Below are 60,948 nucleotides of genomic sequence, written 5' to 3'. Positions count from 1 at the left end.
CCTGCGATGAAGAATCGTGAGGAAACTGGCAAGTCTTCTGTCAGGAAACTTAAAACGACGAACAAAAACGAAACGAAATTTATAAGACATCGATGTCTGGTGTTCATCACCTACTCGTCTATAAAATCAAAATTATCAAAGAAGAATTGACGTCACTAGATTATTATTATTTTACGTATAAAAACTCCTAACATTTTCAAACTCGCAGACCAAACGTAAAGCCTTCTAATAAAAGCTGTCTCTTGCATTAGAATGTTTGAAATACTCAGTCCAGGCATTACATCATTGTTACTGTAGTGCTTAACAATACCGATATCAAAATACAACTGTTGATATCGACAATTGCAAAAGCATTCCACAAATCTCTCGAATGTTTTGTTTAATTAAGCAAACATCTGCGGATTCTTCCACTCATGCTTCAGGCGCATCAAGCCGCATGCGTGAAGTACTTAGCCGTATCAGAGCTTTCAGTTGCGAGGAAGATTCTGAGCGGAAAGCACGTTTTGCTCTCCCCAAAAATCACGCGATCGCGGAACTGCCGGTGATTATGAAAACTGTAGAGGCGTTGCGGTGATGCCATAAAGTGCGCGAGTGAACTTTTCGCACGTGATTAATGACGTTTTAAATTAAAGTGTCTTAAATTAGAATTTTGTCACATTTGATAATGTAAGGTTGGTAGGATTTAAATATGGAACTTTAGTTTTATGCCCAAGTGGTAAGGAGTGAATGACTCGACGTATATGAACTGAGAATTGATAATAGTTTAGTTTAGTTCATTACTGAATTTTGTGAGTTGCTGTTAGCTTAGAAATGTAAATTGGAATCGGATAAATTTTTAAGTACTAAGCAGTTGTACAGATAACATATATCTATTGTAAATTAACCAATAAACCGGCATAGGTATTACTAGCTAAACCAGTTACCAGCGGTTATAAACTTGATATATTAACTTGCCATTGTTGACATTACATTAATTTATTTTTTGTCATCGTTCATAGAAGAAAGTTTGACCTCTGCCATTCAATGACATAGTGCACTGGATTTGACCGAGATAAGCGCAGCCTTAAATCTGCCGAATGCTAATACAGCCTCCGTAACTCAATTGTTCTGTCGTAATAATTTCTTGTAATGGTTCTGAATTTTGAATTTCGAAGACACAGATGAAGTATTATACTTTAAAAATAATTATTAATTACAGTAAAATGTTGCTCTATTGAAATTAAAAGCATCATATAATATTTAAAACAATGCGATAGTCGTGCTTTATAATCTGCATAATCACGAAAATATGGAATTAATTCGTAACGTGTGATTACGTATTAAACGCCGGTGCAGTTCATGCATAATTTACTAAAGTGTAATGATATAAATAAAGTAAAACAAATACCGAAAAGTTTACGATTTTTTTTTATTTTTTTTTACAAAATTCACAAATTGTCCATATGTTCGTCTCTGAGCATATCAGTGTAATCATCTAAGTATTACTCTATACAAAAATTTAACAAGGCGAAATATTTTCCTTCTACTTTCTATTGCCTAGAATGCACTAGTAACTACATTGTGTTAAGAGTTTTGAGATTCAACTATGAGGTTTAATTTATCATTTAAATTTTCATATTTTCCTTAAACGTATTGATGCGCAATAAAGGACAAGTATTGAACGGTGGATTGAAAGACGCGACCCCAGCTACTAGACCTATAAATCTATGTGATTTATAAATACAATTTTATTATATGTATCACTCGTCATGTTAATCCATTCTGAATTATTTGCATATTCTTTCAAGTTTCAACGCACTTGAAGTAGAATGCCATAAAAAAGGGATTACATTAAAACAAGATTTATGTACATTATTTGGCACGTTGCTCAGCCAAAATGTGGTTTAATGTAAAACGAGTTGGTAGATTAAGCCTTATTTGTTTACTTATTCTATGGATTGAGTATTGATCCCTTAAAATTCAAAAAATGAGTTAACACTTTAAGGCATCTTTTGGTTAAGTAGGTGTCGGACAATTAATACAAAAAAATTAACATAAGCCAAATGTAAGGTACATGAAAAACGTATATTGTCAATCTATGGAGTAAATTCCTTGTTTGCAACATTTATATTATGACAAATTATCAAAGTGAATTTAGCTAAAGAACTTTCTATCTCGAAGGATGTAAAGAAATTGGAACAATTCATTAATTTCCATTAATCTTTGCTTCTAATCGTTTATTTAAAGTGTTATGGTTCATTAATAACTTCTCTGGATTGACAATAAGCGCACCTGCACCCTTTAACATTTGAAAGAAAAACCACATACATAAGAAATAGAAATACAAAGACAATTACTGCAATCGAAAATGTGCCCAACTCAGCTTTAATTGTAATGACAGCTTAGTATAGCTGTAATTACAATTATAGTAAGCTATATAAAATTATTAACAATGGAAATATTACCAAAAAAAATAAAAAAAATCTTATTACAAAACACTAACAAAGATTTGTTGAGAAATGGATTCCCCATCTTTAATTCAAGCAAGAGTTGACCACCAAACAGCTAAGCTTTCCTAAAAGCTGTATTTTCTTATCTATGCCAATTCTATTCAAGCTGTCTCACCGTAATATTGCTCATCATTTATCACGTAAATGGGTACTTCTTATAATAGACCTTAACAAAATACCTCAATATGTCAGGTAAAACATTCTCATTTTGTTAAATTCAGTAAAGTGCTTGCTTATGACAACAGGCAAGATTATCTAGACTGCACACTTAAATGGCTCGAAGCGGCCTTGGGCTGTTTTCATCCAAGAGTCCTAAGTTTTTAATATAAATCTCATATATTAAAGCGCAACTTTCTTGTGATTAATACGCCTTTAGTTTGGTTATATGTATATACTATATAGCTACCACTATTATTTGTCCTTTTCGTGCTTTGTTACCAGCTGACGCGTCTTATTTCGTAATACCGCTTGTATATTTTTGACCCCGGTTATTGTAAGCAATTCTACTAACACAGTATTGTTATTCCAGGATTTCTTTTGTGGATATTCAGTAAGAAGATTTATCTTGCACTTGTATATCTATATTAGAAAATTATACATATTTTTACGTCATTCATTTTGAAACAGCATTAACTCAATATAGTAAACATTTTGTTCTAAATAACGATACTACTAATTTTTTTAATGTTTATATTTTTATATACAGTTTAAAATTAGATTAATTTAATAAAGGAATATATAGAACTAACAGGTAAATAGAAAAGTTCGTAATCAATCTTCCTTCCAAGTTGAAAAGCTCATACGTCATTCAATCCTTGTCACATCGACAAAGGTTAACAATTTTTCTCCATCAAAAAGGTATTTAGAAAAAAAACTTCGATGTTACCTACTAAGGTTTTAAATTTAAAAACCATCATACATATATTTTTTTAAACTTCCACTACTTGATATAATTTTAGATAGAAGGCTTTTGCACATTTAAACTAAATCCATCATGAAATTATATTAAGGTGTTTTGTTTATTCTTGTAAGCTTCTTTATAATAATAAAAGTATTTAATTATATGCACTAAACGTAACTACGTAAAAATATTAAACCATAATTTAGTTTTAAAATAAGCTCAATTACAAATTTACTAACATAACATTAGCAAAGCCATGTGAACCCAAAAAGTTGTGCGCCTCCCAGTGGAGAGATTTCAGCGTATTCCAGTCATAATGTTGATCACGCGTGTGCTACTCGCGTTCAAGGCAACGCACTCTTTATTCCGTAGAATTAAACACAAAGAGACTTCACGACCAAAGACGTAAATCTCCTAATCCTAAATGTAAGAATAAAATTAAATTCGTAACATCTGAAAAACTCTTTTTACATTCATAGCGGCAATTTTTCAAAGATAAAAGTGAAAATAAATTGCCATTTAAATTATGCACTGCGAGCGAATTATAAGACCCTTTTTATCTTAATTCTCGCAGCGCTATCTCGAAAAATATAAATACGATTGAAAATGTGGTTCATAATATCGGATACTTTCTTATAATTCGTTATCGGGTTTTGGTGATTTGTAACAAATTTTTCATGAGTCCTTCAGCGTAAGAAGTACCATTTATATCGGGTCTGCAATTTATGGCGTCCATTCATCATTTTATCGAGTCGCCCCTGTCACACGTTACGTCGACTACTTAAGTCTAATAAGTTATAATTCCCAACAGAGCTGGGCAGTACAGTTCGAAGGTCAAGAAGGTTCCATTATTCATGTTGTGCTAACATTTTGCCCTAATGTGTATTATGTCTGGCAGGATAATTTTTGCCGTCGTTTGTGTATGTCAGTGGCTATGACAGTCATAAAACCTAATTAGGTTCCATTAGTCTATGTCTTACTTAGGCCTAAGGGCCTGCTTTGAACTTTGTTGCTCCTCGCCAAGTTTCGGACAAGTCAAGACAAAGAAACTCATGTGGGGGCACAAGACAGTGACGTTTTCAGTTATAGGGTTACTTCAAAACATCCTGTTTAATACGAGTTATAGATATTACAAAAAAATATTACCTTAATTTCCCAAAATGTCGGGATGACTTGCTAAGCACACTCAAAATTGCTTGGCTATTGGGTTTCACATCTCGCTGATTAAAATTAACATTAAGCACATTATACGTATTATAAACTGGGACATTTTCTGGTAGCATTTTCATATCTCTACAACAGCGGTCATTTCTCAAGTAAACTGTGTCATTTTTCCTGTTTTTCCTCGCTTTTCACTCATTCTTTAGATGCTTCAGAAAGTTTCTATTGTTAGTACTAATGTTTCGGCATTCACTGTTTCCGCACTTCGTAATTAGATGTGAAAAGAAATTGAAGATAAAACAAGATAAAATAATTGCTTGTATTTTGAAGAAATTTTTTAAACTTATCTTAACTTGACTTCGGAGCAGTGTTGGCCCAGACTCTAGTGCGATTCTCAATTCTAAGCGCATTTAAACCTTGGCGGTGCACTAATAGATTTTGTTTCTAATAACGCAATTAATACTTGCTCGTACTATGAAGAGATACTTCGTGAGGAATTGACATGACTTAAACCAAAACTTTCACTTGCCTTTAAAGATAAATGAAGTTTTCAATGACGTAACTATGTCGTTACACATAGATTTAGTGTGGGCTGCAAACCTATCTAATATATAAAATTCTCGTGTCACAGTTTTCGTTGCCATACTCCTCCGAAACGGCTTGACCGATTTTTATGAAATTTTTTGTGCTTATCCGGTATCTATGAGAATCGGCCAACATCTATTTTTCATCCCCCTAAATGTTAAGGGTAGTCCACCCTTAAATTTTTTTTTTAATTATATAGATAAATTATTTATTTTTTATTTTTTTATGATACAGCATTGAAAAATACATACAAACCCCTAATTTTCACCCCTCTACGATCAACCCCTATTTTTTATTATAAATGATAAAAATGGCAAAACGACGTTTGCCGGATCAGCTAGTATACTATCAAATCCATTAGGTCTTGTATAATATCTATGTGTGCTTTTAAATTGTATGCTGTTTTGCGGCGAAAGGGCTAGACGTTTCTTCTTTCTCTTCACCATTTAGGATAAAAAATTGTTGGTATCTTACAATTTGAAGTTGAAGTAACAGTGGCACAAATATTTTAAAGTAATATTTTGGGGAATGTCTAAAGTCTAGATACAGTACGCTTTTGGTTCCCGCTCTTAATATCGGTAATGGAGCTCCATAAGATGCTGGCTGGGTTAAGTCTTGCATATCTAGGTAGTCGGCGCCTCCAACATCGTTTAAAGTGTAGATACTCGTACATGTATATAGGAGTCATTATCAGTGTGCTAGAAGATGTCACTTTAAAAGATATATAATAGCTTGATTTTACTCTAAATTTTTTACAAAGTTAATCTAACCCCTTATTAAACTTGTCACCATATTTTAGAACCTAAAGTTATATAGCCTTGTGAGTATGCTACTTCTATCAATCAAAGTATCCTACAATTCAACTAACTCTCTTTTGCTGCCAGATGATGTGCGAAAGAAGAAATATTTGGATAGTAAAGAAATTCAAAATTTAGGTCAAAACTATTTAGTACCTAAAATAAGTAGTTCCCAAAAACAAAACTATGGGACACTAGACTAGACTCTAATCATAGACCCCCGTAATATCCGAAAGGCACTATTTTCCAGCGTCTCTACATGAAAAACATCATCCAATTGTGAACAATCAAACTGTTAATTATAAAACCACAATTTATATTCACCAATTATTTTAAGTAACTATATTTTAAAATAATATTAAAATTCAACTTAATTAATTGATCTGATTTATAGAAACTTGTCTTCACGTGTAAAGCGGAAATAGCTTTATAAATAAGAAAGTTATACAAGTGGCCCTGTGGCCCTGTGGCTAGCAACATCGCGGGAAATGTTAAACGCAATCGTATTGGCTTACAACAAAAGTGTTATTTATATTTTAATTATAAACGTAATTACATCGGTGTAGACTGTAATTTTAAATAGTAATTATGGTGTTCAAAATACTTAATATCTTCTATATAACGATTAACTGTGATAACGGAATTATCACAGTTAATCGTTATATGTATTATATATATTGTATCCACGGAAATAACGTCTCATTGTATTAATACGATAGGAATACATTCGAATATTAAATTTTGAATATACTAACCTAACCTTTACATGATAATGAGGGATTTCTTTCAGTTCCAAATTTAAATATTTTCAAGTGCGTTCGAATTATGAAACTTCGTAAAATGAATAGTCTAACTAAAGTGAAGTGAGCTAGTGATGGTGAGTGACACAGCATGACCACATGGATGGCGCTGTTCGGGCTTGTGTGGCTTCTGCGTGTGCGCGGCTCCCTTTGCGGATGTTCCGCGTGCAAACGGGCCAGGCTCGATCTACCGGAAGAAAGCCCACGCGCCAGCCCTGAAGACCGTGCGCCTTTTGACGTCATCGCCCTACAACACTACACTCGTGACGTCACAGTTCAAACGGATTTTGAGGATGACGAAGTCGAGGACCTCGATAAGATCGAGTTACAAATTACTGAAGAATGTGAGTAAAATCTATTCTCTATGATATATTATAAAGTTTGAAGAGTATGTTTGTTTGGTTGAGGGTGCTCATCTCAGGAACTACTGGTTCGAATAAAAAAACTTGTTTGGACTAGATAGTCCAGTAAACCACGGAGCATAGAGATTCTGTAGTATGCTAAAAGAAAATATTTATAAGCGAGAATATTAGCTAGAATTTAAATATTTTTCGTTATCCAAACCTCATTTCAGATTAGCTCGGATGAATACAAAATTTTACAGAAAAACAGAAATATATTCACTAGCTTATAATTTATATTAGGATATTACAAGCTGGTTTAGAATTCAGATATTTCAACGTAATTACACGCAAACATTCAGCAAACGTAATATTTCTACGAAAAAATACGAGCTTCAAATACAATATTTTACGAAAGGAAAAGGGTTTGTTAAAGATAAATGTTCAGTCGCCGTAAGCGATTTTAGAAAGGTTGCGTGAGAAATATTATATAGGATAAATACTATAAACTATCTTATAACCAGAATTATCCTTTAATTAGTTATTATTTCGAAACTTTATTAAGTGACATTTATGCAGGAGCAAAATTATAATTAATTCTCGACGACTCATTGGTCTAGTGGTTAGTACCCCTGACCGCGTATCCATGGGTCTCGGGTTCAATCCCCGGCTGAGACGAACATCGATGTGATGAGCATTTGGTGTTGTGCTTAGGTCTTGGTTGTTCAAATATGTATTTATATGTCAAGCTATCTATAATATGTATGTATTTCCGTTGCCTAGTACACATAACACAAGCTTCACCAGCTTAGCATGGGACTAGGTCAATTGGTGTGAATTGTCTTTAAAAAAAAAAATCTGCGAGTGGGTGTGGCTTAGCCTTAAGGAGTGACTCTCATCCTGACTCTCAACTGAGGTTGTAGGTTCGATCCCCGGCTGTGCTCCGATGTGAGCTTTTGACACTCGCTCGCTCACTATGGCAAAGTAAAACATCGTGAGGAAACCGGCGTGCCTTAAATCACAAAAAGGCGACGGCGAGTGACAGAAACAGGAAGAGACATTGATCGATTACCTTGCCTATTAAGAGATCACTGAAACAGACATTTGAGGGTAATGGTTTTTCTTATTACATAAATCACCTTACTGTTGTAAAGTGAGTAAGTGTTTTTCACATAATTATTTAAAAATTATTTAATTTAAATTCTGCTTCTGATGTACTTTTCTTATTATTTAGCACTTATTTCGTTTGAAAGCGTAATTTTTTTAAGCAGAAATTTATGTACCCCATACCCGATGGCAGTAAAGGGAATCATAATTACGATAATAGATAATAATGAAACGCCTGTAAAAACACAAATCTTTGAATGTCTACAACTTTTATAAAGGAAATAATAAAACTTACGGAAGTAATAATTTGAAGGTTTCAAATAAAGAACAGTACATGTGTTCTGACATATGTTCTAAAGCGTATTAATCATTGTGTGTTACTTCCGCTCAACCTAGAAATGTCACAGTTCATGTGTGACTTTAAGAATGTGATTTAATGTAGTGAAATGATCATACTTCCCACATTTTTGCATTTAAGTCACGCGCAGTATTTATATAGTGCTGTTTATTATTTTTTATTGCACTCTTACATATGGTTAATATATCGCCTATCCCAGTTATCATAAAAGCTGAATCTGTTAAAAAAAGATAGCTTTATTATTATTGGAACGAAGTTCCTTATCGCGCGTTGTGAAAGGGGGCTATACGGAAAAAATTCTTACGAAAAGTTGTCACGACACTTTTTTGCTATTTGCTATTCTAATACACCGGTTCTCGTCCGATCACCGAAGTTAAGCAACGTCGGGCGAGGTCAGTACTTGGATGGGTGACCGCCTGGGAACACCTCGTGATGTTGCCTTTTTTTTTTCGTCGTAAGATTGGTGTCGAGAAAATCTATCATACTGTTATGATACCAATTAACATATAGATTAATCGAAAGGAATTTCGTTCCATCCGGGTGTCCCTTGACACCACTGAAGTTTTTTTTTTTTTTTTAAGAAAATTCACACCAATTGACCTAGTCCCATGCTAAGCTGGTGAAGCTTGTGTTATGGGTACTAGGCAACGTATATACATACATATTATAGATAGATAGACATATAAATGCATATTTAAACACCCAAGACCTAAGCACAACGCCAAATGCTCATCGCATCGATATTCGTCTTAGCCGGGCATCGAACCCGGGACCCATCGATTCGCAGTCAGGGGTACTAACCACTAGACCAATGAGTCGTATACACAAAAAAAAAGATATTAAGGTAATAAGAAAGTGCACCAGCCCCCACACTAGGATTCCCTGTTTTGGGGGCAGCCAGTCTCTTCCTTTTCACATGTTTACGGTACTTGACAATAATTTCTACATAACACGTACACGTAATTAAACTATTTTTGTACAATCAGAATAATTTCTACTTCAGCCTTGCGATTCTGTAACTCACTTTTCGAACTCACACAGCGATTTTCACGATTTGGCATTCTGATAAGGTTGTGTAGTTTATTGTTTATCAGAATGCCAAATCGTAAAATGACTGCTTCACGACTGATTTGAGCGCGACCGCCGCGCTGTGAGAGTTCGAAAAGTGAGTTACAGAATCGCAAGGCAGCAAGGGACAGATTGGGAACGAGTTGTTTAAGGTTTTTAGTGAATATATAAAATTTTGAATCGTTAGTGAAAATAAATCGTATTATATTTTTTTCACACAAGTTTACATTTGTCTCTTTCCGTAAAATTTTCAAGCTGATAAAAAACAGATAAGATTTCATTATACATAACAAAACTTTTGATCACTCTACAAAGTAATCTTGGAAGAGGATATACTCAAAGATGAGTTTATCAAAGTACTAAACCATAAGCGTGGTGTTCCTTTCAATTTCCTTGTAAACCAAAAACATTGCGATACAAAAGAGTGGCAGCTCTTTGCTTATCTCATCTTGTCCTTTTATTCCCCGACCGTCTATTTTTTATATTGTAAAAAAGGAAGATATGCTAGGAATTTAACGAATTTAATTGTCATTAAAAAATTAAGTGTCGAAAATTAATACAAATAATATTATTACATTATTATATTAATATATTACATTATTAACATTACATTTTTTAAATTTATTTCCTAGAAGATACTAATATTCCTTAATTTCTCTTTATGGTAGGGGAGCCCAAGAGGGGATTTCGGGATTTACTAAAGCGCGGCAGATTAATATATAGGGGGATACCTTGTACCCGGTTAAGTACCTCCACAAAATATGAGGCCCATATATAAGGCCGCACGTGAAGGAGACAGGATCAGTTTAGTAAAAAAAAATTGACCATCAGAAATTCCCGAGCGCGTCAGATTAAGGTAGGGTGAGTTAATTACATCCTAAAAAGTGTATATTCCACTAATCTGACAATTTGAGAGTGACGGAAAAAAAGGGGAGGGCAACAAAGTTGTAAAAAAAAAACGTCATCTCGACATTCTCGAGCGTAGCTAATTTTTTTTTTATTTTGAAGGAAATAATTCAAGAATAATGAAAAATATATAATCTGACGATTTCCGCAAGCCGAAACAACAAAAATTCGTCGATAAAGTTAAATGCGTGCAGCTGCGTGATGCCTACATTTCCTTAAACCGATCGGAATCTACTAAACGGCGTTCTAAATATTTCCCTCAAAATTACATTTCCTGTGAATTTGAACCGATTCGGACCGATAGATTTTGAGAAATTTTGAAAAATCTTAAAAAAATAAGAAATATTTTTTTTAAAGTGGTTTCTTTATCGATCAACTTCAAAAACTAATCCGCCTTTGAGCTTGAAAAACCACGTCGATCGCCACCAAGCTGGTCAAAAGCGGTTGATTCGTTCGAGAGATATCGTACACGAAAGAAACCCGAAAAAGTGTTTTTTCGGGATTACTCCGAAATTTGTGGTTCGATCAATTAAAATTGCAAAATGACTTATGAGGATGATAAAACTGCGTCGAATGCCGCCAACCGCGTGAAAATTGCTTGATCTATTCAAAAGTTATTGCGGTTTGAAAATTCCAAAAATAGTGTTCTATGAAACTTCTATCAGACTTTCGAGCTTGGAGAGCTCAAATGCATAGAAATGTTATTTCTTTGAACTCAGCGAGCTCAAAATATCAATTTTAAGCGCCCAGGAATGGAATTAGCGGGAAGTTGCAGGGATGGCCCTTTAGGTGAACCGTTTTTCTATTTTTTTTTTGTCAGATCAGGCGAATCCCTCTAGATAATCGTCAGATTATGAGACAGTACGTTTAGAACATAAAGATGAACCACATATATCTTAATCTGACGCGCTTGAGTATTTCAAAATTGCGATTTTTTTTTGCAAATTAAGAAAATGGCTGTGGGTTTGCGTCCCATCGAAATCGTCAGATTAGTGAATGAGAGCTTTTTTTTTGGTGCACTTAACACTCCCTTAGAAAATCTGACGCGCTCGATAAAAAATTTTTTTTTTTAATTTTCAACCCTTAAATACAACCACCCGCATCATGCAAACGATCAGATTAATATACGTACATTATTAAAAATACGTAGGGCATAGATGCTATCAATATCTGACGCGCTCGAGGATGTCCATGCAACAGTTTTTTTTACATATTTAACTATCTATAGCCGCTTCCCCCACCGATGAAAAGGAATTTATCATATAACATTTTTTTCTTCTTTTTATCTAAGCTTTGCATCCCAATAGGTCTCTACGACGCTCGAGTAAATCCCCATTTAGCATCGTGGGCTCCCCTACCATTACGAAATTATAATTTTAAAAATAGAATTTCTAAAAGGTTTCTCAATCGCTGTCTCCCTTTTCTTCGACAAAAACGCTGCACAACTTCGTAACGTTTTTTAAAAAAAATTACCCTCGTGCCTAAAGAAGCTTCACTTCAATAACTCCCTCGAAATATACAATCATGTAGCATTTTAATAAAACTATACATCTTACATAGTACTGGTACAGTGTAACAGTTATAAAACCACTGGGTATACACAGAATTTCCCATTACAAACATATGTTTTCCCTAAGGCAGTGTTCATAATGTTTTCGGGAGCCCCATAAACCAGGGTTAGCTGGTTCTATTATATAATGAAAGAGGTTTTATATTCTGCATACAAGAGTTCATAGGAAGAAATATTCGAGATATCAGAAACCTGGTTAATAATTATCCAGATTTGTGAAGGTTTAATTTCTTCTGAAAAATCTAGGAAATAAATTTTCCTGTGACTGATGATGGATGTGGACTGTGGAGTCTCATTAAATATTTGTAAATTATTAAAATAACTATAAGCTAACATCATATTATGGCTGCCTACGCACTGGCGACCATGGTCGCCGCGACCTGGCCGCGGCGGCCAGTGAATTCTGGACTTTATATGGCCATCGCTATAGCCCCTACGCACTTAGCGGCCAGCGACCAGCGGCCACCGTTGGCCGCGGCGTCTAATTTGATGCGACGCGATTTTTACATTTGATGTCCGCATGTCGCGCTTGCCTACGCACCAGCGACCATGGTCGCGGCGGCCTGGCCGCGTCTATGGTCGCCAGTGCGTAGGCTGCCTATGTTTCATTAATTTTAACTACCAACTATTGTTTAGATAAAACAAAACATTGGCAGAATTCTCTCGGTTAATTGGGATCAAAGTTTGTTCATAGTTCCCAGTTCTCTACAAAGTATTCTCATAGCATTGTTTGTATGGACCTCAGAGTAAAAGCTAGTCTCATTTTGCCCGTAGGAAGCCACTGGTATGTCTAGTTATGAGTTTATTCATAACATCGAATTCTACAAATGTTTATTGATATACAAAGTTTGGATACGTATTAGTTATACTATAAAATATTAGTTTAATTTTATTGACGCTATTGGGTATTCTACACGTGGAGTCGTGTCAAGGGGATATTATTCCGAGGTCCTGAGTTCTGATAAAGAAAAAAATCAATACAAGAGAAGGAGGAAGTTCGCCTTATTGGAGGATTGTGTCAAATCCCATAACCCCTTAATGTGGCATGGACCAAATTCTGCATATTTCACAACAATGTTTTGGTTCAGAGCGTGTGGGTAACAAGACTTCAGGTACCTATACGGTAGGTAAAAAAACATTGAAGGCTCACGTTCCATTTTAAAACTCCGTTGAAACAACACCCTGAACTGAACATCCTAAATAAATCCTACGATTAACGAGCAACGTAGTTGGTTAACAAAAATAGAGGGACAAAAATTCGTTTGCTTTCTCCCGAATGCTTTAAAACTATTTACACGGATTTAAAGGAAAGTGCGATAAAAGACTTTATGTTACATACAAAAGCTGAATCCGTACAGTTAGTTCAAATGTCCCTCTTAGTTTTATGCTTCAGAAAACATGGACAGAGTATTATTTGTATCCCTTATGTTTTGATCTCTTTGTGAAACTTTAATAATTTTAAACCTAAATGAAGCATGATCGATTTAACGATGCATTTAATAAAAAAGCCATATTCATTAGAAAATTAGAATGTCTATAAAATGATGAGGAATTAATGATTATAAATGATAAGTATAAACGCATCATTTTATTGGTTTAAGGGTACTTACGTATTAACGCTACCGCGGAAAAAAACCTAGGTATTATTATGTATGGTGTGGTTAGGTTAGTATATTAATATTATATTAAAATAACTGTTTCCGGCGTGTGAAAGTGTTTAGGTTGGGTTAGGTTAATAATAGGTTTTCCAAAAAACCATTAATTTTTTGCCGCGGTGGAATTAATACGTAACTACTGGTTTAAGTATTAACTTGGCACGAGTGAATCTGCAATCAGTACTAGAAGTAGTTTTTAATAAAGAGTTGATGTATTTTGAAGAGTTTCATAGGCACGTCATGTAAAGTCTATTGTATTGAAAAACGGTAACTATTCTCTTAGAAAATGCTTGCTATCTAATATAGAATATATGAAAATCAGAACTCATAATATACACTTTAGCGTTGTTCTATTCTCAAAATATGTAAAAAAACAATCCTGTATACAAAAGACTCATATCATTGTTGCTGCAATTATTACAGCAAAGAAACTATTGAATAAAATATTACAAAGTAGTTAGCGGGGAAATGAGAAATAATTAAAACTTAGAAGAAGGCTATAAAAAGTTCGACAATGCGCAAAACAGGGTAAAAAATTCAAACAAAGTTTCACTTCCTTTATTTTCAGTACGTGAACTGTAAAGTTAATCCCTTTTTTAAAGTTTTCTTCAAGAGAAAAGTCCCATCTTCGCTTTTCTCATTTTTGCCCCTGTGATGTTTCGATTTAGGTTAATGGATTAGGGCCTGAAGACGTTAAACCATGCCTAGGATCATTTTTTTCGTACTATTTTGACTCAAATTTTCACATATGTCCTATAATTTTTTCATTATAGGCAAGTAGATGATTAGTACGATATTCTCTACTATTATCTTTGAATTACGCGAGTAATCAACTACTTTACTTTACTATTATATTATTCGTATAAGGCGAACCTGTCCAGACAACTAAACGATTAAGAACAGTCAAGGCTTGAATACACTTTCTTAGTGTATACTTAATAATGATATTAATAAAAAAACTGATTTTTAAATCTGTTTTGTGATCTTTCTAGCAGGCTAGTAGGTGATCAGTCTTTTGTGCCTAACACTTTCGAATTTTTGGCTCTAAAACAGACGATCAGGGCCATACGAATGAGTGTTAAATTGCGCACATAGAATGTCCATAAATGTACAGCCGGGGCTCGCTTTAATCTCAGGGATGAGAGTCAATCGCTGAAGCCACAAGGCAAACTCTGCTCTAGTAGCTCCTGTATGCTACTTAATAAATAAATCTTATGGTAAATTGTAAAATATAATGCATAACGGTTCTATAAATAGAGGAAAATACTGATAGAAGCGGAAAAACTAAACAGGTAAATGTGAAATTGCTATGTAATAACATACTATAATTTAGGTTAGATTAATAGTATGTTAATCGTGTCTGGAAATAACGTGGTTTTAAAGATTACCTGTGTAATTTCAACAACATACACACATACATATCAACTACCAGATTGAAGTTAGTGTTAAAGGCCGGCAACGCACTTGGGAGCCTCCTGGCAATGTGACACGCGGTCGAATTTTGAGTCTAATTTAATTTAAGGAATGCCGGTTCACCAGCGACTGTTAAGTTGAAAGAAAAATCCGTAAAGGCCTGTATTCACTTTGATTAGTGCGAGTGCAAGTGATTAGTAATTGAGGATGATTAGTGCAGGTCTGTAATGCAAGTAGTGTTCAATTATTGTTTAGTGGCTCTGTTAAGTAAATTCAGTTGTCAATAGTTTGGCTGGCACGCTGCGAGTGAGGGGGAAGGGAGGGCGCACGCGACGTCACTACTCGCAGTTCACTCGCAAAAAAAACACGCTTCTAATCACTTTCCTACGCAGCCAACTAATCACCTGCACTAATCAGTCGCTGTCCACAATTGTTTTCTCCTAATCACTTATCACCTGCACTAATCACTAATCAAAGTGAATACAGGCCTTAAGTGATTCAAACTCATGAGGTCGGGTCGTGGGCCTACCGGGTTAACACTTCTCTCAATGGCATAGATTAATAAGATGAGACAGGCTATATGTAAAATTTCTTACTAGAGCCAATACTGGTATCATTCACTCATTCCGCTGTCTCTGCGACCCAAAATGTGTCCGGGCTACTAAAACCAGTAATTATTTTTTTTTTTTTATAGAACAGGGGGCAAACGGGCAGGAGGCTCACCTGATGTTAAGCGATACCGCCGCCCATGGACACTCTCAATGCCAGAGGGCTCGCGAGTGCGTTGCCGGGCTTTCAGGAATTTGTACGCTCTTTTCTTGAAGGACCCTAAGTCGAATTGGTTCGGAAATACTTCATTGGGCAGCTGGTTCCACAAAGTGGTGGTTTAATCACGTTACGGTGAAATATGATTCTATTTTATTCTTCGGCCATTGCCAATGACATTCACTACTTACTTTAGCTACCTTATCATTAATTACTTTAGCTACAATCGTAAAAGGTTGCATTACAGGCCATTAATTTCCTTTTAGTAAAAGTGCATTCAGATTAATGAGAAACTAGGACGCAGCGAGCCATATACAATTATTTGTTATAAAAAATCTATCGTGCTCCATTTTGGTGATGATATACTATACGTATGTGTGGAAAGGTTAATATCATAAATATATTATAAAATATATATTCGTTAATAATATCATACATGAAACATTTACTATACCTTAGCTGTTAGAGATTACCAAACCACACATTACTAAAATTGCAACATCAGCACAATGGATGTTCATAGCTCCATGGAGAGTACGTCATATGATGATTTTGTATAAAGGTCGGCCACGCCCTAGCTAGTCTTCTAGCAGTGTCTGTCTATAGGCAACAGTTAATATAAGTCCGTCATCGTATGTACAGTATATTTTCCATTCAACAACATTTATTATTTATTTTAAATATTTATTTTTATGTAGGATTGAAAGCTTAAGTCTACGATGTTTGCTAAGCTATGCGCTTCGGGAAATCGATACGCTATTGCTATGTAATAATTTCAATTCTGTTCCTTATTTGAAATCTTACAGAGACAATAGGAAGTTAAAATAAAATAATTTTTGAAATTATTTATTTGTACCTATAATAAAACAATCTACGCAACAGATGAAGAGGTTCTGATTTAAAGTATAGATACAATACAAAATACAGGTATTCATTGCATTTTATCGAGCCAAAATCGTGTAAGTATTAGGCGATGGCTGGCACCTGGAATAAAATTAATTGTTGTTAAAAATCAAACTGTCAAACATAAAACAAACCTCTTACCTACCAACCCTACAGATATCGAAGATTATAAAACCCCAGTTCTATGTAATAATTGAGGTCTTGATTCAACTATTAATGCTTTATCAATGTGTAGCACTGAATACTATTGCCATTCTCATTTAAAATATTAAAAACAATGCAGCACGACATCAAAACAATTTTCAATACTACGTTTATTTCAATAATGAATACAGAAAATACATTCTACTTATTATTTTCAGCGAATGCGAGCAACTTTGAGGGCGGTCGTGAACAAACGCAGAGCCCAGAAGGCGGACACCACGTCACAGGAAACAGTCAGGTTCGATAAATTACCTACGAACAATATCTGTGTTATTTTAACATTATTTTGTGGCTCCTTTGTGCTATCAATACCACATACAAACACCGAGTTGCTTTGTTTATTTATAGCAAAATCGTATGCCTCAATGTGTAGTTTGAAGAGCATTATTAAGTCTTGTCAAGTATACGCTTTTCAATTCTTCAATGTACATATTTGCGCAAGTGATAATTGCCACAATCCATCCAGGGCCAGCAAAATTAAATGTAATACCATACAAAAATTAAAAAATACTCGCAGACAAATGAATGCCCCCGGTTTTAAACCAAACATGTTCTATTTATTGGTAGAATTGTGTTGGGAAATCAGAGTGTGATGTATACGCGTAACAAACCTAGGTATTGCTAGCTTTGCCTATCGCTTGCCCTTTACTAAACATGTAGTTAAAAAGAACAGTACTTTTGAGTTGAATTCTGTATGTTCTCCTATTCACTTGTGTTTAATAGTTAGTAAGTACAATAAGGGATGTCTGCACCATGAGGCTGAAGGTTACAAACGCTTTTCTTTATTTAAAAGTTTCAGGAAGCTCGTAGTTTTGTAACGCTCATGACGAAAATTAAATGTCAAGCACTTAGTTTTCGCCACTTTAAGAGGTAACGACATAGTGAATGATTTTCCTAATTGAATTTTCAATATATTAAAAAAAACTACCTATGTATTACGAGGATATTAAAATTAATTTCAGATAATTAAAAACCTTTTAATGTAATACAAATATGTCATATCGCAGTAATCATATTGTAAAAAAATTACAATACTATCGAGTTATATTCTAGGACTTCATAGTTTTATTGTTAGGTTTATCGCACTAGTTTGAATCAAGAATTATTTTTGTTACCTTTATTAAGAAAGGTAGGAAAGGTATATGACGTTACTTCCGACTTAATGATAATTTTATGTGAAAACACCAAGCATATTTAATCCTAACTGGGTCATAAATTATTCCGCTTTAATCCCAGTTCTATCTTTTATTATTTTTAGACTGAATTTTCTAGATGCAAGTTTCCTTTGTCTAGACAGCGGGAAAAAAATCTGTTAAACAAACCCATGGGAATTGAAAATATAAACGTTTATTTACTTTATTATTATTACATATCGATTTCAAAAATTAACTATTACAATATCAAATAAAAAAAAATCAAAAATACATGAGTTGAGACACCCCCCGTAAGTAGTCAGAGACACGTGAGGTTGACTCGCTGCTTCCCTTATTTATACAATATTGAGACAGTTGTTAGTAAAGAATACAAAACAAAACCCAGCTAAGAAGCAAAGCCGGTAAAAAATAAAATAAAATGTAATTCTCATTTCATCTCTCTGAAAATTCTATGGATGCGTGTATGTGTGTGTATATGCGCATGTGTGTGAGTGCTGTTTGTGTGCTGTGTGTTTGTGATATAATATTGAATCATTCAATAGGCTCTAAGTAAATATGTAAATACACAATTATATTAAAATCATACTTAGCTCGATAACACACTGGTTTAGAAAGATATATTACTATCATCATTGAAACTTTAAATGTAGGCTTAGTGATTAGGCGTATGTGTAGTCGCGCGTTCAAAACCGGGGATTGAATCAATTGATTTGTTTTTTTCTAAATCTCTCTCATATGTTGAAGGGGAACATATGGTGATTAAAATCAACAATATACGACCAAACTGTCCTAACCATAGTGTTAATTTAATCAAAATAAATATATACTTTGTTCATTATAATAATATATACAAGTGATTTATAGATTAAAAAATAATATAAAAAACAATCTCTCGCATGGGAGCATATATATAAAAAGGCATTACCACGAATGAGAAATTGCTCCATATTAAATTCAATTCATCAGATACAGTGATTATTCAACAATTAAAATTAGAATCGACTAATGATCATTATTTACGAAACATGCCTGTAAAATGCCAGTGTAATCTGTTGCTTTACACAGAGGCGGTCATTTAATTACAGCTTTGTTGAAAATCTAGTAATCATTTATCCGCTATTCCCTTTAGACATCCTACGGCCGTAAAAGCTTGTTTCAAAATTAGTGGAAACTATCATGGTATAACAAATCTCGGATGTTGATGAGATAGTAGCGTAATTATTTTTTAAAAAACGTGACTTCATTAAAAAAACATTTAATCACTTTGACTTGAATTTGACTTTCGATTCGATATTGCCTATATAATAAATACCTCACGAAATAATACAGCTTTTAACGTGAAAACCGTGATTTCTTAGTATTCTGAAATTTTAATCTGGAAAATGATTTTTCACATAATTTAATTTGAATAGGTACTAATAATAATCCGAAGATTGCATCCGGTGCTTTTATAATTGTTTTGTCTTAGATTTTCGGGTTATGTTTGTATGCCGCATGCCGCGGTTTCCGCTCTATGTTTGCCTCACCGTAGAAGCTAATTGTGAAAATAGTAAGAAATCCATTGGTACACAGCCGTGAATCGAACGCACGACCTTAGGGTTGAAAGAAACCAAAATTATGACGATTAAACGACTATAAGTTTAAAGCGCCTGTATCTAAATTTAAAAAAATCAAACACTCCACTACACGCAATACTCGTCGAGCGAGTTTGCTTATCTTGCCGCGTACAAATTATTTGAAGAAGTCAATTAAGTATGAGGGTGTGCAATTACTTAATCAATTACCGTCTAGCGCGTTTAACCAATTCAAAAGGGCATTAAAGATACATATCAGAATGAGCCTAGTAGACTGAAATGAGAACGGCTGTCTGATAGTGACGTGTATCTCGTTCGTATATATTAAGTTTCTCATGTAAAAAAAATACATTTTGTGTAATGAGAAATAAAGTTCTTTAAACATAAAGTTGCCCATTGAAGCCAACACCGCTTTAACTTGAATATTTACAATTGTGGAATTAAAATTAACTCTTCGGATTCCGTATCAGGGTCGTACGTTATATTTTACTTTAAGGACATTTATGTAATTAAACCAGACACAAATATTCCATGTTACATGGTTTTTAAAGCCATAATAGTGAGTGGCTCTGAGTACAATTTTAACTTGTACCAATGCGTCTTTTGATACTGCTACATATGGGGCTACATATTTCAATTTCCTTTCAGTTTTCACAAGACTCTGACGATATTTGGGAGACCAATGAGGTGACATTAGAGCGTGGGGTGTCAGGACTAGGTCTTAGTATAGCAAGTGGTGAGAGCGAGGGCGACGTTAGCATAACACGGATCGCACCCGTGGGCGCTGCAAAGAATGATGGACGTTTGCAAATTGGAGACATCTTATTGCAGGTAAATATTCTTTGAAAGTTTTTAAACCTAATTGATTTATACCTAGATGTAACCTTATATAAATAACTCGTAGATGGGGCAGGTGGCGTCCACAGTATGTCTCCATCGCGTTCGGTCTTTTTTTGAATCTTTGTATGACGCCAGTTCGCGAAAGCATTTAGAAGACTAATCATAATATTAAATAGTTATCTATCAAACGATTGATCTTTCGCTGATCAAGCCTGATGTAAAGCAGTACGTAAAGTTTATATACCTCAAAGAAGTTAAAACAAAAGCTTAATTATTAGTATTCCGTAAGCCACGGTGCCACATTCAACCATATAAAATTTAACCATAACCATAGGAAAGTCTAAAGAATATTGTGTTTTGTGTTCTGATTTCTTTCATTTATTACAAGAAAGAAATGTTTATTAGATATAATATTAAATTGTCCTCCACCTTAAGTTAACTCGATTATTATTCTGAGGAAATAAGAAACTTGTGAAATAATAAAAATAAACGATTCCTTAATTTTGAGAAATGTATTTCACATAAACTTTAGCTGCCATAAAATTTGAATATAATCGTGATATAAAACTGTATAATAAAACAAAAATATTATCAAGTGAAGATAAAGTTTCGCTAAAGCGTGAGATTCATTTTATCAAAATTTTATAGGCAAAGTCGTAAAAAGTACGTGACTAGAGAAAATAACTCGACATATTTGATTTTATATGTTTTCGAATGTACTAAGTTAAGAAATTGTATTAGATTCACAAACATTTGTTTCGAAATTAAAAACTGACCTTTTGTCACAACCCTATAATTTTCATTAATCATAATATTATTATAATCAGACGAGTAGGCATTCTAAGTCAAGCCGAAATAAGGAAAGGATTCGGAGTGACATGTACAAAAACGTCTTTATATAAGATAACTAGCTGATCCGGCAAACGTCGTTTTGTCATGTTTATCATCAAAAATAGGGGTTGATCGTAGAGGGGTTAAAATTAGGGGTTGTATGTACTTTTTAATGTTGTATCATAGAAAAATTAATATCTAATAATAAAAAAAATATAATTTAGGGGTGGACTACCCTTAACGTTTAGGGGGATGAAAAAAAGATGTTGTCCGATTCTCAGACATACCCAATATGCACACAAAATTTCATATGATTCGGTCGAGCCGTTTCGGAGGAGTTTAACTACAAACACCGCGACACGAGAATTTTATATATTAGATAAGCATAGTTTTAAAGAAAGTTACGCTTTCTACAGATTACATTTAAAGGCTTTTCTGTTTGAATCCTTTATTATCCTGAGATTATCCAAGCTAAGCTAACAATATCACCATGTGTTACAGCATATTTTGAATTGAGACAACGCAACGGACGTTTTAACGAAATGTTTATAGGCAGATTTTGGTCAATATCTAAATGCATTCCGCAATCTGTACGTCATTTGATCTATAATTGTTTAGTCAAGCCACATTTCTTATACCTAATTGAAATATGGGGTACAGCATGCAAAAACAAAATTTCTAAAATACAAACACTACAAAATAAATTAATAAAAGCACTATTCAGATACAATTTTTTAACACCTACTAATAAAATCTACCAAGAAACTAAAATTATGACGATTAAACAACTATATGTTTATAGCACCTGTATCCTTATTAAAAAAAATTTAAATAACTCTCTACATAGTAACTTATCATTTAATAAAATCAAATACACCACTACACGCAATACTCGTCGAGCGAGTTTGCTTATCTTGCCAAAGCCGCGCACAAATTATTTAAAGAGATCTATTAGGTATGAGGGTGTGCAATTGTTTAATCGGTTGCCGTCTAAGGTTCGTAACATTAGCGTGATTGATCAGTTCAAAAGGGCATTAAAGATACACATCAGAATGGGCCCATTAGACTAAAATTGGGCTAGCTGATGGCGACGTGTATCTCGTTCGTATATACTTAATATTAAATTTCTCATGTAAATAAAAAATATTTTTTGTAATGAGAAATAAAGTTCTTTAAACATTTAATTTTATTATTTAAAAACTTACGTGTGGTTGAGACACTTAATACTTTTGTATATTTGACGCGCATATGTGTCCATAATTGTTGCTAGTAAAATTGGTTTAAATCAAAATATTTGTTACGCAATATAATTTTACATTCTCATCACTCAGGTTGATTAAGAGAAACCACAACAATTAAGTGTGAAACAATCCTTCAACTGTTAAGCCTTTTTGAAGCTCATTTCCTTAATATTACAAAGCACTTACTCGAGTTCACAATTTCCCTGCGTACGTTTCTACGAGGAGACCCATAAAACGGTGTAAGTGATCTCTGCCGTTACTTGAATTAACTAGTAAAGGATCGTATTCGAGGAAAGAGCCTTGTTTCCATAATAAACCCTTATGTTTATTCATCGGAAGATCATAAGCTTCCGAAAGCCAACATTGAAATCGTAAGAGGAAAGACCGAATGTTATAGCGGCTCAATCAAAATTATTAATGCCGCCTGCTTTGAGATTATATTATGAATTCAGCCTACATTAATCCTTTGATTTAAAATCTTGGCATTACGAAAATAAGCAAGACTAAATTTTTATTTGCGGACATGGCATAAGTTAATAAACCCGAATAACGATTTGTTTTTGCAAGTATTCAACTTGCATAGTAAATACTAAATAATTCACGTAAAATAACGCATATATTCGAGTGTTAGGTTTATCGTAGGCTTAGTCTGACAATCAGACGCCCATGTCATCGATGTGGATGTCGGATAATAAGAACAATACCATCTTGACACGAATCTACTCTTACGAAGACGGGTCAACTATGGAGTAATACATTTCGTAAGAGCATGAGAGATGTACAAGTGATGTGTATACAAATATTGTTTTGCCAGTGACATCTCATCTATACTAAGGATCTTACTTATTCATAGGTCAACGATGTCTCTGTCGAGAATGCACCACACTCGGTAGCGGTAGACGTTTTACAAAATGCAGGAAACATTGTGAGACTAGTAAGTACCTCTAGAATGTAAGTGCCTCTTTTATTCACTCTTCCCTTAACTGCAACGGGCGCATTATCTCATAATAGAAGACAATATTATAAGAATGTCATTGTTGAGTTCGCTCTTTTAATGAGATACGTACGCCTTTGTTATTGAGAAAATTTTAATGTTTTCATTTCGAATACGATGTAACTTTTGCGTAAGATTTTGATTTAAATAAAGAATAAGTTGTGGACCCAATTACCGCTTGAAAGTTATTATGAGGGAAGCCTTGTAATTTTTTGTTATTTGTTAGAGAGTTCGAAGAGCTCGCCGACCAAGGGTGGTGACACTGTATAGAGGCGTGCGCGGTTTGGGTCTGGGTATAGCGGGCGGAGCGGACGATGCCGCGGGTGGCGGTGGCGTTTTTATATCGCACATCGCTGCAGGTGGCGCTGCCCATCACGACGGCAGACTGAAACTGGGAGATAAAATACTGGCTGTCAGGGATGAGGATGTACGTTATATTATGGATAATAGGGTATATCTAACATAACCAACTTCCAGTTTTTACTACTCTACCAGTTTTGTTACTGTACGAATATGTTAATAAAATTTTATTTTGATTTTAAAACTGTATTCGCATTTCACTTAATGTATACATTGCATCATGAACAAAAATATATTATTTATAATTATTGATAACATTTCTGTATACGATTTCAATTGTGTGTATACCTTTTGAAAATGCATGAATGTTTCAACGAAAAAATGAAGCTTAACAGCTATTATTATTGTAAACTATAGGGTATAGAAACATCTTTAATCGGAGCAACCCACGCAAAAGCAGTAGCAGCTTTAAGGAGAACGGGTGAACACGTGACCCTAGTGGTTTTACCCGCTACAATACCACCCGTAATGAGAACCGCTCCGCTTTACTCAAGTAAGCACCTTTATACCCCTAGACACCACTTAATTAGAAAGTTCAACACAAATTGAATCTACTGTTGTTGATTAGATCAACTATAATATTCCACAGAAACTAGAGCCTTTTAGTTTCTAGAAATTATTTAAATACGGCAAATACTAAAATAATTTATTGTACATTTACGGCTTATATCAAATAGTTTCTGCTCCTTAAATTCTAGTAATTCGTGTTTTTTCCTAACTTTGATGTTTTATATTTTGTTGTTCTACTTTCCAGTTATTTCGTTGTGTATTCGTAGAATGTTTTCACGTTTTTTCAAATTGAACTTTGACTAACAGCACGAACACAAGCAACGTCGTGTTCCACGCTCCACGAGCTTTCGGAAGAGGATCCAAATAAAATACCAAGGTATTCACTGTTTTCTAAAAATTGCATTACTAAAATTGTAACTGGTCCAATCCAAATAAAATTTCTTGCAATCGCCACATAATTTTAACTTACATAACCAGAGCTATTTTTTAGTACACAATAATTGACACTTTCATTTGCGTTAATTACTTAAATAAATTAATGAAATTGAAAATAAAGTGAATTGCATTTTCAGATGCGTTCGAATGGTTCGGCTCGTCCGGTCTGGATCACGTTTAGGAATGGATATAGTAGGTGGTTTAGGTGATGCTGAACGGGGAAGTGATGATGACCCTTGTGGGGTCTTCGTATCTGGAGTGGCTATGGGAGGAGCTGCCCATGGAATGTTGCATAAGGGAGACAGGATATTGAGCGTTGACGGACGGGACCTAACACGAGCCACGCATGAACAAGCTGCTGCGGCTTTAAAGGTATTATAAGGGTAGCAAATGATTCGTTTGACTTATTTTCATACTCTGATGTGGAATTTTTATACGGGCTTGGAAAATATGTTAATCGACCTAAATATATTGTGTTAGTTTTGTTTTGTTTGTTGTTAATCACATTAAACTTTATCGAACATTTTGGTGTTCTGCGTTAAGCGTTCTATTTCAATTTATTTATTTACGCTTCAAGTGTGTTATATATTTAAATGTAAAATCAAAATATATCTAGAATAATTAATCACTAGTTAGGTATTATTACTTTATAATTAATAAATAAATGAAGGAAGTAACTGTTGTGCGATTCCGTCTTTTATAAGAGCCTGTAATAATAAAATTTATCTACAAATTAATTTTTTAGCAAATTCAAACTTCAGATTTTTTACTTTAAATATTTCAATTAATGTCTTGGTTTACAAAGTAGCTATTGATTATAAATGGTTCGGTATTGCAGTACTCGGGTGGTGCTGTTACCGTAGCAGCTCAATACCAGCCAGAGCAGTACGAAAGGCTGCGTGCACGCATCCGAGCGATCAACGCTTCTGTATCGCCGCACGCACACCGCGTTCATGTTCCTGTACAACCTGACTTGCATACTATTTATCCTAGGTAAGAAGAATAGTTTGAAAGGTGTTTTCATTTCTAGCCTATTATAAAATACTAGCGGACCTGGCAAACGTCGTTTTGCCATGTATATCATGTATAATAAAAAATAGGGGTTGATCGTAGAGGGGTGAAAATTAGGGGTTGTATGTATGTATTTTTTAATGCTGTATCATAAAAAAATAAAATTATTATTTTTTAATCTAAAAAGTAAAAAAAAAATTAGGGGTACTACCCTTAACATTTAGGGGGATGAAAAATAGATGTTGTCCGATTCTCAGTTATACCCAATATGCACACAAAATTTCATGACAATCGGTCAAGCCGTTTCGGAGGAGTTTAACCACAAACACCGCGACACGAGAATTTTATATTTTAGATTATTAAAATATTATTGTATATTTAATATTTATGCCCAATAATAGAGTACCACAATGAAAATTTTCTGACTCCCGAAGGTCCTTGAAAGGTTTCAAATGAAGCCACAGCAAATGTATGGCAATCCACAATCACCACAAACAATTCACACATCAGTTGTATGTTTAATGAGAGGGCTTGATAATTATATTTAATAACCATTTCATTAAAATAACAAGTTAAAAATGTACGTTAATTGATGATCAACGTTTCACTTTATTTATGTATTTTATCATACTGACGTAATGGTCACCTTGCCATTGCACTTATTCTTTTTACTTGCAACTCATTTGTATAAAGTGTATACATTAGACAAGTAAACAGAAGAATAAAATATGATCCAGACTTCGATTATATTGTAATCTATTTGTTAGTTACTTTAATAAAGAGGATCAGAAACTTATTAACTGAAAACTAACAGAAAAGTACTTTTTGCCCTTACCAAACATTGGTCTGGTCTGGTCGTGTGTTTGCTTCACAACAATATTTGTATTAGGTTGAAAGTTACGGTAGGTATTCGCTTAACGGGCAATGCTCTATGGTCAATATATCGCGACATATCTAGCTGCGTAGTTACAATTTTTTAAAGAATGCGTATAAACTAGAGACACAACACAATTATTTTTACACGATACATCGTATACACAATAAATGCAATACAACCTTATGATAGCTAAAGAAAGACGATGATGAAATATATAGTTTGAGGAACAGCACAAGGTTCGGACACGAGCCCTTCCACAAATTATCTCAGGATAGTTCACAAAAATGAGTTTTTGTTACGTGCGATCCCAAGCTTGCAACAGTGCAACGGATATTGAGAAAACTACTTACTACGAAATTGCTTACAAAAACGTAGGGATCGGTATTGCTATTGGAAATTACAGATTAAGGGCACAGGAGATATTTTTAATAGGAAATAATTTAGTTATTCAATCAAATAAGCTACTATTGGGGGCCGATGGCCATGCGTCATACTCGTGCACGGGTCCTACTTGTGGTGACTGGTTAGACTTGAATTCGTGTATGCGGTGATGTTAGTTATTTCGATTATGTATTAGCGTTTTGTTCCCACGAGAATGTAAGTACGCGCTCCTATTTCACCATGCCTCCTGCTAATAAAGGAAAAATCTTTGTTTTTAATTTATTTTATTATTATTTATTACTTAAGATGTCATGTGGAACATGGTGTAATGTTTGCAGCTCCTTACAAACATTGTGTAAAACAAAAAACTTGGCGATTAAAACGAGTGGCGGAGGGTTTATTGCTAGTTCTTCTCCGTTCTACGCCCTTGATTTGAGAACTGGTAGAAATGTAAAATGAGAAGCATTTCATATACATATTTTTGACGTTCATAAGTGTACATTTTGTTACGTATATGAATAAATGATTGTTGAATTTTGAATAACAGATTCCTCCAATGCAGTATTTACATTTACATCACATACAAAACAATACATGTTGTGTGTAGTGGTGATAAAACGATATATTAAGTGTTATACATAAATGCATTTACATTTTTTTTTTGATAATTCACACCAATTGACCCAGGCCCATGCTAAGCTGGTGAAGCTTGTGTTATGGGTACTAGGCAACGGATATACATACTATAGATAGATAGACATATAAACACATATTTAAACACCCAAGACCTAAGCACAACACCAAATACTCATCACATTGACGTTTGTCTCAGCCGGGGATCGAACCGGACCCATGGATTCGCAGTCAGGGATACTAACCACTAGACCAATGAGCCGTCAACATTATTCTATTCAAGCCTACATACCCACAAGGTCTAAGTATACCTTGCCTAATGAATGGAATGTCTGTGTCCGTTTAATGCCCCATTGGGGGATTAAAGGACATATGATATTGCGCGCGCTAATGCACTATGAATTTATTATTATTGAAATTTATTTCTTTAATATGTACGTTGATGAAAAACTGCATGGCTTTGTGCCGGTAAATTACTGGTCCTCCGTCTTGAGACCCTCAAGGAAAAAGACCCTCACTTCCCCATTATATTTGTTTCACTGTCGTATATTCGATAGATTGGTGTATACTATGGTATGGCTGATGGATTTTAAAATATTGTGTTATCAACCTCTTTTTTGACTACAGTAAAGATGTCTACGATTCGTAATAATATTTTAAATGTTCTTGGTTAAGTGATTTAAAACTAATCTTTAAAACGATTTAACGACTGCTAATCAATTGAAAAATATTCCTTCGATTCAAATATGTTTTGTCTACAGGTAACAAAAGACTGTCTTTGGAATGGAACAGAAACGATTAATGACTGAAGACAATTAACTCTTAAGTGGTTGGGATTATGAGACATTATGATGTATACATGATAATTTAGTAAAACCTAGATATGATAGTAAAATGTTTATTTTATGCATTGATATACAAAAAACTCAAGATGCACAGTCTCGAATAAAAGTAACGCTCGAAAGTGTCCCGAAACACTATTTCTGTCCCTTTCTATAACAGTATGTCTATAACAGTATATGTTACAAGCATATATTATTGCAAAATCAACCTTACGCGAATTGCTTAAAGTTGTTATTACAACGCAGTGTATACGTACTTAAAGCAATAAAATTTTACGACCGACCGTGGTCGGTAGGACAAGGTATTGAGTGGAGTCGAACATGACTTTTTTATTTACAACTATTTAACATAATTTAAATTTATCCGACTTTTTGGATGCTTTACAGCGTGCGTGGTCACGGTGACTGAAGACAAAAGGTGTTGGATGTTAAATGGTTGTAAATTTATAATAATACATAACTTTAATCCGGTTAAAATGTTTTTTCTATAAATTAAAAAAAAATGTTAAATTGGCTACCTCCTGACCTACACTTTATATAGCGTAAATATATTTGTCAAAAACTACACACAAAAAAGTTCAAAAGTAGATAAATTTATTTATAAAAAAAAACATAAATAAATAACATCGACTCTACTTATTAGACGCGAGACTATTTGAAATGAGCGCACAATTTAGAATGTTGCGCTCATTTTTTGAGGACGTTTTTTAGACGTTGATTGTGCATCTTGGGTTTTTTGTATATCAATGATTTTATGTTTAGTTTTCTTAACCTAAGTTATGGTTGTTAGATAATATGATAAGATGACACTCGTGTCATGTTAAAACCCTCAAAAAGTTGTAACCGAATGTAACATTGCGTTAAAATTACTAATTTTATTTTTTGTACTACAAGATACTGGGAAACAATAGCAAATAAAAACATAAATCACAAGACAAATATATATTCACTTGAAATCTACTTAAACCACTTTCCACCAACGTTACACTAAGCTACGAGTACAAATCTCGTAGCGTTAAGCTTTTTAGATGACTTAATGAAGTCATCTACGCTGCTACCGTGCTACGAAGTGAATTCACGCGTAATTTCAGCCGTTTTTTTAGTATAAAATATAACATGCAGCGTGTTTTCTTTAAAGAACCCTATTATTTACTGTCGCTTTAACAAAACGCTTTCCATTCACATAGCGTTAATGACGTCACAATTTCGTTTAGACTGTATTTAAAGGAAATTGTCACATCGTCATTTAAAAATCAATTCTATATACATAAAACACGTTACAAAGTTTAACAAAGCTGTACCATATCTGTTTACATTTGTGAACCTTTTCTGCGGTTCCCTTTGATATGAAAATTAGATTAAATGATAACATTTATATAACGCGCTGTTTGCAATGATTATTTTATTATAACTATTTACATTTCATCACAACAAGCTCTTTGTAATAATAACTTAGAAAAATACCTGGAAAACGTGAATGTGCGTTTAGTGTAATGAATTATTTTTTTATATTTTTAAGAACCAACATATTGTAATCATTGTTAGAAAGGCTAAATGAGTGTGTAAATATTTGAAAATTATTGATGTTATGTAAAGTACTGTATAGTTACTGTAAGTATTGTAAAGTTTTGGAACTGTGATATTAAAATATGTGTGTAAAGTTTATTACTTATGAAATAAACAGTTTTTGACGTCTGTCTTATTTATTTGAAACTTAATGAAGAAAATGTAAATACGTTCATGAAAATACTCGATTGTCAACATAAGCGAAACGCCTGCCTTGGGGTCGTTCCAAAATAAATCGTTTTAAAGGTAAACAGAGAATTTTGTGGAATTTTCATTAAATATTTTCATAAGAATGTTATGATATAGACTTTGCATTCGGTAATTGGTCTCTCATAATTTAGTGTTAGCGACGATCCTTGATTCTGAAACCTATTTTTAGTAAGCCAATTATTTTCAAGCGTGGTAGATATTCAAAAATTTAACTATGTATGTTCTAGTCGACTTATAAATTCAGCTTTTGTTCAAAGACTTTTGCAATTATTAAACGTAAGGTCTAATAGAGGTCATTTGACCTAACTGAGAATTTTGTCTAGTTTTTAGCATGCTTTGGATATAGTTGATAAAAAATACAAACGCATTGTTGTTGCACAGATGTTTGACTACTATTATCAATAAGCAGTTTCATCTAAACCAACTGATACGCCTCTGAATTCTCGAGTAATAATCAAAAGTGTTTTGCTCGGTCATCATTCACTAAATCCTGTCAAACTTAATCAATGTCTCTTAACTCAAGAACAAAGTAAGTGACAAAATGATGCCATTTCCATTGATTAGTAAGATTATTAGATCGTTACAAATGTTACTTATATATTCCTTCAAGTAGAATACCATTTCTTAAAAGGACAGCGACACTTGCAGGCCAGCGTTCTCGCAGTGCATGAGTGTGGATGAGCGGTATTACTTTACATTAGGTCCTCATGTCCGTTTGTTCAATGAAATAATATTGTTAGAAAGCATAAATAATCTAGGGTAGGACGGCCGGACGTGAAATAAAAAAGGCGAGCTGTTGCCACGCTGGAATTTTCCTTGAATCGTCGTGCTGTTGTGGACGTTCCTTTAGATGACTAGTGATATGTAAGATAATTTAGCAAAAACCTATAAATAAGAAAAGCTCTTTGTTTTGATTAAAAATATTATTTTTAAATTATTATTCTTCAATGATAGTAAGTATATTTAACATCTTTTTATTATAGTAATACTTAGATAGTATTTGTGTCTATTTTAACTGGCTATTATGAAAATATAAATTTTAACAGTTGATCCATTATAAGAAGAAAAATTCCAACCCCAAAGAGTTTTTAACGTATAAAATAATTGAAGCTTGAAACATATAATAATCTTAATCTTAATCTATAAAGTAACTACAGACAAACAAAAGCGGATTTCTAGAAACTAAACTTTGCTACCTAAGTCTGCCTTCATCACAATGAAGGTGGGTGTAAATGAACAAAGGGATAACTAAATTTAGGTTTATCTCGATACAAGAATATGTCTCTTCTGATTTTAGCTGGCTAAAGTAAATCGTTAAGTCTGAGATTATTTATTGTAGACCTGTAAGGAAGTTAAGTAATTGTATGGTGTTCATCAGCAAACTAAAACATGAATGTATTTTATATGTTACGTGATTAATTGATTACCAAGAACTCAAATAATTGTATTTATTTCAATTAATATTAGCTAGGTTAGGATTAGGTGGTGGTGGCGATACAGTAACGCACTTAGGGAGTGGGGCAAGCATTGCCCGACAGGATATTATATTATATATAGATATATTGTAAATATTCTATTTTTTTTAGTTAGAATGCACGGCATCTGGGCTAAGAATTTCACACCTAACTTAGCTGATCACTTAGATTATCATATCATATTATTTCAAATTGTTAGGATAATTTATGTTGTTTGTTCTAGTTATATGGGAAGAATTGCATAGTTTTATATACCCATCTAAATATAAGTTATGTAAAGTCCGGCAACGTACTTGCGGACTTTCCGGAGTACCTACTTAGTAGACGGCACTTGAGCTTGACGACGACCCCATAAAAAACTATCCCTTTAGAACATTTACACTATTTATATATAATTATACATAAATACATTTGACGTGGATCAGGTCAGTCGCCCTAAAACCGCCGTGTAAGACAGTGGACAATAAAGACAGTGAATTATATTTCGGTTTTCATTGATGTACCTCTAACACTAAAATACATATCACTCAAATACATTAAACTATATATCAAATAATATACTTTAATAAATAGTAGTCTAAGGCTTTCGACTCTTTACTATGTATCTATCGCCATAGTTATAGTTTATTTTGCAATTTTTTTTTCGGTTCATCTTTCTTATTTATATATTACGACGCAGATGTAAATATGCAATAAGGTTGAGCCATGTTTACGATATTGTAACAATAAAAGCTAACAAAAAGATGTGTTCCTCTCTTGATTGATACGGATGAAGATCACAAAGCCGCAAGAAATGCGATATACGACGTGATATGTGTGAAAAATTGACACACTGATACTTTCCTGTAAGCTTTGAATATATGGTTTAGGATGGAGCTTTTTCGTATAAGCTTTTTTACATAGACGGGATTTATCGTAATTGTACTAGAAATAAATAATATGTCTATATTTTTTCTAGAGCTTTTTAATGCGTTTGTTTTTGTTGAGTGATCGATATTAAATTTTAACTATATTTTAAACAAACCTCGAAAATGATTACTATGTTACACAAGTCCAATGACACATTTGCTAAAATACATAACAGAAACATGTGATATTTCTGAGCCTGGGATTCTTTTATCTTTCTTTTTATTGACAGTTTTTCTTTAGACACACAAAAGCGACATGACATCGTCGATCGAGAGCAAGAAGTCTATGATATTACGAAAACAAAAAATTCAATATTATATTTAGTAGATTGAGTACTGCAGTACTAATAAGTTAACACAACATAGATTTTTTTAAGCACTGTTATACTAAACCATAACAATTACTATTAAATTTTCATGTAGCAAATATAATAGTCTTCAATTTAGTACCTCAAGGAGTCTCGACTACCAAAAACGTGTGGAAGAGGCGGAAAAACGGACAGTTGGCCCACCTGATGTTAAGTGATATCGCGTGGACTCTCACACTGCCGGAAGGCTCGCAAGTGCGTTGCCGGAAGGCTCGCAAGTGCGTTGCCGTCTTTAAAGAATTATTACGCTCTTATCTTAAAGTTTAATTGAACTAAAATGGGCGTTTAATTTTAAATACCTAAAATACATTTAATGTTAATATATCGTTATCTGTCGTATTCTGAATAAACTACAAAGTTAAAAGAAATAAAAAATACTATGTAATCGCCTCGCCACCTTGAAGCATATTTAGATTGTGCGTAGGGCTGTGGGATATAAGGACAGGCTGGTAGTTAATTGTAAATAATGCCTTCCAATTTAACGGAACGTATAACAATATATTTGTTCCGTAGCCGTAATCCATTAAAGTTCGGCTTCATTAAGCCTGTTTACAAAACGGATTATGAACACACCTATGTTAAACTAAACTCGATTAATTCATTTATTATTTTACAGAAGATTTTATTTTTTTACCACTATTTTAATAGAATTAAAAAAATATAAATTTACAGTAAGCTTAATTGAAATAATAAGTAAAATTAATTGAAATAATATCTGCCTCGTATTCCTTCTCGGGTTTCAGGACTTTAGTATTGTAAAATATATACGTTTTAATTCAGCATAAGGTAAAAACATACCTTTTTCCATAGAAACAATACTCATATAGCTCCTTAGGTTTTTTTATATTGTTCATAAACAAGCCAAAAGGGCAGTCACCGCAGGCCATAGACAACCATCTTTAGTGGGTACGTTGCCGGCCTTTGAGGGAGGAGTACACTGATTTGAATAGTTGGAGGTCGTTTCAGGGAAGACCCCCATCGGGAGTCGATTTCACAGTTTACTAGTTTGCAAAAGAAAATGCCTTGTCAAACGGACTATGGAAGACTTTCAGCCACCAGGGTGATTTTGGTGAAATTTTGAATTGATACGGCTTTATCGGACAAGCTAGAGCTGAGGCACTAAGTGTGACTACGTCAAATTTAATTCATTTTTGACTAACACTTAGACCTTTTAAACATCGCTACGGATTGTAATGCGTATCTATAGTACGTATTATATATAAACATCTGTATCTATATATAAAAATATCTACTATATATACGTTGGTACAGACGAGGTTCGAAGTGGAGGATTGCACTATTGATTTCTTAGCTATCATAACCCTATTATCTTACACATTCATATATTAGCTATCAGCTACGATCTTTATGAATGTAATAAATCGAGCCCTCATGGGGTTTAACAATCACAAATGATGAAATTAGGTTTGTAATTAAGTTAATAGCAATATGTCAATGATGAATAATCAATAATAATATTGAAAATATTCATTATTGAATAATAAGATTCAACTACACATTTATACACTTTAATCAAAGCCGAAAATAAATAGTACTGTTTAAAAATAGTTATATTCATCTTTCATTTCAGAAATATTAATGCAATATAGTTAGTGTAAATCACATGATTTGAAGCATCATATTGCAAACTAAATGTTTCAAATGCAAGTGACTAGGTTAGTCACTTTGACATGCATTGATTCTGCGAGGCTGTACACAAATCCTTTGAAATACGATTTACTGGGCAAAGCTATAATTACTGACTGCGCTTAAGAGTAAATGATCAACGCTGTCGAAGGTAATTTGTGTTGCGTCTAAGTTTGACGCAGTAACTCTAGTTTCACATCAAAGCAAAACTTCTTGTCTACCTGCCAAGATTTCAGTAATGTGAAACGGGGAGTTGTGGCTTTGAAATTAACTGCAAGTTTTTTAAAGTTTATAATAAAAATATTATGTAATTTTCTGTTTAGTTTATCGTAAAAATTTGTAATTAAAAAATATTATTTGCATTACACTTTCTTTAAAAAGGAAAATAAATAAAATAAATCCAACCTCTTTAGGTCTTGGCCTCAGATTTGTTAATTTGTTACATGATGATTTTTAAATCATCATTCAAAATGCCTATTAGGCAAGTCGGTTATCAGCCTCCAGTGCCTCACACACGCCGTCGACTTTTTGGGTCTAAGACATGTCGGTTTCCTCACGATGTTTTCCTTCACCGTTCGAGCAAATATTAAATGCGCACATAGAAAGAAAGTCCATTGGTGCTCAGTCGGGGATCGAACCTACGACTTCAGGTATGAGAGTCGCACGCTGATGCTATTAGGCGACAACTGCTCTTTAAAAAGGAAAAAGATCTGTAAATATGGTTATATCTCAATAGATTTTTTATTTATTTATTTATCGCTTTGTATAGCAAAACATTTAAATATATATTATTTTCAATGTACGCTATTCGTTTAATACAAACGTATATAAACCAGTAACAGAATCTACAACAAACATTATCGTCAATAGATTAACAATAAATCCTAAAATCATCGCTTTGTACACCTTTGATGATAAGAAGTCTAAACAAGCTTGAACTAGTCTATTATCTCTCATATGTTGAATAGCAGGCGCAATTGAATTCACAATTATGAAAATGAATTTACCAGTAATCCTCCCATATCTATGAATGCTTGTCTATTACGAGTTACGTATATAATTCAGGTATGATTAAAATCACATTTGACATTTAGGTGTGAATCATTAGCGAACAATTTTCAGTAATTATGTCGGTAATAGTATTGTCGCGTTGATTACGTACCATAGCGTTGTGACGAATGAATTCAAATGTTAAAATAATTAATGTTAATTCAATATTTTATCTAAATGACACATATGCGGGATTATTGTAATGTCCAAGTGACGTTATTTCTAACTTTAATTCGACCTAGATTAATACAACTATAATATTAAATGAAGATTTTGAATGACCAAGAAAATAAAAAAAACAAGAAATTGCACCCGTTTTACCTTGACGTCTGGTGTTCCTTTGCTTGCTCACCACCACATTAAGACTAGCTGCCATTCCAGGTATTTCCGAATCGTTACGTTTAGAGGCCTTCAAGAGAACATCGTATAACTACCTTAAAGGCCGACAATGTACTTGCAAGCCTCTTGGTGTTCAGGGCGGTCCATGGGCGTAAGCACTTAATTTCGACCGCCCGCCGCCTGCATTTAGTTAGGCCAATTTTAGTTCTTAGTTAGTTGGTTGTAAAATGCAACAAATATTTACATTTTAGACGAGATTCTAATAAAGTAAATAGAATGGTTTCTTTAATAAAAGGAACGTAGGATTTGATACCGGGGGTTATCTTAGTAAAGTTGGGAGAATTTATTACTCAGGCACCTGACGCCACGTTTCTAACCACAATTTTGTCTACGTGTCAGACCACAAATAAACTGACTGAAGTTTTACCACGGAACGCAATTAACGAATCGTCTTACAACTACATAAGTAAATAACGTAAGCAAGGTTTAAGAAGTGTTTATAATGTTTTAATTCAGTGTTGTTTTTTGATGTGAAACATCTATAGCCGCACGTAAAACCGATTTCTGGCGTGGCGACGCATGTCGTGGCGACGCGTCGCCCCTCTATATGATGGTATATATATACAGTCTATATGCAGTAGTGTGTACGGTGTGTGTATTTCAAAGTCACTGATTAAACGAATTAAGTAGTCTCAATTTGAAATAAATTCGTAAATTTTTGTATTTAATGAAAATAATGTTTATTCAATAAATAGTCATCGTTATCTGCAAAAAAAATCGTAGTATTTTATTTTATCATTATGACATATTTAGTTCCTATCACAATCCGTTCTTACTTGCATATTACTTTTACAAAATAATGTCGATGTTTCACATCTGCCAGGCGTCCCGTGACGGCTCACATTTTTTTTATATATTTCAAATATTATTACTACTCATTATTCCAAAAATTATTTAAAAAAAATAAACGGACTTATACATGTCGTGGATCATATCTCTAAAACAATTGAACCGATTTTAATGAAACTTGGAATGTTCCTTAAATTAAGATATAGGTATATATATGATCTTGCGTGGACAAGCAGAAAAACATATAGGCACTAACGAAATCAACACGTTAAGCACAGAATAGACCATCATACTAAAGATATGTAATAAGTACAGCCATCGCAACTCTGGACTTGTGCGCGGCGGTGTCATCTTGGTGAAACTTTAGCGAGTTTACTACGCGCAGTTGCTTGCATATTTCGTCACGGAACTTTGTTATTAGTCCAGCAAAGTCGCCGCAATTGTGGCTCCATGATTATGGAATTCGATCATTACCACTCCTTGGCTGTCCCAGAAGAAACGGTTGTTAAAAAAATTACGGACACTTCCTATAGAAATATTTTTTATTACTATAAAACAAACAGTGTTTCAACTTTTTAACCATTCAATCACCGATGTAGGGCGTCCTGTGCAGGGGTCTTCGTTAACTCAGCAACTACACACAACCGTAGAATATGGTCCTCCATGAACATTAGTCTTGATTTTACACACATCTTCCAAGCAAAGTTTTTCTTTTATTTTCTTTATTATGTAACAAAAAAAAGGACCTCACCTAATGTTAAGTGAAACGGCCGCCTATCACACACTCACATTGCCAGAAGGCTAGTGCGAAGCTCATTTTCAAGGACCCTAGTTCGGAAATACATCAGTGGAGATATTTTATTATTACTCTCATTTCATTACCGTAATCACGAGACAGAATACGAAATTCCACCCGTATCACCTCGACGTCCGCCGTTCCACAACTGAGGGTTTTTCAAGGCAGTTTTTGCCGCGCACAACCACTTTGTGGAACCAGCTGCCCACTGAAGTATTTCCGAACCAATTCGACTTAGGGTCCTTCAAGAAAAGAGCGTACCAATTCTTAAAAGGCCGGCAACGCACTCGCGAGCCCTCTGGCATTGAGAGTGTCCATGGGCGGCGGTATCACTTAACATCAGGTGAGCCTCCTGCCCGTTTGCCCCCCGTTCTATAAAAAAAAAATTCAATAATTCTTTTATGTAAAAAAAGTCATCAACTGTTTATACGAGTATTTACTCATTTAAAAATAAAAAACATCAAATTATGTAGTAATGAGTTTGAATTCAAAGGCTTATATTTTAAACAAATATTGCAATTAGTTTTAGCTGAGATAACGAAAATAATTAGCGTATTCGAAATCAAAGTACACCCGATCTGGGATTACACGGCTTTGATCAGTGAACAGCCTTGTTTCGTTGGATTTAATCTAATTACTCAAATGTTTACACCCTTCAAAGTGACAATACATCACTTTATGTAAATAATTAATTTAAAAAGTTACTACTTAATTGAATTAATAATTTTTTGAAATGAAACTTCTTTATCGGGGTTGGAAAAAAATTTAGTATAACATTTTTTCGTTACGCGTCACATTTTTCCGTTACGCGCCATCTTTTGAAGTGAAACTTCTTTATCGACGTATGGGAGAAATTTTGTAGCAGGTTACGCGCCATGTTGCTTTTTGAAGTCAAACTTCTTTATCGGCGTTGGAAAAAAATTTACACACATTTGTCACATTTTTCGGTTACGCGCCATCTTTTTCTTATCCCTACCACGGTCGATCCGAAGAGATTCGAGAGAGAAGAGAGACGAGAGAAGTAAATATGTTACTTTGATGGTAATGGTTATATAATACATCTCATGTATTTTATATTTTTATTCGTAATTTTAATCTTTAAAATCTTCATAGCTACGTTACGTAACAAAAGGGAAAATATAGTATTCACAATTGCAGTTTTTATAAAAAATATTCGTTTAAAAAACTTTCTTTATAGAGTTTGTTCTTATTTAATAAATTCACAATACTCTATTTGCAACCTAATGTATCATTAGAAAACTTTGAACACGAAAACAGCATTAGCTGGAATCATTCCGAATATTCTTCTATTCTCAAAGGAGAATCCCGTAAAATCTCAACACGAAATGTGGAATTAAAGTAAGGTTGAAGTGAAGGTGTTTGATAGTATGATAATAGAACAAAGGTATATTATTTATCGAATATAGAAATTGTTCTCTATCTATGTACGACCACGTTATTCAGATTTATGTTTTTACATTGTGCTACCTACTGAGCATGAAAAGCTTCGCCTGCTATCTCAGTCTTGTCGGATATCCCAAAGGTCCATGTGAGCTATGAGTGTCTGAGAAAAAGATAAGTCTGGTTAGAAATATGCGGAAAACATTGAAACGTGGTGTTAACAAACAAATATGTCACTTGTAGTTGGACAAAGGCTAAATAAGCTAAGAAAGATATTATATACCTTACCGTAACTCTAAAACCAGCATTACCAGAAGCTTTTAGCTAAATAGGAATTTAAAATACAGTTCTTTATTAAAAAACTACACGTGAGCTTTAGGATTAAGCTATGAAAATGGAAGGCGAAGGTTTTTGCACGCCTCATTAGCGGAGCGTGAGGCAGTGCTCTACTCTCGACATGTCAAAAAACCCAGTCTTTCTAAACTTGAATGACTTTTTTCTCACTAATATAACACTTACAGGATAATATGAGTGCACTAAAATCGAGTTAAATAATAATCTATCAAGCACATAATATGGTATTTTTTATGAACAATTATTTTGTTTAACATAGTAAATAATAACATTAAAATCAATCATTCTTGGACGTCCGTCAGTCTGTGTTTATGGATCCATGTATGTGGCAGAGAAATAGGTCGAAAAATTTATCGTACCAGAATACTTTTTTCTTATTATATAAATTATATAGCCTGGGCTAATTCCTAGTTGATATTAGCGTTCTAAGTACTGTCGTTTAATTATAATTTGTAAAAAACTAAAATACGATTGTGTATTTTCCTCACCTTAGAGTTATGGCGCCACTATATATTTTTTTATTATATTATTGTTTTGTTTCAATCATTCATTTTTATTTATTTTTTATTTTTATTGTTTTTGTTATTTTGTTTTAAAAAACTTGAGTTTTTGTTTTAGAATTTTTTTTTTAATGTTATGGACCGCTATGAGGCGTGCACTTTTGGATTTTCCAAACTATTCATAAAATAGTTTCATTTTTGAAAACCTTTGTTTCTATAAATAGATTATCTCATCGCGACAATCGAAATGATGTATTTTAACAATGAATACCAAGGTAAACTAATATATCAAAGTCTTTTACGGTCGTAGAGTAAAGATTAAGCTTCTAGTTGCAGATCAATTTCCTAAAAACATTTGAGAACCAGTTAGAACAAGAAATATTGATTGCAGTTCTCGACAATTCATTACTCCTGGATCTAATAAATCACTCGTTTAGAGAAATTCAGTTTATACAATGGATTCATTTTATTCGATTTTATATTGCCAGTTATTTTGTTGAAACTGCGGTAAGGTGAAACTTAAATAAATATATAAGGACCGTAAGTAAAGTATGGGGCAATAATAATATAGCTTTATATTGTTCCATACAAAATATGAACACATATACGATACAAAAGAAATAGTAATAAAATAAAATTTTGTGTTTATATGAACCCCTCACGGGTAAAAGCCTCCAAGGCATTCCACAGTTTTCTAAAAGTTTTGCTATCTCGAGTCTTTCCCCTGCCGTCATCGCGATTTCGTCAGTCCATCTGTCACAAGGTCGGCCTTTCGATCTTGTGTCCTCATTTCACTAGTCTTTGTGTCCACCTGACGTCGTTGTACCTGCCCACGTGTCTAGCATTTTCGTTGAAAGGAGAAAGTCAGTGCGATCTTTCTTTTTCGGATATTTGTATTTATAATTTTGTCTTTTTGCTTGATGCCTAGGACTTCCTTCCTTTCTTCTTTGTGTTGTCTGGATTTTATGTATTTTTAAATGAACGTAATACATACAAAGTTTCTGCACCCATAAAAATCTTTTTGGTGCATATTGGGGAATACATGCACATATTTCATATTATTATTATTATATTAAAACTTCGTTGCATACACAGTTATTATACAATTGACATAACTAAATGACAAGGAGGGCAACAGGCCTTATCGCCAATATATATTAAATTAGATACGTTGCCAAAATACATAAGACATATTATATTTAGACAAAACAAATCAATTAAAACATATATAAACAGTGATCAGAACATTGGGTATATACTATATATGCGCATTTAACACTTGCTCGTACGGCGAAGAAAAAAATTGTCATGCCTTAGACCTTGACGTTGTGTGTCAGGCACAGGTTAATCACCTATTTGTCTATTAGAAATGATCTCGTAAGGGGGCGTCCATAAATTACGTAAGGTGTTTAAGGGGGGGAGGGGGTCAAGTCAAATCTCATTTAATCTTACGTTGGAGAGAGGGGGGGTCTCAGCAAATATCACGCAATTTTTTCAGATTGAAAAGAAAATTAGGAAAACGGTTGATCCTAAAGGTCATCTCTGCAACTTCCCACTAACTCCATACTTAAACGCTCAACATTTCACTTATTTTGTTTTAGTCGAAAATAAAAGTACAATGCAATTTTTCTTTCTTTTTACAATAACAATCGTTTACTTAAAAAACGTTCATTTTGAAAAATCTCACGTGAGATTGGGGGAGGGGGGAGGGGGTTGAATAAAATTTCACGACATCTCACTAGGGGGGGAGGGACCTACAGGAAATTTAAAAAAACACCTCACGTAATTTATGGACGCCCCCTAACAGATACAGAAACCTACCTATATAACCTAACAGAAACAGATACAGAAATGAGGCTCAGACCTAAAAGGTAGCGTCTTTTTATTACTTTCGATAGAATTTACTTAAACGTGAATTAAATAAATCAAAATCAAATTTATATGTGGTAAAGGGAAACAGTATTTCAATCATTTACTGATAAAATCGGATTGAGGCACCGTCCGAATGGAATTAGTCTAGTCCAGTAATTCCCTTTGGTCTTGAATCGTGATAATGTCGAATGGTTAAGCTTCTGCAATACTGTTTTTTTAGTAGTATATTTATTATTCGATGAATAGATATGGACCGTGGGACCGGGTAGATTTTTTTTATCATTAGGTAGATAGTAGAGGAGAATGTGATTTTAGATTATAGTGCTTAGTAAATTCCAATCAGCAATATAATTGTGTCTCAGTCGTTTTAGCTAACTGCTCATTACAATAAATCAGATGACATGTAGCACAATTCTACGTTATAATGTCTCGGCCTAGCGCTGAGCGTTGCGTAATGACTAATGAATACCTTTAAAAAGTATACCTGTCATAGAATTGAATCAAAAAATGGCTGCCTAGGGTAGTCGCCATGCCATGAAATTTCATATTATATATATCTATAACAAGCCTTCTTGAATAAGCTATTTTCAAATAATTATTTTTGTAGGTAGGTACTAACTTAAACTATTTTATAGTCTAGTACGTACAGTATGGCGTCCACCAGTAAAGTACCAGGCATATTATTTACTATTTTCGTTCTAATAGCCTAACCTTACACTCAACATTCTTGTTCAAGACGGTGCAGTCAAATGCCATTATTTAAAAGTATGACAAATACCTTTTTTTACACAATCTGCGTGACTTTAACTGTGAAATAAAAACTCCATTTCCTTTCGACCACGTCTGTAAAAGAAAACTAAAATAACAAGTAACAAAAGTTTTATATGGAATTAAAATAAAACTGAAAATGTTTACAACAGTTTCGAGAACAAATAAAGTAAGTCGCAAGTTTAGAATTTAATTTAACTGGAACCCTTGTGAGACGATCTTTAAATTTTTAGTTTGGAGCTATAGCTTGGTAACAAATATGTCCAGGCTCGTAAAACAGAAAATAAGGAACAAAGACGTGATCTAATAAATAACAAATGCGGTGCTGTCGACAAACCAAGTTATAGTTTTCTAAATAGACGTCCTCTAATATAAGCTCAGGTGACTCGAAGTCGGGAAACTTTTAAATGTATAATGAGTTTGGCAGAAATTCGCAATTTAATTTACTACACTAAGTGGATCATGAAAATAAAGTTTTGGTAGCTTATGTGCATTAAATTATCATACATAATTCGAATTGTGTTTTATAAATTATATATAAGGGAATGATGCTACATAATTTTTGAATAATTAAAGATTTACCTGTTTATAAATTGTACAACATTTTAGCGACTCACAGTACTAATTTTGCTTAGTAGCTTTCTAGCTCCAAATAACACAATGGTTTGATAAAATATTTTAACATAGACTAATTCATTGCAGTTCAATTTCTATATAAAGTATAACTTCGATTAAAGCAATAATGTTATTTATTGTCCTGATTTTTTAAAATTAAAACTGAAGATAATGTAATAAAAGCGTCAAAGAAATTGTCAAAGAAGTTCTATTTAAAGAATTTCAGTTATATTATTGACTGTTTTCTACGGCACTTTGCTCGTTGAACATCTTAATTAAAAAGTTCTTGTACCGAGGTAGGAAACTACTTATATAGTAGTATATACATACGATTTATGTTAATTATTACAATTAATAATACGACCGTATAATCCACCACGTAGAGATACATATCATATACATGTTAATAAGAAAAAAATATATAAAAAAATAAGTTGAGATACGTGCTGCAATTTGCAATATTGAATATTCTCTATAAATCTCGTACAAATACAGATGATACGATCTAGTTTCATTAAACAATACGAAAATTAAACAATATTCTAGGAACCAATTTGAATTTCGCTGTTTCAATGTAAACTGTTAACGGGTTATTTTCACATGAAATGAATTGAGGTAGATAATTCTGTGAAAGTATTCATGTAAATGTTAATATAAAAAATGCCTTATACTCGTACAATAAACGTTAGAATAAAGATACAGATATGTTGTCTGGATAGAGAGAAGGAGGTAAATGGAAATCACAATTGAATTGATCGATTACAATATAATCGATATAATACGATATATACTTTATATACAATAAAGATGTCGAAGTTCGAACGCTGCCGAACGCGGAGGCCGATTGTGCCTCTTTGTCGCTTGTTCTGCGCTCTCGCTGGCACTTCAAGCCTTAAATGGAACGCCTCAGAGCGAGGTAACGCCGCATGCGTCATGTTTTTTCGTGCGTGCAGCCGGCTCCATCGAACTATTAGACGTTGTCACGTCAAAAACAAGTGACGATGTTATTGAACTAGGTTATTCAGTAAACTATCAACGATAAGGCAAGGCAAGAAGCTCGACTTATGTGTCAATAAATATTAATGAAATATTATAATAAGGATCTACCTCTATGGATGATTATGTAAAATCTAACAACACTATACGCCTTTGTCCCGAAAGGGTAATCCTAGACCACGGATCTCCTCTAACTCCTGACATAACTCTCTCGCTTCATCCACTCATGACATTCACCATACATGCTCGTATATTAAGGGTACTTTTGACCTTTCCTTTCTCTAATATGTTCTGGTTAGTCGAGACCTACTCGACCTAACCTCACCATCCACGGTTGCCTTGTATATCCTACTCGTTAGCTGCTTCTCATTCATTCTTTCTACACAGCCAAACCACCTAAGCATTCCCTTCCGTATCTTTGTCTCTACGTCCTCTTTTATACCACACTGCTGCATGATAAAAAGTGTGAAATAGTCCACAAAAATTATTTCAACAAAAATTGAACAGTTAGTAGGTAATCGTCATCATATACCAAGTGCCGTAGAGTGACTGAATACAGTACGATATCTAATTTGTTAAGGTTCTCCTTTGATTAATTACACTTACAATTGATTGTAAGTGCCTTTCATAATTTCGTTAACACACGACTCCAGGGCACAAACAATACGTAGAATCTAATATTTACGACAGAAATTCGTACATACGACTGGAGCAGCTCCGTGGATGAATCATGGAAGTAAACTTGGAATAATTTTTTTGTAGTAAATTATACAAATTTATGGAACATCGATGCAATCGACCTTTAAAAGCTTTGTCAGGGTAAGCTAGACCTCGAGGCCGATCCTGATCCCGGTCCCTTGCCTTGTGACTTCAGACGCGTCCTTCAGAAATAAAGAACGAGACTGAAGAAGATAAAGTCATGGTGATGTACATTGATGATATGGCAAAAGAGCATTCTACTTGTAATCTAATAAACACAAAAAACAGGATTGCCAAAGCGTAAATTTCCGCAAAACGTTTAACTATAGGTGGCGCTGAATTCGTTTCGCACATACTTTCACCAAAGATTACCTGCTCCACGAGAATATAAGTGCGTGCTCCTATTTCACCATGCCTCCTGCTGATAGAGGACAAATCTTTGTTTTTAATTTAATTTATTATTATTTATTACTCAAGATGTCATGTGGAACATTGTGTAATGGTTGCAGCTCCTTACAAACGTTGTGGTAAAAAAAAAACTTGGGGATTAAAAAGAGTCGTGGAGAGTTTATTGTTAGTTCTTCTCTTCCGTTCTACGCCCTTGATTTCAGAAATTTAAAATTAGAAGCATTTAATTTATATTTCTTTTTTGAGGTTCATAAGTGTAGGTATATTGTGTTACCTACATGAATAAATGATTTTTGACTTTTGACAAAAGTAAGATTAAATTTATAACTATTATTCTTATACATAAATTAATTTAAGAGACCATTAAAAATTCCAAGAGGAAAACTGTATTAGATTAGCACCTACCCAATTTATTCGGAGAAATATGTCAAAAGTGTTATAAATTTTGCACACGTTCATTAGGGCCCGAGAATCGCTCCAGCTTTTAGCGACACACGTTGGTATTTTGTAATAAGATTTTCTTAATTTAACAGTACCCTATTCAGTTGGACTATACTCGTTTCTTTAAAAGAATTACATTTAATTTGTAAAACTAACAAAGTTTTAAGTATATTTTGATTGTATATACTTAACAAAATGAATACTTGTTTGCTATGCCTTTAAATAAGCCAGCATTATTATTTTTGTTGTCCTTCTTTCTTTATACCATTTCGACTGGATGTCCCCGAATTACCTAAGTCGCGACATCATTAACTAATGACGAATATTTAATTCTGACACACAAATATACAGTATTTTCTTAAATAAGTAATAATAATTAATAATGGATAAATATACAACTGAAATTTAAAAAGTTTGATTCCTATGGCAGTGTACTTTTAATGCTGGCAGCATTTTTCTCGCTGTATTGCGATACTTATTCGTTGAGAGAGGAAAACACCAGCTTTGGGGTCACCGGTACCATGCGCTAACTAAAATATTGAATAATTAGTACCTGTGCACTTGAACCCCATGGCCCAAGTGTCTACTTCAAAATGAATAAATTAATATTACCTTCATTCACCATTTATTAGATTTACTGTTACCTGACTCAGGTAAACTCGTTTTGAGTGTTAGTTAAACAATGTTTTTGTTTTGAGATTTGTTTAATGTTATTTAAAAAATGTGATTTCTATTCGATATCTTCCAAAACAATTACTATTAACAGGCAAAGAAGGCTCATGAATATATAAATTATATAAATGAAGGTTGCGTTTATAAAAAACTTATAATCTCGCAGACATATAGTTATACATGCCCTCAACTAATCCGCTTATAGCTTAAAGAATCTTCGTATATAAAAGCACGGTTTAATTCTAAAAACTTTTCAACTCACCAGATTTCTTGAAAAGCGTACAAAATTCCTGTGAACATAAATCTTTAGACCGCAAGATCTTTCAACGGGACTACATTATGTAAATATAAAGAAAACTTTACCTGAGCTACGAAAAAGGCATACATTATCGCGTACTGAAAAATAAGCATGACTTAAATGTACGATAAGATTTAAACGTAAGATGTACTTGACCGAATAAAAATTAAAACATTCAACTTTTAATTTTATAATACTACTAGCGACCCGCCCCGGCTTCGCACGGATGCAATGCTGATACTAAATTCAAAGTGCTATAGAGAATAGGGAGAACCGCGGCCTCCGACGCGCTGCGTCCCGCAATTATTAAATTTGTAATATCATCGAAAATATTCATTTAAATCATGTGCTGTAAAAGGCCATATAAATCTATATTAAATCAACAATTTATTTAAGGTATTTAATTGGATAAGGATTTATGCTGTATTGGTTAAAATCGCTTCGAAAATTAGCCATTATTTGTCGTAAAAAGTAAATGACAAAAAAAACGTTATTGTGGGTTATCCATAAGAGATAGACATATACCATCACGGACTTTTCTGTAGACCTTTTCAATGTGTACAATACTTAGTACATTATTTTGATAAAACTCGTAGGGTTCAGCCTGCGTTTGCAATGTAAGCGGAAAAAATGTAATTATTTACGACATCACATTAGAAACCTCAAAAATAACAGTACTTCTCCACTATTTAATGGATGTTATTATACATATAAACCTTCCTCTTGAATCATTCTATCTATTAAAAACTGCATCAAAATCCGTTGCGTAGTTTCAAAGATTTAAGCATACAAAGGGACATAGGGACAGAGAAAGCGACTTTGTTTTATACTATGTAGTGACGACGCCGCTGCTTGGACTTGGTAAGTTTCAGTCGCTTGGTAAGTATGTATAAAATTGACACGTAGAGTGTCTCGGCTCTTAATCTAACACTTAGTTACTAACAGACTACCTTTTCACTAACTTTTATACACTTTAAACTTGACAAATATCGGAAATATATATTCGAAAGTTTTTATTTTTTGTATATTCTTGAGGGTATTACAATTGTACAATCACTTGACACGGCTGACCGCCATGATTCATTACTAGACCGGCTGGGTACGCGTTTTATAGCTCAATTTTTTAAAACCAAATATGTGTCTCAATTGTTTTTGTAGTGTAAGTGAATGTAAAGTAAGGTATATAAATTTTATCTTAACTTACCTCACAACTAACCGAACAGAAACCAACAACGATCATAATTTGAAATGTACTTCACAGGATATAAACCAGTTCAAATAAGTAACCTTATCTCTTTTATGTTCCTAAAACCACAAAATAAATGTTATGCTATACATTTATTTTATATCTCTCAAAGGACTATCTCAGTTTGAGGAGGACAATAATCGCTCTCATTATTTACCCTGGAGTTTTGGTAATTTGTTCCGGCGTTGCAGACAGCTAAATTGAATTGAATGAAAAAATAACATTAATGCTAATTCCAAGGGGTGTACAATATGAAAATCGGAGACAGAAAAGATTAATTATGCAGTGCTTAGAAGGAATGTAAGTTATTGTAAGGGTTGGAAATTTTTTCACATCTCTTTTATAATGATTAATTTACTAGAACTTTTAACTTTATAAGAACTTATTAAGATCTCGAAAATCTTTTCAGGCGTTCCATTTTTAAACAGTTATGTTTTTAATTTGATACTGAGTTTTTAACGCTTTCTAACACTTCATGCTTGCTTTGTTACACAGGATACATAATAAATAAGGGTTTTCTTTATTTTAATATTACGTTTAAAGTTTATTACCCGCGTCAATCAAATTACCTCTGACTTTGTATGATGAATTAACAAAATTTTCAACAAATTATACCGTCATCATCGGAGTCAATACAATCAATCAAAGGACCACTGAATCACTTTCATGCGTGTCTCGGGTTTGAATATCTTAATCTAATTTCTATATAAGAATGCAAGCTTACCTCATAATTTAAAAGTTCTTGTACCGCATAATTTCAATAAATATGAGCGCTACTGACACAACAAGTAAATTGTATTTCATGTCTTCATGACGTCATACCAACTAAAAGAGTGAAGGGCCTCAGAATTTGTAATTTAAAAATGAATATAGGGAGAACGTAACGAAAACTAAAGGAAAAGTTGCCTTGGTCTGTGATTGGTCAAAAAGATGTTATGACTATAAATTGAACAGAACGGGAAATCGTTTTCTTCTTTTTTTATACAAAAAATCTATCACCATAGATAACGTATCTGTCTCTGTTCATCTTTCACTCATCAGTAGAGGACAAATTAGAATTCTCGTAGCACACACAATAGTTCTATAGTACCTACCTGATAGTTTTTAAAAAGAGTTCTAGACATTCGAGTCCAGAATGTTTTTTTTAAAGAGTAAAATGCTATGCCAGTTTCCTGTACACAGCTGTATTCTGGATTTCGAAAAATAAGCTCTCATTAAAACAACACATACAAATGAAATAGCTTACTATAATTGTGTGCTCTGCTAACTTCACAGACACATAGATGACAGACATATACATACATATACAGACATAGACAGATGATAGACACAGTGAATATAGTTTAATTTTTTCTTCTTAAATAGTATCTATTAGGTATATGTGTAGAGGTGTAATTATTGTCTATATAGGAATTTCGTAATTCCATTTGTAATATTGTCTACGTATCATTATTTCGTAATTCCACTTGCACGTGGGTCAATCAGTCGCCCTAAAACCGCCATGTTAGTCAGAGGACAATAAAGACAGTGAATTTTATTTCGGTTTTCATTTGGTGTACCTCAAACACTAAATATGTATACACACTATACAATATAAGCTTCAGAAGCAGTTATCTAACTGGACAATAATCTTATAATCCCATTGGCTCTACCTATCAGCGCCGAGACCAAGACTGTTTTATTGGTCCTTATCTGTCATTGCACTTGGCTGCACGACAAGATATACGGTAATACAAAATTGTTTTGACTACTATACAATTTATATGCAGGCGGTGGCTCGGATTTCTGTTTCTACACACTAACTGGACAAATACGTCAAACAAGTGTCTGGATTTCAGTTTATATTGAACTGACAAAAGGACTGCCTCATGTCAGTTCCTATACTGTAAGAAATAGTTGGTCTTTTTGTAAATATTTTAATCTATTACTAATTATTGTAGAGTTGTTTTTTTCTATGTATCGTGTTGTTGTGATAAAAATGTAAATAGTAGTAGCTTAATTTGTTAAAAATAAAAATTTATTTAAATATTTATAAGCCCATAAGATTTATTTATTTATTTCCAATTTTTACAGTAACTTAATACTAATACAATAGAAAACTAAACTAAAAACATAATTTAAACATAACGAGTAAAAACTTAAATCCTAAACCATTTTATAACTAATTATAAATAATGCAATTCTTGTGAATTCAGCCAGTGTGCAACTAAATATATCCGTCTTACAAGCAATAGTATTAAAGGCTGATTCACGCTACACCGTGTCGCGACCGGGCCGGGCCTCGGCCGGGACACGGCCACCGTGCGCCGGCCTGGACAGTGATTCATGTTACACCGGGCTGTTTGGGTGTACGCACGTACGTGATTGCACCACTATATCTGTTTTTGTCAGCTAGTGATTTCATCTGTCGATAGACTTGACGCTTAAGTAATTATGCAATTTTCACAATTTGAATTGGCAGCTATTGCAATAGCCATCAATGACGAAGTATTAGAAAAACGAAGCGAAAGTACTAAAAGAAGATCGGGTGTACATCCAACCTGGAGAAAGCGAGAAGCAGAAGGGGAATTTTCTTTACTTTACAAAGAATTAATATACGACGAGAGCAAGTTTTATGGTTATTTTAGAATATCTAAAGAATGCTTTACTCATTTACTTGAAAAATTAAAACCAGATCTAACCAAAAAAATTACAAGATTTCAAAAGCCATATTTATCGTACATAGAAAAAATTCAACCTCACTAAGATTTGACGTTGGGTGCCCGGGCGCCTACGTTCATGTTACGACGTGCCGGGGCCGGACCGTGCCGGAGCCGGGAAACAATACCCACCGACATTACAACGCCGTGCCCCGGCCGTGCCACGGTCAGGCATGAATTACTTCATACAAAAGTATATCAATAATGTTAGACCGTGCCCCGGCCGGGGCACGGCCCGGTCGAGACACGGTGTAGCGTGAATCAGGCTTAAGGGTGCGCAAAACACGCGTAAATGGTGCTTTCGTCCGCGCCCGAGATAAGATGAAATCGTTAGCCATTAAGGGGTTTTGATTGACCTACTAAGCTTTGCTTTTTTCAATCGGTCAAATGTTTTTAAATCCACTTTGATAATACGGCGAGGATTAATCTATATTAGAGGTAGAGTATATAATGCGGAAATATTGGAGAGACTGGGGCTGCGAGTGCCAAATAATCACACTCGACGTGGTAAGCGCAATTGCGAGCAACGCTGCGAGCGCGTACTAATTTACTTCGGAAAGGCACAATTGCGCGTCTTGCACATCATACTATGCTGAGTGTGTCATTAACCAAACAAAGAAACCATGGTAGTATTATTCTTTTAGCTGTTTATTAAAAAAATATATGAATACAAACAAAAAGTTCCTTACATCAACACTAACTATGCAAAAACCTCAGTTTTGTATCGCGCAGCCTGGACATACAACGACCAATATTGAAGTTTGTGAATTGTTAAAGCTATCGCGGATATGGTTAAAAGGAGTATTAAGAATATTCATAGCGCAAAATCACCTCCATCATGAGCACACCCCACATACACACCTTCACGTACTTACCCTCACTTTTATACCATCACTTAGTTAAATCTATTGAATATTTTTTATTTTTTGTTTCCTTTTGTTATTGAACCTCTTTGTAGTTAAATGTATGTATTCCATCTCTGGCTATATTTATATGTAATTGTTTGTTATTATATACCTATAATTTTTGTTTGCTATAGAATTACGAAATAAATAAATTAATTAATAAACAAATGACGCATTTGCGCGTTTCGTTTAATTATTCAAGTGTATTTAAAGTTAAATTAGTATAAAAACGCTTAAATAATTATGTGTAACAATGACAGTGGGTGTGCAAGCAAGTGTATCAAGCAATTTAATTGAATGTACCAAGGTTTTTATTATTTTAAACAACTTAGTCATAATGAATTGAAAGCCTTCCACTGTGGAATACTCTGCCTACATAATCACTATTACTATGGACCATTGAATAGTTGCTAATTATTACGCAATATTGGAAAATCAAATAAGCTACTAGTATTAACGGTTTTGAAATGATTTCAATTTGACGTTGTTGATTTAGAAGCTCAGTGACACATAATAACAATGCAAGTTGACAGTAAATGTTCCGACGATTTTTGTCATATTTTGTACACTGTGATTGTATTTTTATATGTAAATGCTTGTATTTTAATGTAAACTTTTAAGTTAGTAACATAATACTGCCAATTTTATTCTTTATCTACGATATTTACAAGTTTTGAGAATTTTTTGTAATATATTGTAAAATAAATAAAATAAAAATTAGTTTTGTCTAGGTACAACTATGTCTGTCGTGAAGAAATTGTGTTTGTGTGAAATGTCGTTTTTTTGCAAAAACATGTCGTGTCTTAGACCTTAGAATGAGAATTTATTTCTTAATAGACGTTTTAGATCTTGAAAATTGACTTGTCACGTACAGAAGTAAGATCCGCTACTTTGTAAGACTAATAATAATATAAATATCCAATGTTACTCTTAAACATAACATACACACACACAATACAACAGTGGAGTCGAAAAAACGATTTTCGTTTATTAAACTGGCAACACTCTAGAACATATTAAACATTCAGATTTTCAACTTGTCACTTGCCTATGCCAAGAATAATAATGTCGTAAATTCTTAAATGACAGTTCACAAGTGAGACCAAACTTTACTAAACTAATAAGGATCTATAAAAGTTCCTCTCGTCGGATAATTTATGATTTCTTCGCAATCGCACAACGACTTTTATCCGCTATTATGCTATTTTAATGTTTAGTTATAATCAAATAAATTATTACTCAACGTTTAAGGTTCTATTTCAGAAAATATAAAAAAATGTTTATGGTTTTGTACAGGTCTGTAATATAACTTTTAATACAATTTCTTTTCTCAACAGTCCATATTTTGTGTACTATGAAAAAACAACTTAAAAATTATTTATCGTAATATAAGAACTTGAAATGTTTAGCCATAATTTTAAAAAATATTTCAGAATAAAATATAGAAAATGTTTGTATTATATCATTTTTGTATTCACATATATTAAATAATACATATTATTGCGATGCAATTTTATACAAGTCACATTCTAGTACTTTAATACCTCGTAAATCTAGTTGTATGATTTATAAACGTGGTAATAAAGATTTATTTATTTATAAAAGCTTGCCAACGCTCGGCACACTGATACACATTTGTACAAGAACAATAAAATACAATTTTTAAAGTGCCAAGCACTTATAGGCAAACGTAACATACACGAAGAGATAATAAAAAAATAAACAAACAATTAAATTATCTAATATATTATGGGGGGTCCAAATATGCACAAAGTGTTCACTTTATTGTTAGACTAAGATCTCTGGTTTAGATGTTGCAGCACCACTGATTTATATACTGATTCTAAAGCGAAGTATTTTATTACTATTTGAAGTAATCTAAATTCTTATTCGGTAGAAGTGGGCTGTATTGCGAGAACAATATTTTTTGTTTTAGAGATTGGCCATCTTCATCTTTTCAGAAACTCTGATAATCCGATGGGAAGAATCATCATCATACGTTCGGCGTAAAATAGCCCCTGATGCAAAAAGAGGGGTGTTATGAGTTAAACCTGTCTATTTGTATGTGTGTTTGGCTGTGGCGACATAATACCTAAACGAATTACGACCGATTTTGTTAGACAACTGACCTTATCGAGGATGTGCTTAGCTGAAATTTATGAATATCTGTTAAGGCATTTTAAGGTCAGCACTGAATATCAAATAATTTAAAGAAATCCTTTAGCACGCGAATCTTGATTATTTGGTAAGAATTGCCGAACCGCGCAAAACCAGATGCAACAATGAATATTTTCGATCCCCGAGGGAAATATCCGTCGGAAGGCAATACAACCAAGCCAATGCCCAAATTAAATTTACTACCGCAACCTCCACCAGATCGTACCGATAAAACGGTTCTTATATTACGATAAATAATTTTTATGTTGTTGTTTTTTCATAGTACACAAATTATGGACCTTTGGGAAAAGAAATTGTTTTGAAAGTAATATTACACGCCTGTACAAATCATCAATAGGTATCGTATGACTGACAAATAATAATCCAGTAGCGCTAGAACACTTATGTGTCTTTCATTGATTCGGTTTCATAATTTATGTGCTTGACACATGGCGTAGATGATTGGGTTTCTAAGAGATGCAGGTCCTCACGATATCTGCCATTGGAGCAAGTATTAATTGAGCCGTGATTCGAAGGACCTCAAAGTTTAGAGTTACACGTTTAGATCAACATTGCACTAATCGCATGACTAACATTGCGATTCAATTTCAAACGCAGATTTAGTTGGTCATCTGTTAAATTGACATCGATTTTGACTGATAAGAGAGCGAGTGAATCTTCGCCCGTAGCACTCAATTAGTCTATCAAATTGTTAGTAGATTCATTTATTACATCAAAATGTGAAACAAGCTGCAAAATTTAATGCCCGTTTAATTGACGCTTCTAATTGGGTCTATCTTTAAAGTATTTAACATACTTATCTCCTAATGAGTAGATACTACAGCGAGCTTGCCTTTGGCTGTTATAGACGTTTTAGTTATTTTAAGCTGTTCAATACGAACGAAGCTTATATGTGTGAATGGGTAAACGAGAATTTAATTCTACAGATGGTCGACTTGAGAATGACATGGGTATATTGTAATGTTATTGCGTTGTCGCGAACGAAATAAGCATCGCAAAGTAAATATAAATTTCTATCGACACAACTATACAAGTTTTGCTCCCAGCTTATAAAAACTATTTGTATGTATTATCGTTTTTCTATTACGTTTTTTAATTAGCCGACACGCATTATTTCTGCCCTTTTTAAAAGGCTTACCAACTTTTTACCTGTTAAGAAAGTTGGTCAATTTAACAGAAATAGCATCTCACTTCTAAACCCCTTTAGGCATATAGCACGTAGAAGTCCCGATAATTTGGAGAAGCTTGTGGTGATTGGTGGAGTGGAAGGCACGAGTCCCCGAGGCCGATCCCCTGCTCGCTGGATCAACCAAGATCCTTACAGGCCTTAGGCTTACCGAAGACACGTGGGAATGAAGGAAGCTATGCAACACCAATGCGCCATGAGGAATGTAACTAAGGAAGAAGACAACAACCCTATTGGTAATTTACGGGACATAACTTGCCCATTCGGCGGAGAAAATCGTAAAAACTACTAAAATTATGACATAAATCACACTGATCACCTATTTGCCTACACAAAAACAAGATTCAAGCAGAAATGTGGCTGTTTTATGCTTCATGAACAAGGACGTAAAAAACATTTAATTCAGCTTAATATTATTAAAGATATTTAAGCATTGTTTATATCATATTTCTTGTAACATATGTCATATATTTACTTTATTGTCACACACATATATTTAGTGAATTGTAGAACCTTCATATTTCGTAATTAACAATTTCGCTAAATTTGTATTTGTGGTTCATAACTTAATGATCTCATTTAGGTTGGGGCTAATACAAAATTTTGTTTATTTGGGACTGGTTTGTATTAGCGTCGTTAGAAATTTGACTCAACTCAGACGTTAATGTTATTAACTTGTCACATAATAGGTAATACTCATAGGATTATTTAGTTATTACTGCTTTTACTGAGTAATTACAAATTTAAATATTCGTTAATAATTTTACAAGATTCAGGCAGCAATAATTGATTATATAGTTATGTTATAGTTTATTGATTCGCGTAGGTTACACATATGTGGGTTCGTCTGAAATAATAATTATTATAATAATAATTTTGCGTCCATGCGTCGGTTTCTCCTCTTCCTAAATGGTGAGGGGGCCGATGGTTGACCATGCGTCGTACTCATGAACGGGTGCTACTTGTGCTGACTGCTCGGACTTGGCATTTATTGACCTTTATTCACCTTGGTTGTTCCCACAATGTAAGTGCATGCTTTAATTTCTCGGAGACGTAAGGTGAAACGTTCGGATTTTTTATTAATTTATTAATTGTTTTTTATTTATACATTAATTAGCATAATTAAAGAATAACATGTGACGAGGAGCATAACGTAGTGGTTGCAGGTGCCTACAAACATTTAGTAAAAAAATACCTTGGCGAGTTAAAAGAGTGACGGAATGTTTATTGTCAGTTCTTTTCGTCGGTTCTATGTCCTTTATTTGAGAACTGGCTGTAAATGTAACTTTAGAAGCATTCTTTTTTCTATCGTTCATAAGTGTGCATTATACTTTATACCTACATGTTTAAATGCATTTTTTGAATAAATTTTACACACTTCCAATTCATCACATACACTTTTCCAATTTATCTTCTAAGGTTTTACGAAATGCCACCCTATATGGGCCTTGACCTAAGATTGCATCCGTTTATTTCGTTTATTTCTTAAACAAGTAGGTCATACTTGTGCCACACATGAGGAAACCCCTTTGGTTTTCCTTTACTGGGCGTGTTAGATGCGCACATACTCGTAGACAGAATGTCCATTGGTGCACAGCCGGGGCGAACCTACGACCTCAGGAATGAGTGTGGCACCGAAGCCACGACCACTGCAACATTAAAGATAGAGAAATGAATATTATAAATGATCCAAAGTTTTGAAATATAATTATGGAAAAGTGCATTTCAAAGTTCCAAACATAAATTTCAATATCAGGTATCACAGTATATCCGTGTACGCTAAACTGGCTTGTCCAAGTTTTAGAAACTGTGCATTGTGAAGCGTAGCTCAGGCAGGTGGTATTCGAAAAACTTGTACTAGCTAAAATGATATTCGGCATTTCGGCATACAGTTTTTGACATTTCATTTATGCATAGTGCGCGAATACAGGCGAAATGATAAAAAAATCTAATTTGAATATTAGTTGATAGAAGAGTTTAACAGGTTTAGTTTTCTACTACTTGCCTGCTCAAAAAACAGACAATAATTTGTGGCTATCAGACTTTTATTGTAAATTTTTGTATTTCATTGTAACAAACCATTTTAATACACATATTATACCTTTACCATTTTAATACACATATTTCACCTTTACCATTTTAATACACATACTTTACCTCTACCATTTTAATACACATATTTCACCTTTACCATTTTAATACACATACTTTACCTTTACCATTTTAATACACATATTTCACCTTTACCATTTTAATACACATATTTTACCTTTACCATTTTAATACACATATTTTACCTTTACCATTTTAATACACATATTTTACCTTTACCATTTTCATTACTTAAATGTGTGAAAACGTGGCAAAGTGTTGAAATTCTAAATGCAAATTTAATTGGTAGGTTAGAAGCTCTGCTGCTTGTCTCCAGGCATGATATTATTAAGTTTACACAATCTAAGTGACCCAAAGGATCCGACTGACAGTGCTCTTGCTTTGAGCGTTTTGAACCCGTACAGTAAGTATTTGATATCCAATTCTAAACTCTAAAGCATTGACTACATCAAATCAATTTCTAATAGTTTTTTTTTTTTTGATTGGACAATTCACACCAATTGACCTAGTCCCATGCTAAGCTGGTGAAGCTTGTGTTATGCAACGGATATACATACATATTATAGATAGATAGACATATAAATACATATTTAAACACCCAAGACCTAAGCACAACACCAAATGCTCATCACGTCGATGTTTGTCTCAGCCGGGGATCGTACCCGGGACCCATGGATCCGCAGTCAGGGGTACTAACCACTAGACCAATGAGCCGTCAAGCCGTCAAGTTACTTCACTATTTCAATAGGTGCATATTAATAAACTATACCAAGATATGATAAACCGTGGTGAGTCTTTGTCTAGTCGAAAAAAACGATACAAAAGTGTTTCTCTACGGTTTTATTATTAAACAAGTTACAATAAATGTAGTACAGACGCTGTTTTTTGAATTAATTAGAAATTTGTCAAATTAACTAACATATTCAATCTATTATCTCGCTTCACAGGGCTGTAATTGGTCGTATAGGTGTAGACACTAAACGGGAACGTGCTGTAAACCACGTTCGCATACTTCAAGCTACAAAGAAATAGCCACTTACAAAGCCCGCTTTGCTAGTTTCATTCTTAAACCCTCTCAAACGGGCCTTGAATTACGGCGTAACAGTTTAACGTTAATAAAATACGTTCATTGATTTTATATTTTTGACATTTGACCGTTGTTTATGGTACATGAGTACGATAACTAGACTAAATAAGTTATTTTGGTTGCCGTCGAAGGTCTCAAAAATATTCTATTTTAATTAAACTGAAACTTAAAATTTAATTACAAAGTTTGGCAGCTGTGCTTGCTTAGCAGTGTGTTTGCTTACTTAAAAGTCTAGATTATGTCTAAATTTAAAGTAACTTATACTAAAGTGTCCCACGGCCTTCATTACACCAGTAAGCAATAACAATATGATACTGTAACTAGGGATACACGTATAAAAACAAAATGTTTAAATCATTTATAAATCGGGAGTTTGCATTGACGTTCTGCATCTATATCATTGATATTTTTATAGGTAGAAGTTAATCAGCCTTATGGGCCTACCCAAGCAAACAAACTTGCAATATATAACTATATAACTAGCTGACCGGGCAAACGTCGTTTTGCCATGTATATCATTTATAATAAAAAAAATAGGGGTTGATCGTAGAGGGGTGAAAGTTTAGAAATTAAAAAATACATACAACCCCTGTATGTATTTTTTAATGTTGTATCATAAAAAAATTAAAACAGAAAAAAATATCAAAAAATAAAATATTTAGGGGTGGACTAAATAGATCTTGTCCGATTCTCAGACATACCCAATATACACACAAAATTTCATGAGAATCGGTCGAGCCGTTTCGGAGGAGTTTAACCACAAACACCGCGACACGAGAATTTTATATATTAGATATAGGCAAAACCGAACAAAAAAATTAAAATAATATAAAGTCTTTACTCAAACATTATCACCTTTAATAGTTTTATTAATATATAATGTTCCTATCTAAATATTGGAATTTTTGTTTCTGTTCACAACATATTAAAATACATAAAAAAAGAATTACGATTTACAATAACATTTCACCTTAAAGATCTCTGTATGTTTGTGTTAATTACCAAATATACAACAAAACAAAATAACTGTTATTTTCAGGCTCTAACGATTTTGTTATTCATAAAAGCGGCCTTTCTCGTAATAGCTAATTAGGATTACGTTAAATTAATGAATAATTTTGATGTTAATCTGTCTCTTTTACATAATAGACATTGTAATTCTAGTTACAATGGTTTAATCAATGGTATTTGAATATTTGTAAAATCATCGCATAATTTTACAGCATGAAGAATGTCAGAAAATACTATTTTAAGTAAGAAATAAATTTGTTGCGAGTACATGGTCTTCATTACGAGGTGCGTAAGTGCATTCCCACCTTACAAAAAAATACTTTTAAATGAACCTTAAATTAATTAATAGTAAAATACGGAGTAAAATTCAGAACTGATAATAAAGGGGTAAAATGAATAAATATGTCATAAAATTCTGACCTGAATTCGGAGGTTAACTAGGGTTTGTCTGTCAACCTTTGTCATACCATGACATTCATATTCTTATTTAGAAAGATCATTAAATAATCATTTTAAAAGTTCATGAGGTATAAACGTTCCGAGAAGTGATGGTTTTTGGTGTTATTCCCGTGACTTGTACTTAATACTTATATAGCGTTTCAACTAAAAAATAAAAGTTTGACAAAACAAAGTGGAGGTACATACACAAAAATACACAAAAAACTCGTCAATTTTCCATATTAATTAGTATCAAAAAGTCTTGTGTATGATGCAGGTGTAATATTGATCGGATCAAGTTTACGCTGTTAGCTTCAATAGGAAAAAACCTAAAGCAAAAGTGATTACCAAAAAAGTGAATTGACTGCATTGCGGTTTTGATTGTTGCGTCATTAAAATAATAAAATCGACCAGTAAACATTTACATATATGCTATACATTTAATATGCACTTCATAATGTATAAAGTTTTAAGTTTTTATGAAACGTCTTTAAATAAAGAAAGACAGTGGCTAGGGGCTTCAGCGTGTGACTCTCGTCCCTTGAGGTCGTAGGTTCGATGCACGGCTGAACACCAATGGACTGTCTATGTGCACGTTTAACACTCGCTCGTGCAAAACATATGGTAAGGAAATCGGCATGCCTTGGAACCAAAAAGTCGGGCTTGTGTCAGGCAAAGAAGGCTGGTCACCTACTTGCCTATTAGTATGTATCCTCCTAGTAGTATGTTATCCTCATCTCGGAATAGAGGCGCTGGATCTTGATCCAGCTCACAAGTATTGGAAGTCACTTTATTTTTTTACTTTATATAACTATGTTTTATACTACTAACTTGCCGTATCGTAAAATATGAAAAAACATAGGTAAATTTATTCCTATTGTTGTGTTTAAAAATAGAATTAGTAGTATTCAATGAACGTTAATTAATAAAATTACTATTTATATAGCGTAAGAATTGGCGACGTTCCAGCTACTAATTGATTTTTCTCTTAATTGTTTGTGAAGGGAAACGTATTTGACAACATGGCGTCGCTAACGTACTTTGATTGATATAGCACGTTGTTTATTTATTTGAAATGTATACAATTAATATCGTATGCATTAATAAGACTAAAAATTGTGTTTTAATATAATATGTATTGAAACAAT

At 33.5% G+C, this 60,948-nt stretch overlaps 1 protein-coding gene across 3 annotated transcripts; it reads left to right on the top strand.

Annotated features, from left to right (window-relative positions):
* Positions 1-483: 483 nt before the first annotated feature.
* Positions 484-28,845, top strand: LOC125053379 (disks large homolog 2-like). Of its 3 annotated transcripts, none has more exons than XM_047654725.1 (11): positions 484-666; positions 6,724-7,077; positions 17,182-17,261; positions 20,400-20,582; positions 23,517-23,597; positions 23,884-24,084; positions 24,375-24,510; positions 24,834-24,903; positions 25,100-25,334; positions 25,801-25,955; positions 28,626-28,845. In XM_047654725.1, the coding sequence occupies exons 2-11, from the start codon at positions 6,825-6,827 to the stop codon at positions 28,627-28,629; spliced, it is 1,398 nt and encodes a 465-aa protein (XP_047510681.1). In that variant the 5' UTR covers positions 484-666; positions 6,724-6,824; the 3' UTR covers positions 28,630-28,845. The 3 variants fall into 3 exon arrangements, with proteins under 3 accessions (XP_047510681.1, XP_047510682.1, XP_047510680.1); XM_047654726.1 differs by having other exon boundaries at positions 484-671; XM_047654724.1 differs by having other exon boundaries at positions 484-715.
* Positions 28,846-60,948: the final 32,103 nt, after the last annotated feature.

The sequence above is a fragment of the Pieris napi genome, chromosome 10, assembly GCF_905475465.1.
Source record: "Pieris napi chromosome 10, ilPieNapi1.2, whole genome shotgun sequence".
In the NCBI taxonomy this organism is placed as follows: domain Eukaryota; kingdom Metazoa; phylum Arthropoda; class Insecta; order Lepidoptera; family Pieridae; genus Pieris; species Pieris napi.
Note: the sequence above shows the minus strand (reverse complement) of the source record. Positions and strands in the feature narration are given on the sequence as shown.

Bases quoted from the DNA above. Each gene is read 5' to 3' on its own strand.
- LOC125053379 (XM_047654725.1), top strand. From the start codon at position 6,825: ATGACCACATGGATGGCGCTGTTCGGGCTTGTGTGGCTTCTGCGTGTG. The intron at 24,085-24,374 runs GTACGTTATATT...TGTAAACTATAG, and splicing joins TGGCTGTCAGGGATGAGGAT to GGTATAGAAACATCTTTAAT. The intron at 24,511-24,833 runs GTAAGCACCTTT...TTTGACTAACAG, and splicing joins AACCGCTCCGCTTTACTCAA to CACGAACACAAGCAACGTCG.